Below are 72089 nucleotides of genomic sequence, written 5' to 3' on the forward strand. Positions count from 1 at the left end.
TTAAGTTATATTTATTTCTCAGGTTCGGGTCTTTGTCTCCGTGTGTTGTTTTCTTTTTCGTGCATCTCTTATCATGTCATCTCGTGCATTGCATTTGCATACATATTCATCTCATGCATTCGAGCATTTTCTCCGTTGTCCGTTTTGCATTCCGGCGCTTCGTTCTCCTCCGGTGGCCATTTCTAGCTTTCTTTCGTGTGTGGGGTTCAAACATTTCCGGATTGGACCGAGACTTGCCATGCGGCCTTGGTTTACTACCGGTAGACCGCCTGTCAAGTTTCGGGTCATTTGGACTTCGTTTGATACTCCTACGGTTAACCGAGGGACCGAAAAGGCCTCGTGTGTGTTGCAGCCCAACACCCCCCAAATTTGGCCCAAAACCCACCAAACTCAGATCCATGTCCTAGAGCGTTCGATCACGATCGCGTGGGCGAAAACCGCACCTCATTTGGACTCTCCTAGCTCCACTTATGCCTATATATACACCCCTCCATTCGGATCTCCTCTTCCCCCGTCCAAAACCCTAAAAAAAAAACAGATCCATCTTCCCCCGCGCCGGGCCGGACGTGTCCGCCCGCGCCGGACGTTGTCCGCCCCGCCGCCGCCAGCCAATCGGCCGCCGCCACCTGTCCCCGGGGCGGGACCGGTTCGCCGCCGCCACCGACGCGGGCCCGAGGCCCAGCGCCGGCCCCCTCCTCCTCCGCCCGGGCCAGAGGCGCCCGTGGCCGAGCTCCGCCGCCGCCGCCCTTCTTCTCCTCCTCCGGCGGGCCGCCGCCGCCCGCCATCATCGCCGGCGCCCCGAGCCGCGGCCCCGCCGTCCGCCGCCGCGCCTGCCGTCCGCCGCCGCGCCCGCCGCCGCCTCCTCGCCTCGCCCTCCGCTGCCTCCTCGCCGGCGCCGCCCCCCCCCCCCCCCCCCCGGCGACCTCCTCCTCGCTCCGGCCGCCTCCGGCCTCGTCGCCGGCGAGCGACCTCGCCAGATCCAGCCTCGGGAGGCGCGCCCCGATCCAGATCCGCGGGTGCTACAGTAAACCCTAACCTCGTTTTTTTTTGCCTAAGTCCTGAAACTCTTGATCCAAGTTGACCTGTTCGAGGACCCGTATCTCCGTAACTGTAGCTCCGTTTTGGGCATATGATATATCAAAATCTTCGCCTCGACATGTACATCATTTGATTCCATTGCATCATTTGCGTTTGAGGTCATCTTGTTGCCCAAAATGCTATTAGAAGGAGCCTTCGTGAGTTAAATTGCAGATCCGTTAGTTCATCATGCACTTTTGTCATTTTTGCCATGTTTAATCCGTGCATGATATGCCTGTGCCCCTTTGGGATGAATTGTTAAGCATTTTGTCTTCTTTCCAGAGGTGCCTCCCATGCATTTTTAGGATGTGTGTGTTGTCTTGTGCAAGCTTGCGAAGAGAGGTACCTGAGATTGCTGATTTCAGGGACTTAGTGATTTTCACTAAGTCTGGGATATTTTAGTTCATGATGCTATATGTCCAGCTTGTTTCCTAGTGATCCGTGCCTCTTTTGAGGATGATCAGTAAGGGAGTTTTGATATTTATGTTATGCTCTATCCATACATGTCTTTGTTTGCATTTTTGGAGTGCTCTAGGTTGACTCAATCGAGCTCAACTTTTGCTTCGTTGTTAATCTGGGCAGATCGTCAACTTGTTTGCGATTTTGCCGATGCTACCGTTAGTGTTCCATGCATGCTATGCCTTTGTTCTTGCCATGTGTAGCTAGCATATTGTGTCTTCTTTCTGGATATATGCTTGCCTTGCCATGACTTGCACCGTAGTGAGTGCATCGAGCTCGTTTATATGCCTTCGTGAGTTATAATTTCAGCATGTCTCAGTTTTCACCAAGTCTGAAAACTGATTGTGTTCGAGCTATGTTCGTGAGCTCGGTAGAGTATTTTGTGAACCCTTTTGGCCCCAGGTCACTTTGGGTGTTTTGTTAAGCTTGTTGAGTAGCTCCATGCCATGTTCTTAATTGTCATATTCAGGTTTTGTATCATGTTGTTTTGCTGCTCCGAAGAGGGCTTCGTGATCTGAAATTTCAGGCTAGTGTTAATTTCACTAAGTCTGGAATCTGTTTTGCATATTCATTTTTGCCATGCTTGTTTGAACCTCTTAATGGATGATTTGCCTATGGCTCAGTGCTAGTGTTTTGTTAACCATCTTGTGTACATCACTGCCATGTATTTTGTTTTCATGTTTGGTGGCTGTAGCATGTTCATTTCGTTGCGTTTAGATGCCTACTTGCTGTAAATCGCAGACCGGTGTCATATCTTAAAACGCTTGCCATTTCCAAACCGTAGCTCCGATTCCTATGATCTTTATATCGTTTTCAAGCGATTTCATCCCCTCTATCCAGTGGCACACTTGGTTTTCCAAGTTGAGGCCAGGTTCATGCATTTCCTGTCATATCTTGCATTTTGCATCCCGCATCGCATCCCGCATAGCATATCATCATTTCATCATATTGCTTGGTCTTGCACGTGGTTGATTGTGTCCTTATTGCTTGTTTGTCCTGTTGGGTAGAGCCGGGAGACGAGTTCGCTACCGAGGAGACCGTTGAGTTTGCTTGTGAGGATCCAGTCAGCTTTGACAACTGTGCAGGCAAGATGATCATACCCTCGAAATCACTACTATCTTTGCTATGCTAGTTTGCTCGCTCTTGCTATGCCAATGCTACGATGCCTACCTTTTGCTTGTCAGCCTCCCAATTGCCATGTTGAGCCTCTAACCCACCTTGTCCTAGCAAACCGTTGAATGGCTATGTTACCGCTTTGCTCAGCCCCTCTTATAGCATTGCTAGTTGCAGGTGAAGTTTGGAGCCGTTCCTTGTTGGAACATTTATTTACTTGTTGGGATATCACTATATTGCTATGTTATCTTAATGCATCTATATACTTGGTAAAGGGTGGAAGGCTCGGCCTCTCGCCTAGTGTTTTGTTCCACTCTTGCCGCCCTAGTTTCCGTCATATCGGTGTTATGTTCCCGGATTTTGCGTTCCTTACGCGGTTGGGTTATAATGGGAACCCCTTGATAGTTCGCCTTGATTAAAGCTTTTCCAGCAATGCCCAACCTTGGTTTTACCATTTGCCACCTAGCCGTTTCTTCCCTTGGGTTCTGCAGACTCAAGGGTCATCTTGTTTTAACCCCCCCGGGCCAGTGCTCCTCTAAGTGTTGGTCCAAAACGTCAGCCGCCGGTGGCTACCAGGGGCAACTCTGGGCTGGCCTACCGGAAGTTTAGACAATCTGAGTGTGCCCTGAGAAAGAGATATGTGCAGCTCCTATCGGGTTTTGTCGGCACATTCGGGCGGTGTTGCTGGTCTTGTTTTAACCTGTCGAATTGTCTTGTTGTACCGGGTTACCGAGTCTGATCGGTGTGTCTCGGGAGGAGGTCTTTTCCTTCGTTGACCGTGAGAGCTTGTCATGGGCTAAGTTGGGACTCCCCTGCAGGGATTGAACTTTCGAAAGCCGTGCCCGCGGTTATGGGCAGATGGGAATTTGTTAATGTCCGGTTGTAGATAACTTAAACCCTAATTAATTAAAATGAATCAACCGTGTGTGTTGCCGTGATGGCCTCTTCTCGGCGGAGTCCGGGAAGTGGACACGGTGTTGGAGTAATGCTTGCGCAGGTTGTTCCTCTAGTCTCTCGCTCGCGCCTTGCCTCCTCTTCTCGCTCTCTTTCGCGTATAAGTTAGCCACCAGATATGTTAGTCGCTTGTTGCAGCTCCACATATACTTGCCTTATCCTGTCCTATGAGCTCAAATAGTCTTGATAGCATGGGTGTGAGATTGCTGAGTCCCCGTGGCTCACAGATACTACAACTCCAGATGCAGGTCCAGGTGATTCCGCTCCAGGTGACGAGTACGAGCTCAAGTGGGAGTTCGACGAGGACTCTCAGCGTTATTATGTTTCCTTTCCCGACGATCAGTAGTGGTGCCTAGTTGGGGTTATCGATTCAGGGCCTTGTCGCATGTTGGGGGTCTTTTCTATTTGGCACCGTAGTCGGGCCATGAGTGATTTGTATGATGGATGCTATTTATGTACTTTGATGTGACGTGGCGAGTGTAAGCCAACTATGTACCTCCCCTTTATATTATTTATGTACATGGGATGTGTGATGATTTCCTGACTCGCGACATTGCTTTCAATGCGGTTATGCCTCTAAGTCGTGCCTCGACACGTGGGAGATATAGCCGCATCGAGGGCGTTACAGTTTGCCACGTATCACACACATCTTATTTACACAACTCGTTTGTGTTCTTTTGGCTCATCGCAAATAGTTCATCCATGTGAACTGTATGCCGCATATCACACACATATTGTTAAGTTGAATCGTTTTTGTTGTGTTCCCTAATCAAAAACAGTTCATCCGAGTGAACCGTATACCGTATATCGCACACACATTGATATGGCTGCTCGTTTCTGTTGTTCTACCTCATCGCAAACAGTTCGAATGGATTAACCGTGTGCCCTGCATCGCACACACATTGATATGGATGCCCGTTCCTGTTGTTCCGCCTCATCGCAAACAGTTTGAATGGATTAACCGTGTGCCCTGCATCGCACATGCAACTAAAATCTGAACCATGTTTGATGGCTCTGCCATCGCAAACGTTTTGCACCTTTTTTGATTCGTTTTTTACACTATCATTTGCGATTAATGCATCGCACACAGTTTCGGCAAAGGGTCTCTGATCATAGTGTCACGTTAGCAATATCCTACAGTAGTGATAGTTCAGCTTTAATAAAAAAATGTATGCAAAAGATGCACTGGTGTCATAATAGTAAAAAATCTTACCATGCCATTTTCATGGATATTGACGTAGTTCAACACGTGGACTAGTGGCAAGTATTGACCATAATGTGGAGGAATTTCATAATTGTTATTGAAAGTCTCAACATCAATAATAAATGAGACAAGATGATCTTTCTCCTCGTAAGTTCGTTCAGAGCCATCAGTGTAGTAGGTTTGGTCTACTACTTTCTATACATTTTTGAAGAATGTAAATAAGCTGTCAATGGAAATAAACTGTCAATGATGTCTGCTGTGCAACTTTATCCTTGTAGACATTGTTGGGCCTCCAAGTGTAGAGTTTTGTAAGACAGTAGCAAATTTCCCTTAAGTGGATGACCTAAGGTTTATCAATCTGTGGGAGGCGTAGGATGAACATGGTCTCTCTCAGACAACCCTGCAACCAAATAATAAAGAGTCTCTTGTGTCCCCAACACACTGATACGTCCATTGCACCATGCTTTTATATCGATATTTATTGCATTATGGGTTGTTATTACACATTATGTCACAATACTTATGCCTTTTCTCTCTTATTTTATAAGGTTTACATGAAGAGGGGGAATGCCGGCAGCTGGAATTCTGGGCTGGAAAATGAGCAAATATTAGAGACCTATTCTGCACATCTCCAAAAGTCCTGAAACTCCACGGGAATTATTTTCAGAATATATAAAAAATATTGGACGAAAGAAGTACCGGAGGGGGGCCACCCACCATCCACGAGGGTGGGGGCGTGCCCCCTGCCTCGTGGGCCCCCTAGCGGCCCTCCGATGCCCATCTTTGGCTATATGGAGTCTTTCGTCAAGGAAAAAAATCATAAGCTAGCTCATGGGACGAAACTCCGTTGCCACGAGGAGAAACCAATCTAGGGCTCCGGCGGAGCTGTTCTGCCGGGGAAACTTCCCTTCGGGAGGGGGAAATCATCACCATCGTCATCACCAACGATCCTCTCATCGGGAGGGGGTCAATCTCCATCAACATCTTCACCAGCACCATCTCATCTCAAACCCTAGTTCATCTCTTGTATCCAATCTTTGTATCCAAACCTCAGATTGGTACCTATGGGTTGCTAGTAGTGTCGATTACTCCTTGTAGTTGATGCTAGTTGGTTTACTTGGTGGAAGATCATATGTTCAGATCCATTATGCATATTAATACCCCTCTGATTATGAACATGAATATGCTTTGTGAGTAGTTACGTTTGTTCCTGAGGACATGGGAGAAGTCTTGCTATAAGTAGCCATGTGAATTTGGTATTCGTTCGATATTTTGATGAGATGTATGTTGTCATCCCTCTAGTGGTGTCATGTGAACGTCGACTACATGACACTTCACCACTGTTTTGTCCTAGAGGGAGGCATTGGGAAGTAATAAGTAGATGATGGGTTGCTAGAGTGACAGAAGCTTAAACCCTAGTTTATGCGTTGCTTCTTAAGGGGCTGATTTGGATCCATATGTTTCATGCTATGGTTAGGTTTACCTTAATACTTCTGTTGTAGTTGCGGATGCTTGCAATAGGGGTTAATCATAAGTGGGATGCTTGTCCAAGTAAGGGCAGTACCCAAGCACCGGTCCACCCACATATCAAATTATCAAAGTACTGAACGCGAATCATATGAACGTGATGAAAACTAACTTGACGATAATTCCCATGTATCCTCGGGAGCGCTTTACTTTATATAAGAGTTTGTCCAGGCTTGTCCTTTGCTACAAAAAGGATTGGGCCATATTTCTGCACCTTATTTACTTTTACTATTTTTACCCGTTACCAATTACCTTATCACAAAACTATCTATTACCGATAATTTCAGTGCTTGCAGAAAATACCTTGTTGAGAACCGCTTATCATTTCTTTCTGCTCCTCGTTGGGTTCGACATTCTTACTTATCGAAAAGGCTACGATAGGTCCCCTACACTTGTGGGTCATCAAGACTCTTTTCTGGTGCCGTTGCCGGGGAGTGAAGCGCCTTTGGTAGGTGGAATTTGGTAAGGAAAAATTTATATAGTGTGCTGAAATTTACTGTCACTTGTTACTACGGAACATAATCCTTTAAGGGGCTTGTTCGGGGTATCTTCACCCCGACCAGTAGAGCAAAGAGTTGCTCCTCAACCTACTGAACCTACTGAAAATGTTTACTTTGAAATTCCTTTGGGTATGATAGAGAAACTGCTAGCTAATCCTTTCACAGGTGATGGAACATTACATCCCGATTTGCACTTAATCTATGTGGATGAAGTTTGTGGATTATTTAAGCTTGCGGGTATGCCCGAGGATGTTATCAAGAAAAAGGTCTTACATTTATCTTTGAAGGGAGAGGCATTGACATGGTTTAGGCTATGTGATGATATTGGATCATGGAACTACCAACGATTGAAATTGGAATTTCATCAGAAGTTTTATCCTATGCATCTTGTTCATCATGATCATAATAATTTATATATATATATATAGGGAAAAGCAAACCTATGCAACAATCTTGTGGAGGTAGCAATCATAGCCACATGTGAGCTTGGGATCTGGTCCAAACATTTGCCATCTTTGAATTTCTCACATTTGGAATGAATACATTTTATTTCCTGTTATAGGTGTTTGTGGACCACGCGTGCACGTGCCTATGCGCTAGGCCCATCCCATAGCCTGATACCCCTGCGGCACGCCAGTCATGGGCCCGTGGAGATACGGTTCCAAGCCCAGGAAAGGTCCACAACTGCGCACGGTGCCCAGCCGATAAAAGGTTCGTGCAACTTTTTTTAGCCTTGTTTTTTTTGCCTTATTCGTTCAACAGCCATCCCCATACCCGTGCGAGCAGGAGAGCACCACGCGGGCTGTGCTCCTCCTCTCGTACTCCGGCAGATCTGTCCGCCAAGCAGGCCATCCTCCTCCTCCCATGTGGCAGCTCCCCTCTCCGGCCATCCTCCTCCTCCTCCCCTACTGTCACTTCTCTGCCCGTGGCCGCCATGGCCTTGCCCGAGCTGTCCACCGCCATTCCTGCTCCTCTTCCCGGCGTCCCTCCGTGCTCTCACGTCCCACCTCCACTGCCTGCGGGAAGCAATTCCTTAGGTCTTTATCGGTCCTTGTTATTTTTTTGCAAACTTTCCTAACCCTTGTTATATGTTGTTGCAGATCTTGCTGAAAATTGGATCCCTGTAGGCCGATGTAAGGTAAGAGCATGGTAATTAGTGACATGGTATGAGCATGTAGAATTGATGTTTTCTGTTGGCTATGTGTATTGAATATTGATGCATGCATTGCTTAGTTGCTTAAGTGACATAATGGATTTATTGTGTTTTTGGTTGTGTCGTTCTCGGCAAAGAAACTATGGAATCTTTCAAATGGGCATTCAAACCATGGTTGTGGCCTTCTTTTTTCCTGTGTTCTGCGTTCGCATGTCGTGTATGGTTGGCCGTGTGTATGTGGGTGTTGTGGGTGTCTGCTCCGGCCGGTGTGCTTGCTGACTGTGTGGTGTGTGTGCTGAAATTGTGATGCCAGTTCTTCATTTGATTTCTGATGCAGGAGCTTCAACGCAACAAGACATGCTTGAGGCAACACCTTATTTCCCAGATTTAGGAGTCACGCCGGCCCTACATCCCTTCTTCTCTAACCATGGCCATGGCCCATAGAGTTTGGGATCTCGGCAGCCTACCCACTCCTCAAGGATCCATGGCGTGCATGTGGTGCTACAGTTAGACACCACCGTACGCAGGGAGCTATGCAATCACCGGACGCAGCTTCAATGCAGTAAAAGCACATGCCTTTGGGTCCCTGACATGTAAGCCAGCCATCTGCTGGGCTCACATGTCATAGGCACAAAGGCAAGTGCCTTAAGGCACCAAAGGGCAGTCCGCAATCACCACAGGCTCACCGTCAGCGTATTTTTTTTTCTAACCACGAGTAGTTTTTGTTATGCATCTCACACTTTTTTGTGAAGTCTGTACATGATCTAGTATTTCTTGTTCCTGAATGAAGTACTACTTGTTCCGGAATTATCAAAGGGCCTTGTTTTGGGTGAGAAATTTGTAAAAAATAGATAGAACCTTTGGGTATTTATAGAATTGCTGAGCTATGTTCATCGATCTGCACTTTCGGGTATAAGATAAAGAATTTTTTGAGAGATAAAATGATGTGCGAGTATTTAGAGCTCAGCAGGTTCTGGCTAATCAATCTGCAAACTTTCTGTGGGGCGACTCCCAGATAGTCTATACAATGTATAGTAGTATATGTGAATTTCTAGTTTGTATCCATTTTGCTAGCTAATGTATAAAGCGCCCACCGGTTTATCTAGTGTCACCGCTACGACGCTACCTAGTCGCCTCTCTGCATTAATGTGGGACAGCACAGCTACCAGATCCATCCTTAGAGCATATCCAATAGACGGTCTAAATGTAAAAATACCTAACTTTTGAACCGTTTGGGACAAAAAACGCTGCTCCAATAAACGGTCCATACATAAAAAGAATTGGACCGCTGCCTCCCGGTGATGTAAAATACAACACCTTGTGGTGCAAATTTGCATCGCGAGATACAACTGCTTCAAATTCAGCGACCACCCGCCAACGCCCAACCGCCCTTCATTTCATTTCATAGTCGCTCCCGTTCGTCTGCCCGAACACCAGTTGGCGGGAAATCGTCGCCGCCACCGCCCACATCCCCGCCGCCACCGCCCAGAATCCCCGCCGCCGCCACCGCCCCCGTCGCCTCCCTCGCCGGAAGCCGTCTTGCAGCCGCTCGGGCGCCGCCGAATCGGGAGGCAGCCGTGGTGGGGATTCGGCGCCTCCGGCGGTCCGGCTGGCCCTATAGGCCTCCGCCGGCCTTCTCCCCGTCGGCCGCGGGCCTCTCCACGGCCCTATAGCCGGCTGCACGACTGCCGCACCTAGCCCGCACGACCTCCTCCCCGTCGGTCGCCGAACTCCTCTTCGCCGCCCGCCGAGCTAGCTCTCATCACCGCTGCCGTCTAAAGCCGACCGCAGTCATCCGCGGCAGCCAATCCAACCGGCGGCCATCTTCTTCTACCGCACGTACAAGGTGTTCGCGCGGCTGCTAGCCGGTTTTTTACATCTTGTTTTGGACCATCTGTTGGAGAAGCTCTTTTACATCTTCGATTTGGACCATCTGTTGGAGTTGAGCATTTTTCGAAGCTCCAAAACGCAACATTTGGCGGTCCATATTTTACAACTCTGTTTTTGGACCGCCAAAATTTGGACCATCTATTGGAGATGCTCTTAGTGACACGATCCCAAGGACTTAAAGCATCTTCAGCCTTCGCCACCCAGGGACTTGAAATAGCACTGCCTGGGGGCCAACCGGCGATAAAATCAGCATGGGGGCGGTCGGGTTCCTAACCGCCGCCCCAAGCTGGCCCCAGACGCCGCTATTTGAAAACCAAAGTCAGCCAAAATCCGGCAAAACTTTGTACAGAACCACACAAATTTGGAGGAAATTCAGACGTTTTCATTGATATTTGACCAAACTGAAAACATAATTTAAAAATAAACTAAAACAACAAGACGGCGCCTTGAGCCTTCTACATGCCGAGGAACCTATAGAAGTTGGTGTAGTCATCGCCGCCGTCGCCCTGCACGCCACCGCCGTCCTTGCTGCACCCCTGCCCTGGGCCACCGTGGCTGACGGGGTTGGACGGCCCGGGCGCCTCCTCGATGCTGTCGTTGAGGATGACGATGCTGCCCTTCTCGCGGCCGCGACGTCGGGCGGCGATCTTCTCGAAGGCGCGACATTGGTGCTCCATCTCCTGCCGGACGTAGTCGTCCCGCGCCCATTTTATGTCGGTCTTCTCGTCGGCGGCCATGGCCGCATGCTCCTTTTTCACGGGGAGGAGGAATGAGAAGGAACGTCGATTGCTCAGCTCCGGCTTCCTCCGCCTCTATCTCCGCATCGAGCTCGGCGAAGAGCGCGTCGGTCTCCACCTGCTCCCGCTGGAGGAACGCCAGGTTGGCCTCCACATAGTCCTCATCCTGGATGAACTCCAGGATGGCCTGCTGCTCGGCCATATCGTCGGACTAGGCAACGGTGAACGCCGTCGCTGCCTGCTCCATGTTGAAGGTCAGCACCGTTTTTGTGTGTTCCTAGGTGTTAACACTTGACATGGTAAGCTCACTTAAGAGGAAACAACAATAAAGAATGAAAAATTGAAATTGAAACATGCAGTTCACACGCCTCACGGTGGTCTTGTATCGTCGTATCATTATAATGATACGGGAACCTTCATTTTGCACTACACACGAACATTGCACAATCGTATGTGTGCGCTCTTTTTTATGGGACCGAACACCTTCTACCATGAACATTATACCCATCGGGATACCACCATGGTCGAGCCGCTCCTTTTCAAGGTCCGCCATCACTCCTGACAATCCATATACTCCCATCCTCAATCTCTCTCTCTCTCTCTCTCTCTCTCATGTGATTGTTTGTGTGTATTTGTGTCTTCTTCTCCTAGGGATACATGGATTATAATGTAATCTAGGCACCAACAATTGAGGTGGTAAAAATCATCAATGGTCCCAACCTCTGGGCATCATCTTTATTAGGCAGCTCCATTTGATGGTCTATTATCAGTCCCGGCAATCATGTAGTCCTAACCTTGTTCTGTCCCATCTCTCCCTCCCTCCTCTCTCTCTCTCTCCCCTTTGCGTATGTGTGTGTTGCTCTAGAGATAGGCGGGTTAGTTTGCCCAAAGAGTGCGTGTGAACCTTTATTTTTAATTTTCCAAACCTTCCGCAATCGTATGTGTGCACTCTTTTTATTTGACTGAGAACCTTTTATCCCATCCCTATCTATCTATTTATCTATCTATCTCTTCCTCTTAGTATATTGACATGGGAACCTTTATTTTTCATTGGCCAAACCTTGCACAATCGTGTGCGTGCACTCTTTTTATTTGACTGTGCACCTTTATCCCATCTCATCCCTCTCTATCTATCTCTTCCTCTTAGTATATAGACACGGGAAGAACCTTTATTTTTCATTGTCCAAACCTTGCACAATCGTGTGTGTGCACTCTTTTTATTTGACCGGGCACCTTTTACCCATCCATCTCTCTATCTATCTATTTATCTATCTATCTATCTCTTCCTCTTAGTATATTGACACGGGAACCTTTATTTTTCATTGCCCAAACCTAGCATGGTCATGTGTGTGCACTCCTTTTATTTGACCGGGCACCTTTTATCTCATCCCTCTCTAACTATCTATCTCTTTCTTCCTCTTAGTATATTAACAGGGGAACCTTTATTTTTCATTGCCCAAACCTTGCACAATCGTGTGTGTGCACTCTTTTTATCTGACCACAAGATGCTATCCTCCACGTCCTTAGAGAGGTGCACCTCTCAAAGGGCAACCCATGACACAAACAATTGACAAAGATGGTCAGTAGTGAAGGCCGTCGTCAAATCAATCTTGCTAATACAAGTGCCCTCCTGTAAGGCCCCCTTGACCTTCCAATTTTTCCTCTTGGAGGCCTCGAAAATGAGCGGGGCAATGTCTTTCGGCTTTCGACCATGGACCCACAGGGACTCCCAGAAAGAAGCGCGAGCCTATTGCAAATGGTGAGGCGTAGAAGAAATCCTTGGCTGCCTCATCGCACGGGTTTCCCAAGCCCAGCTGCAAAAGCGAAGGTGCCCCCCACTCAAACCACAACCACCATGAACATAGGGCTTGGCTTAATTTTGCAAGGTTTAGCACTCCAAGCACCCCCAAGATCTTGAATATCAGTGCTTGAACGAGGATATCCTCCACCGGCACAGAGGTCTCACCTCCTCCCACAACACATTTAGTGCAAGATCTCCTCACCTCGGAAGAAATCCTCTACCCGGCCAAAGGAGCAACCTTCCCTCAACAAACATTTAGAGCGGGATCACCACATCCAGGTAGGATTTGCAGGTCAGCTGTAGTAGCAAGGTGCGAATGATGCGTCATGCTCATAAAGACCGCACAGCTTGTGTTGTGGCGTGGAGTTACCCGGGTGTGGCCGCCTTTGAATAGCGGATTCCGGTGAGGTCAGGCTTCCGGGTGCGTCAATGCGCGACGCCAGAGTAGGTTTCTCGGCCGGCGAGCCTGCTTAATGCCAACATACGGACGGGGCATTCAATAGGCGTGGTAGATATCCGTCCGAACCCGTCTAGTAACGCGTCTCCAGCATTGAACATGCGCAGACAACGGAGATGCCTCGCGGGTGGCGCCCTTAGCTGGCGCGCTGCTTCAATAGCGGAGGCAGCGAGAGGTCACGCCTGCCCTGAGCGGTCTTCAATGTGGAGCGGCGCGTTCTATAGCGGCATTAATGCGGGCAGCTGGCGCTGTGCGGGAACACACCCAGGCAAGCGAGGAGGAGGTTTGTGTGGGACAGGGCGGTCAAAAGCGGGCATGGCAGTGGTCTGGATTCCCGCAAAGCCCCTCGGTTGGTCTTCGATTTGCGGGAGAAAACACGTTTGGATCGTCTTGCGAACCAATATAGGCATGCGTTGGATGACTTTCGTTATCCGGACGCATGCGGGTGGTTTGGGGGTCGACGTTGGATATGTCCTTATTCCCCAAAACAGTAGCTGATTGATTTGTTGGACTTCTCTTTTTTCTTCTTTATGATGTACATAATTTGGATTCATTTATATAACTGAAAATACTATAGAATGATTTGTTTTACTACTTTCATTGTTAAATATAAGTCTTTTTAAAGACTTCAATGTAGACTACATACGGATGTATATAGATATATTTTAAAGTATAAATTTACTCATTTTACTTTGTATGTAGTTCATATTGAAATCTCTAAAAAGACTTATATTTAGAAACGGGGGAAGTATTGTTCTTGGTTAAAAAAACTTAAACCAGGAGTCGAACCTTCAGCGAGATGAATATCTAATATCTGTAAGTAGACAGATAATTATAAGAGAATTTAAAAATATAAAAAATATATGTTGTATAATCTCAGAGATCAAAAGGAAAACTGTGTCATGTTAAAGTGGAATCATATCCAGTCCATCATTACTTGAAGATAGTTAGGCCATGAGCTTCTTCAATGGCATTTGTGGGCACCAGAGATGGATTTCTAAAACAGGTAAACTGTTCTGGACACTCACCAGAAAAACTGATGCGCAGGAGACATCGTTGCTACCGGACAACAAAATCTGACGACACCCTTGAAAAATCACCGCACGCGTGCCCAAATTTGAGGTGGAATCTTATGACGGGCTGGCCGGGGTTTGCATAGTCAAAGCCTTTGCAGTGACCTGCAGCCCGTGAATGGCTTGAACCAGTTAAGAAAGTAAAAAAGCCATGTGAACCAGTTAATTTAATAAGAAAATAGAAAGAGCTTCACACTCTCCGCCCTTGTTCTCTCTCCATGTGACACGCACCCCCCTAAGTACCATAATCCCTCAATCCATCATAGGCGCAAGCACTCCCCCCCCTCCTAAGTATGATTATCTTTTACTAGCCATCAGGAACACACGTATTGTCTCCTTCCATCCATATATCTATCTCGATATCTCTCGGGGCATATTCTATCGCGCACACACCTTGTCACTCGATCTCCCACCCATGTAGTCCTATCACGATCTCCAGGGGATCTCCCTATGACAAACATACACTCTCTCCTCCCCATGTCTGCATTTTCTCCGTACGTCTCTCTGGACCTCTCTCCCTTGTTTGTCAGACCCCTCTTGGCCACGTGCTAGGGGTCTTGCTCTCTCGGTTCCAAACAACCACACACTATCTCCTCATCTTGCCTCCGTTGTCGAAGATGCATGTGTGATATGTTTGCATAAGACACGCACGCTTTTTCTCTACTTTTATCGTGTGTTGTCCATGTCTCTTTCACACACGCACACACACTTTTTTCACTCTCTCTCTCTCTCTCTTGTTAGGGACTCTGTCACGTCCATAAGCATATGGATGTTTTGAAAAGTCAAACCTCAGAAACGTTTGACCAGGTATATGTGGAGAAAAACATTTACATCTGGAACGATCATTAGATTCATCACAACATGTACTTACTTCATACTATCATTTATCTTTGGTATTGTAGATATAAGTAATTTCTTTATAAACTTGGTCAAAGTTTCAAAAGTTTGACTTAAAAAAATGTTGGAACTACATTATTGAACGGAGGGAGTAGCTCTTTCTCTCTCTCTGCTATCTCTCACAGGCCTCCCCTCTCACTCGAACTCTCTATACCGACGGATTATACGCTCACTGTGTCAGCGTATAGCTCTGTATATTGTTTAGTTGACCGGTCAACCAATCCACATGCTGCCTTGTCAGCTCGTGTTTTGTATCTTCGTGTGTTGGCCCATGTGGCAGTGGATGAAAATAAGTAAACTAGAGGTCCATCTGACACGCGGTGAAGTAAACAAAGTTGAAACCACTCGGGGTAGCACCCCGCACGCTAGTAAGTTGAAACCAAATTATGCCTTACATATGTTTGAGAAACTCACGTAGAGGTAGAAGTGGAAGCGTATCAACATCGACCCAAATGCCGATATTATCTTCGCCGATGTCATCTTCAGGATCACCAAGATCGAAGGTGACATGCATACCCTCCTGAAAATCATACGCCTTACATAGTGATGTCCAATTCGAGCAACCAAAATGGGAGTAGGTCACCGCATTGTATAGCTTTACGGCAAAAACATAACCATGATGGGTCTTAAGGTGAACTCTCTTTCTCTCCATATTCTCATGATCTTCGAAATCCAACTTCTCCAAGATATAACATCTTGCATGGTAGGGGGTGCACTAGTCGAATTGTAGAAAGTGAAAATTACACATTCAAGAAGCAGATGTCATGCTTAATTACGAAAAAGACTTGTCATCGTTGCGTACCGTATAAACATCGAAGGTCTCGTCGAGCTTAGTACTAAAGCACCAACCGTCTTCCAGGCGAGGCCTGTCGCACAGACCCCGGTCATCGCCACAGTACTCGCACTTAGGGTTCCTATCATTGTCAGACATTTTCTATGTTCATAATTTAAAGATTAAACTTTTGAAAATCAATATATGTACTACAAAAACTAAATTAGATCATTATTATTCATCAAGGGTTGACTGTCGGTTTGTCGAGTCTTTTCTTGAAAACTCGCATCTCATGTGGTGTATATGGTGGACACTCCCTCACAATTATTTCGACCGGCGGTGATGGTCACTCCTCCCTTCGTTACCGAGTGCATTACACAAAAATGTCTAACACACGGGAACGAAGGAGAAGCGACCCCCACGACAACAATCAGGATTCTTCCTCTCTTATATTTCGACAGTATATGGTGGACACTCCCTCACAGTTATTTCGACCATCGGCGATGTTCACTTCCCCTCCTTCTCTCGTGCATTACCAAGGTATGTCACAAGCAGAAGGAAGAGGAAGCAACCCCCACGAAAACAGTCGGGATTCTTCCTCTCTTATATTTTGACAGTATATGGTGGACACTCCCTCACAGTTATTTCGACCGTCGGTGATGGTCGCTTCCCCTCCTTCTCTCGTGCATTACCAAGGTATATCACGAGAAGAAGGAAGAGAAGCGACCCCCACGACGACAGTCGGCATCCTTCCTTCAAGAACAGACTAAAAGTCACTCAAGTAGCATCAACATACTAAAAGTCAACCTGTTACATATATGGAGCAATGTCATAAAAATGGCCCGTGTTCTGCCGGAATGTTGATTAATTCCCGTTACAGGCACTCGATATTTCCTACTTTCTAGCACAAGTCAGGCCAAAATTCATGGAAAATTTAGCATGACCTTTGCTAAAATAGGGCATATCGAGCGCCTGAAATTTGTCGGAACGGAAATGAATCAACATTCCGGCAAAACATAGGCCACTCAGAGGTGTTCCCTGCAAGCAATAAAAGCCAAGATATCACTTGGCAAGCACATACATGTGCTAGTACTACACATCACTACTCCACATATCACATGTCCAAATAAATCATCTTTACTCACTAGACGACTGTCGAGGATCTTCTGGGTGTCATCGAGCGGCTTGTCGGTGTGATCTACCCTGCACCATATGAGTCACACATGAGCATGTAAACACTATACATTTTCATTTCTTCACATTTTCATTTAAAAAATACTAGCTTCATTTCTTCACATGTTCAAACAGAGTCAAGTTCCTTACATTTTCATTTCAAAAAAAAATCCTAACTTCACATTTTCATTTCAAAAAAATACAAGTCTCACATTTTCATTTCATAAAAAAATACACGCCTCAAATTTTCATTTCAACAATGTTGGATTTTACTTCTCCCAATAATTCCCCTAAAATATTCATATATATTTTATGCGCTTGATAATCAATTTATAATGAAGTAAAGAACATTTTTTAGAATATAACAAGTACATAACATTTTAAAATTCTACCAACTAAATATAGTAAACTACAAACTATAATATAGAAACTATAAACTATGAACTATAAACTACAAACTATAAACTACTTCAGTAAACTACAAACTAGAAACTAATTTAGTTAAATGAGGAGCTATCTAGGAGGGAGGAGGGCCGGCGGTGGCTCGAGGAGGAGGGGGGAGGGCCGGCGACGGCTGGAGAATGGAGGCGGGAGGAAGGAGAGAGGAGGAGAGGGAGGGGGAGGAGCGGCTAGAGGAGGAGGGAGGAGGAGGGGTGACTAGAGGAGGAAGGAGCAGGGGGAAGAGGGGCGACTAGAGGAGGATGAGCAGGGGGAGGAGGGAGGAGGAAGGAGCAAGGGGCAGGGAGGAGGGGCGGCTAGAGGAGGAAGGAGCAGGCGGAGGGAGGAGGGGTGGCTAGAGGAGGAAGGAGGGAGGAGGAGGGGCGGCTAGAGGAGGAAGAAACTACGTGCTAAACTAGCTTAAAGAGAATCCTTTTGTAACAACGGGTGCCTGAATTTTAGAGACCGATTCCAACAAAACAATGAATAGTATATCAAGATCACCGTTATGAAGATTGATAGCAAAAAAATATAAATATGATGCTGACAAGCCATCATCCATAGTTGCGCTCGTTGTATTTCTCTTTGCTGTACTAGTATTTTGACGCCGATTATAAACCAACACGAACCAAAACAAAAAGGCGTCATCGTGTTGTGCAAAAAGGAGAATTCAAGGTATATGAAGAAATGGCCAAAATTGAATACACATGTACCTCAGGCCACTTCCTCGGGGAGTAAAAAATAGAGTATAAATATTGCAAGATTTCTAAAGGATAGGGACAACGCTAATTTATAGTGGTGGAATACAGATGGTGCACTGCCGAGCCACCCATGTGTCATATATTTGTTTCATCTACTTTTCTATGATATCATCGAGTGTACAAACAAGCTCGTGGGAAAAAAAAATTGATGGAATTATCCGTCACGTCGAAAACAAAACCACGGACGCATAAAACTAAGTGTGCATCATAGTACGCCACCAACCTTAAGTCGAGTGTGACAGATAAGTAAATCAAAGCTCTTACCATGTGTACACTTCAAATGACAAGTGGAATCTCTCCCAAGTTAAAAAAAACACACACACAAAAGGGAAAATGTCATTTCTGTATGTGGTCCCAGCAATTTGCTTCTCCTGGGCCCACCCCGAACATGAGCAAGAGAATAATTTGCGACTAGTAAAATACATGGTCATTCGTTCTAAAATACTAGTATTCCGTGAGTAATAATGTGGTACTACTGAAATTATTTGGGGTGGTCAAACAAATATATATATATATATATACCATGCAAAAAACAAATATATATATAGCAGCATTAATTAATTGTAGAATATACCTACTAGCATCAACATACGATTGGAAAAAAAAATACTACTCTACGATTGAACTACAGAAGGATATACTCCTATATAGAGAGTATTTGAAAATGGTGGCAAAGTCGTTGAACGGACAGAGCAGCAAACTCTAGTTGCGGCAGTGAACTGTAGAGAGAAGGAGAGAGGGGCTGTAGGAACTAGGAAAGCTCGCCCGGTCGCCCGCACGCGCGGCGCTCGGCGCACCGCCCCGCACCTTCGTGAGACGTCACGACGCACGCACGCACGCGGCGGGACCGCGCTTTCTTCCTCGCACCCCCTCGTTCTTCTCCGCCTCCGCCCGCCTATACATACCACCATCTTCCTCTCCTCTCCTCTCTCCCCCTACCGTTCCGCCATTAACCGCCACTACCACTGCCTCTCTTCCTGAATCTTGATCCCACTCCCATGCCTGCGACTCTACGAATTCGCTGAGAACTAACTACCACCAGACTCCATGCGGCATCGGCAGCAAGGGGAGGACAACAAGGAGCTCTTCGTGCAGTGGAGGCCCTGCGACAAGAAGAGGTCCTAGTCGCCGGCGACCCGCGCCCGCAGGAACAGATCTGTCTATCGGGTAATTCTTTTAATCGGTGGGTGTTGGCTGAATGGTTGATTCGAGCGCGGGAGGGAAGATGAGCGCGCACGGCGGCGGCGGCGGGAGGACGCGGGTGGGGAGGTACGAGCTGGGGAGGACGCTTGGGGAAGGGACGTTCGCCAAGGTCAAGTTCGCCAGGAACGTCGAGACCGGCGAGAATGTCGCCATCAAGATCCTCGACAAGGACAAGGTCCTCAAGCACAAGATGATCGCGCAGGTACCTTGTCTTTCTTCTTCTTCTTCTTCGAACCCAACGCCAAAAAGAAAAAGAAAAACTATAGATTATTTTCTTCAAAATCCAAATCCATGGCTTGTTCAGATTATTTCTATTGTACTAAAAGGGAGGCCTAGCCTTGATCATCTTTCTCGATCATCAAGCATTGTTAAAAAAGGAGGGGTTTATAGGGCTGTTTTTTTCTAAAAAACAATTGGGTGAAAACTATATATTGGACAAAAGAGTAGAAGTACTAGTTCAACTTGGTGGAACGCCAAGACGTGAGAGTCCGTGAAACCGGCAGCAGCTACGGCGTTCCAGAATAGCGTTCTGCCGCCAATTGAATTCAATTCAATGCGTCCGCCGAGGCCAAGACCAAGACCAAGGCTTGGCGGGCGTCTCGTGCGCGTTCGTTGGAAAGCGCAGAGTTTAGTTGGCGGCCGTGATCAAATTTGTCTCTTCACTTTTGTTTGGCCTCTGAATGATACATCTCTTTTTCTCTGCAGATAAAGCGCGAGATCTCCACCATGAAGCTCATCAGGCACCCCAACGTCATCCGCATGTACGAGGTATAGACTAGTACTAGTGCAACCTGAAATCATCATCATCATCATCATTTAAGCAAAATACAGTGGACTAATTATTTGCTCATATTCCTCGCATGAGGAAATTATGTATATATATTTGGTTATCTTTTCATTTCTCGTTAAAAACTACTAGTAGGTTTCTTTTGCCTTTTGACTATGTATGTAAATGACCATGCCCACTTCTAATTGGCGTGTCTTTTAAAGGTGATGGCCAGCAGGACAAAGATATACATAGTCATGGAGCTTGTCACAGGTGGCGAACTTTTCGACAAAATCGTGAGTATATACCTTGCTCAACATTTTGGGTTATGCTTTGCTTCCCGCTCTGCCTATATGCTTATTTTGCCGTGATCCGTGGGTCTAGGCTTCGCGTGGGAGGCTCAAAGAGGACGACGCCAGGAAATATTTCCAGCAGCTCATCAACGCTGTCGACTACTGTCATAGCAGAGGCGTCTATCACCGTGATCTCAAGGTATCGTGGCGTGCCGGTGCCGTGCTGGTTACTCATCTGCCCTGTGGGAAGAAACAAAAAGTGGTCTCATACCATTTTCTTCTTCCACGTTTCAGCCTGAAAATCTTCTGCTTGATGCTAACGGTACTCTCAAGGTGTCTGATTTTGGACTCAGCGCCCTATCGCAGCAAGTCAGAGTAAGCAAAATTGACTGCTTTCTCTTTTTCCATCTTGATAAAAAACCATTGTGATGGAAAATTCAGTGTTCCTTCCAGCGGGCCTGGCTTCTTTTATGTTTTGCTATTTATCTGACAGCGTGATTGCGGATCAGCCGATAGATTCTGACGATTATTTCTGCATATCTTTCTGCTATCTTGCAGGAGGATGGGCTGTTGCATACGACGTGTGGAACTCCCAATTATGTTGCTCCCGAGGTTCTTCATTTGCATCCAGACCTTAAATTATAATTATCTACTTCTCTCTATTCAAGTGAATATTTTGTTCTCATTTTTCAATACTCTCTTGGGCGTACAGGTTATAAACAACAAAGGTTATGATGGAGCCAAGGCTGATCTGTGGTCATGTGGGGTGATTCTCTTTGTCCTCATGGCAGGCTACCTTCCGTTCGAAGATTCAAATCTCATGGCGCTTTACAAGAAGGTGAATTACTTTTGCTGTTTTTTTGTTGTCAAAAGCAAGTTCCTCTTTTTGCGAGGAAAAAATGCTTTTACTAATACGATCCAAGTGCTTGGTCGATGTTACCAGAATAATTAAGTGCCTGAAAGATAACCTGCTTGTTCATGCAGATATACAAAGCAGACTTCAGTTGCCCATCTTGGTTCTCGACGAGCGCGAAGAAGCTCATCAAGAAGATACTAGATCCTAATCCTAACACTGTATGTTCATCTGTTCATTGGTATCATGTCAGTTTGTTTTATCAAAGCTTATATCTGAGAGATAGCTCATGTCATTGTTATTGCCCCGTGCAGAGAATAACTATTGCTGAGGTTATTAACAATGAGTGGTTCAAGAAAGGATATCAGCCTCCTAGGTTTGAGACAGCAGAAGTTAATCTGGATGACATTAACTCTATTTTCAACGAATCTGGGGTAAGTACTTCCTCACCATGTTATATCAACATGTGTCCTAATGCGGTGGATGGACTTGGTAACATTTTTTGTAATGATCCAGGACCCAGCACAGCTTGTTGTCGAGAGACGTGAAGAAAGACCGGCAGTGATGAATGCATTCGAGTTGATCTCTACCTCCCAGGGCCTCAATCTTGGCACACTTTTTGAGAAGCAAACGGTATGCTCAGCATCTCAAATTGTTCATGAATTAAGATTTTAATAACCATGGGATTCCTTTTAATTTGAAATCTTGCTATAAATAGGATTCTGTTAAACGTGAAACACGGTTTGCGTCGAGGCTTCCAGCAAACGAAATATTGTCGAAAATTGAAGCAGCAGCAGGACCCATGGGCTTCAACGTACAGAAGCGCAACTACAAGGTGCCTATTATATTAGCAGATAAAAAAACAATTACAGCATGTTTCCATTTTACCTGAACATTATCCTGATGACAATTTTCTGGAATTAAATCAAATCAGCTGAAGTTGCAAGGAGAGAATCCTGGAAGGAAAGGTCAGCTGGCAATTGCAACAGAGGTATATTTCATAGTATCGTTTTGCCTTGTTTTTTTTTGTTGTTGAGAAAATCGCTTTGCCTTGTTATATGTTGCGTTGCACTATTCTTGCATGGTATATGGACTGACATGGTTCCATCTGTAATAACCTCAGGTTTTTGAAGTGACACCCTCACTCTACATGGTGGAGCTCCGCAAATCGAATGGCGACACCCTTGAATTCCACAAGGTGAGGTTCAAACTGAGATATTGCAGTGAAATTACTTCGGAACTTCATACTGTTTCAAAAAAGATGAATTTTGCTGTTGGTTTTTGGACTAATCTGTTGCATGATTTCACGTCTTGTGCAGTTTTACCATAGTATCTCGAATGGCCTGAAGGACGTCATGTGGAAGCCAGAGGGTAGCATAGCCGAAGGCGATGAGACCCGCCACCAGAGGTCTCCGTGATCATATCTAAATGTTAGGAGATAGTAGAAGATAAAACTAGTCAGGAATCTCAGGAAAGGCATGTGGATGTTTTGCATGTTCTAGCCGTGGTTGTAAACAAAGATCCGAGTTTATGGATGAAAAGGTGTGCAAAGTTGCATTGGTTTTAACCTAGTATGAAATATGGTAATTGAGATTATCATCTGTGTTAATATAGGCGACATTCGTATCATGCTCTACAAAACATGCATTTAGTGCACACTCCCTTCCATAGTAAGAGGAGGTCCAACTAAATACCTAAATGCTAACAATTTGACGTCAGCTTGAGGAGGTTTTTTGAGCGAACACGTCCATTTCTGTGTTCTCAAAGCAAGACATGTGGCAATCACTGTTTGCTCACAAGCACTACTCTAAACGAACTATGAGCTGGTGGCATTAAATGATATACTCAGGATGACAATTTATAAATCCTTCAGATGTAGCATGGCAAAAAAATTCTGTCAACATGGCAAATCCAAACAAGTTAGAAAATTCTTTTTTAGGCTAGCAATTGTCCCTGTTGCAGCATGGCAAATTCTTGACAATTTTTCTCATAGCATGCTAGTTTTTTCCTTACAACATGGCAAATCTTTATACAATAGCATAACAAATTTTTATACAATAGCATGACAATTACTCTGTTTTAGAATGGCAATTCTCGAGCATTGGCCAGGAGTGGCTTTTTAAGGGAACACTCCCAGATAGCGGCATTCTCTTGGGTGTGTGTTTGGTTTCTGTCACCGAGTGGAACGGCACAGGTCGGTTCCGCTCCCAGACCCCATTCCTGCGTTTGGATTGTCAAATGAACCAGAACCACTCGATTTCAGGGAATGGCATATTCACTGTTTATGCCGTTCCAAGCGGTACCTCGAAATCGAGCGGACCACGCGGAACCGCCCATTCCCACGACCTCCTTCCTCCCCCGCTACAGCAGCAAGGAGCCGCAACCACCAATAACCACGGGGCATCCAGCACGAGCTGCCGGGCGCGTCCCATCCAGCCGGCCGTCGCGCTTGAGCACGCGTCGCCGGGAGACGCGGTCGTGCGGCGTCGGGAGCGCCGCATCCAGCTGGCCGTCGCGCTTGAGCACGCGTCACCGGGAGTCGCGGTGGTGCGGCGTCGGGAGTGTCGCATCCAGCCGGGCGCCGTGCTTGAGCACGTGCCGCTAGGAGCTACGGTCATGCGGCGTCAGGACTCAGGAACCGCTAGCTATGGGGGGCGTCACATCCAGCGGGCCGGCGTGGCGGCGTACAAGGACGCAGGATCCGCCCAACGTCGGCGTGAGGGACAGGATGGATGGGGGTGGGAGGAAGTCCGAGGCGAGCTCCAGCCTCCCGACGTCCTCCTCTTCAGCTAGCATGGTTACCGTGCTTTGGCGGTCGGTGCTTGGCTGCTTGCTCAAGGATGGTGTTGGCATTGTAGGCAGCAGCAAGTTCAGATAAACTGCGCGGTTGTTGGTTCAGACTTCAGATTCATTGGCGTTCTGTCCCTGGGAACCATTCCATCCTATCTCATTCTCTTCTAGCTAAACACCGAGATGGAATCATTCCGTTCCTTAGGAATGGAACGGTTCCATGACATTCCATTTGGTTCTGAAACCAAACACACCCTTGGATGACCTCCCGTAGGGAAAGATGGTTCACTTGGGTGACCACCCCAGCCGACCTTAGCATGTTATTGGGGTCTAGATAACATGTTGCTCATGCAGGCCACAAACATGAAACATTCTTATAAATCAACCCATTAGAATACCCCAGCAAAAACATTAATTGTGGCACAGCCCAATAGTCAGTGGATGTGTCCAAATTTTGACTTTATAAATTGTGATTGAGTTTGTCTTGTCGAGACGAGCAAAAATCACACTAAGATTATGCATTAGCAGTTGAAATGAATTTTGGAAAGTTTAATAAATTCGATCATTTCTATTATATTTTCGAGACAATTGTGATATAGTTTGAAGTTATTTTAATAAATGTCTACTTGCGGGTTTGCCTATCATACCTCATCCTTACATCCATACGCACCTGACGGCTAACCCTAGGCCGAACTAATCCCCGCCGCCACTAGGTTGTGTGTCCTTGTATGCAGTATTAATCTGGCCGTGAACTCCTTTCTTTCATCAACTTTTTGTGGTGGTGTTAGTGTCATTTGATCAGTACTAGCTAGGGGTTGTACATGAGCGAGTGCTTTTTGCCATATGCATGGAGAAGGGCAAGTTTAGAGAAGAACATGGAAGATATGAAGCCCAGTCTGCAACCACAACCCGGTAGCATCGCTTGATCTGAGCGCGCCAAGGGTAAGATTTCGTTAGATGCATGCATGGGATTTCTTTCATGAAGTGGGTGTTGCTGGCGCTATTATTGGACTAGAGTTTTCAGTTAGAGCATAATCCTATGACGATGTTTATAGCAATTTCAAGGCATAGCTAAATTATTGTTACAACATGAAAGTCTTAGGTAATTTCATGTAGACGCCAATAGTGGTGTCGTTTACTACGTTTGAATAATCGAAGCTGCAGAAATAAAATCAACGGTAGAAAGTGAAAAGGTAAGAAGTGGAGGCCCTAAGTGTTGGAGTTTTGGAGACTTCTCTTGTGAGGTTTTTGCTGCAACTGATGTAAGAGAGGATCGGCGAAGAAAAAAGGGATAGCTCTTCTCATATCTCTTTACTTTACTGAGACATACTCTTATCTATCATTTTGAGTGGACTCCTTCCACGCGCTGGCACAACATTAGTTACTTCACATATATAATAAAGTATTACTGCACGACGGGTTTGGATAACTAAAGCATGACTAAGTTATAAATCCCCGCGTACATGAGCTTGTTTTGTTTTTGGTTCCTTTATATTCCTGAGGTTTAATATATTTTGCAGCAAGAATGCAAATGAAGCTGGAGACATATGCGCTCAGAGACAAATCCGATATATTTCTTGAGGATCATCCCAGAATAAACGTTTTTGTTTTGTTTTTACTTTTTAGCAACATCCCAGAATAAACGGACTTGGCATTATTATTATTATTATTATTGAGGTGAAAATGGACTTAGCATATGGCACGATGGAAACAAGAAAGCCGAAGGCTCAAACGATAGGCAGTAGGCCAGGCGTATAGACCCAACGAGATCCACCACGATAAACACGCGCACCATTCGTTCCCACTGAGCTCGATTCCAACGCGGTCGCACCTCAACTGGCTGGAACCCGCATCCAGGTCGACACCGCCTGCCATGAGAGAGGAGGTCAGGAGCTCGTCGGCCGCGCTCGCGCCCGCGGACCCGCCGCTGCGCTCAGACTCGCCGCCCGCCACCCCGGTCGCCAGGTACGACGCCCCTTCCCCTCCTGTCTCCTCCTAGCCGTCGCACGATGGGGTGCTAGCTTTCTGCCCTGTGGCTCTGCTTTGCCAGGCTCCTAATCGGAGGTTGCGCCGCCTTGGGATGCTGGCGAGGTGCTCCGTGCTAAGAAATTTTGTTCTTTTATTAGGAGGGGGGCTGTAGCCCTAGGAAATTTCGAGCTAGGTCCAAGTAGGGCGTGTACTAAACCCTAGCGAGCTTAACTTCTCGCCGAGCCAGCGAATTCGTCAGAGCTTGATTTCTGGTGGCATGGGCTTTCTGTCGTGGGGGTGCCTTGCGCTGGCTACGGAGGGTATCAGCTTGCAGATTGATGTTGATTTGTGCACTCATGGTATAAATTGGGTTTTGCACAGCTTCACCGAGTGTACTGGCTGGACGCCAACAGTTGATCTCCATATTCTGGGTCTGCTTTCAGTGTTCTGTTGCCAAGTTCGAAAGCATTTACTGTCTGTTATTCTGATTGCATTGTAAATTGCAAAGTCCCAAATATGGAAATGAACCAATTTTGGGTTTCCCTAATTTATTACTGCTGATTTGCTATTTAATAACATGATGAGCATTGTTGCACATGTCAGTTCTCCATAGTATGTGATTTGCCCCTTAACAAGAAAAGGTACAGGTTACACCATTAAAAAAAATCATGAAGTTATGGTGAATACATCAAGTGTTGATTTATCTTCCTGAACAAATAGGGGTGAAGCCTATTGTAAATTTGTTATGTTTAGTTCTTTAAGTGTACTCTGTGATACACACATATTGTAGATTGCTTTCTTGCACTAAAGCTCTTCCTTTTGCTTCTCAGTTCTGCTGGTGCTTCATCTCCTCCCGCGCAAACAAATGTAGCTACCATAGATTGGTTAGGCAGCGAGCAGTTATCTAAAGTTGGGTCATCATCCCATGTTGCTTCACATGCTGCTCAGCCTTCTCTTAGTACTAATGCTGTTGGAGTTGCTATGGATTTTTCGCAACCATCATGTAGACCATGGGAACGAGGAGATTTACTTCATCGACTGGCCACATTTAAGCCTTCAACATGGGCTTCTAAACCAAAGGTTGCTTCTTCTCTCTTAAACCATGTAACTTTAAATTTGTGTCCGAGTGTACTGTTGATTACAGTAAGGTAATGGTATTACCTTTCAGTTTAGAACAAAAGTTTTCTCAGAGGAATGTTTAGAATAACTGAATAATGATAAAACACTTAAAAGTGATAATGTTGGTCATTTCAATCTCAGTCTAAAACATTTATTTCGAATTGAATTATCACTTGTGCCCTTGATATTCTTCTGTTTTACTCTCTGTATCCACAGCCCACTATGACACTATTTGCACATACCAAGTTAGGAAACACTTACTGTGACTATGTGAGAGAAAATGAGAAATGTGCATGCATACAAACATGCTACAATCACTTGAACTCTTCCAAATCATTAGAGAATGGAAAACTGCAAAGAGACAAGAACTGCACTCTTGGTTCCCTCAGTGGACATGTGTTGAAACAGGGACTCCCAATGCCATGTATAGTTACAGCAAAACAGAGAGAGTAGTGATGATTTTCTTGTAAGTCTGCTTTTTTTTTGGTCTTGGTGGTGCTGAATAAGACATTTTTAACGTACCTTTCAGCATCTGTGTGCTTGCATTATTCATGCCTATGTGCAGTTAAGATGTCTGTAGAAAAATTGTCATGCTTTCCGAATTGAATCTCCAGTCAATCAAATGATACATATGTTAATCACCTTTTGGAAATTCGAAGTTACAAAAAATTAGAGGGAGAATCATACGCACGATAAATGGCATCACAGTTTGTTTAGAAAAGAGCATTAATTTGTTCAATTTTACAGGCTGCTAGTTCACTGGCCTGTGCTCAAAGGGGCTGGGTGAACATTGGTGTGGACAAAATTGAATGCGACTCATGTGGCGCACATCTGATATTTACTGCATTGACATCCTGGTCCCCTGCTGAAGGTATGTCCCGTGTCAGTAAATTTTGTCACTGGCCTTCTCAGTTTCGAATTAACTGGTCCTGTTTTAGGTCTGACTTGTGCAAATATATTCCATAATGTTAAACGATGAATGTGTTACCTTTAGTAAATGATAACAGTAATTGCGTGGATGTATGGCATGATTGTGTTCTTTCAGATAGTCATGCTTGCTAGCTCGATGCAAATTGTGCAATAGGGGATATCTAATCCCTTCCTTTTTTTTGTGTGAATATTTTTCCTATTAGCTGAATTAGAGGAGCTTTGATTTGACTGATACAAGTGTTCACGCTGACCGAAATTTTGTCTCTAGCATCGGTTGTACTGTGCATCTCTTAACCAACAATGTGTATTTAACTCTTGCATTGGAACGTGAGGAAAGTTTTTGTTTAGTTTAGATTCTCACCACTACAGTAGAAGTTTTAAGTTAAACTGGAATACTCCGAATTACCAACAGATATGGCCATGTGGGTTGGTTCCTACAATTTCCACAGTTCTACCTGATGTTACTTATGCCATATTTAGTTTAGCTGAACTTCTTAGTTCTGTACAATTTGACACATTTTGGGCTGTGAAACCTAACTTCCCCTTATTGTTTTGTTGTAGTTGCAAATGCTGGAGAAGCCTTTGCTGAACAGCTTGATGCATCGCACCAGAATGATTGTCCCTGGAGAGGGAATAGCTGTGCTGATAGCTTGGTACAGCTCCACTTCACACCATCAGCTCTTCTTGGTGGTTTTAAAGATCGCTGTGAGGGGCTGTTGCAGTTTATATCTCTCCCTGTTATTGCCTCGTCTGCAATAGAGAGTATGAAACTCACTAGGAGTCAGCAGATTGAACGTGTCTTATCCCAATCAATCGCAATTCTGTGTGGGGAGCTGGGTTACAAAACAGATGGTACAACAGGAATTGATGTCAATCATCAAGACGAAACCTGCAGTTACTCTCAAGTATATCTCTTTTCATTTATGCTCTTCATGATGACCATTTTGTTGCTACTATTGTCGCAGAACTTTTAGCTTTACTTAATCTAGGTCAATACATCTAATGTATCCAGGCGCAGAAGCTTATTAGCCTGTGTGGATGGGAACCTAGATGGCTTCCGAACGTACAAGACTGGGAAGAAAATTCAACCCACTCTGCAAAAAATGCAGCCTCAGCTGAACCAGATAAATGCTCCCGCTTTCCTGAGCCTCAGCAAAATTCATACTCTACATCAGTCAAGAAAGATAAGGGGAAAGGCAAACTACGTGCAAAAGATTCTGGATGCAGCATGAGGTCACCTTTGCTGGATTGCAGCTTATGTGGAGCTACAGTGAGAATCTGGGACTTCAGATCCGTTCCACGTCCTTCTCATCTTAATCTCGGCAACATTGATGCACCTGATGCAGGGACGAAACCTATGTTGGCACGTGGAATTAGTGCTACGAGTGGGATCAATGGATGGGTTGCTGAAGCAACAGACAGAAATAATGCTGAAGGACGTGATGAGGCATGCACTGTTGAGGGAAAATCATTGTCAAATGCTCAGGTTGACCTAAATCTGACAATGGCAGGAGGATTGCCACCAACCCATTCTGGGATGCTTTCAATGCCTGAAAATTTCAAGAATGAGGGGATGGGAATAGATCTGATGATTGGTCAGCCTACCGGGAGTGAGATTGGTGGCTATGCAGCCTCATTTGAATCTCGTGGCCCCAGTTCGAGGAAGCGTAATCTGGAGGAAGGTGGGAGTACAGCTGATAAGCCAATAAACAGGCTTCAGCCTGCTGACAGTATAGAAGGAACTGTAATTGACCGCGACGGTGATGAAGTTGATGATGCTGTACAAAACTCAGATATTCGGAACAAAAGGCCTCGTGGCTTTAATCTTTTTGATGTCAATCGTCCATCTTCTTCCGGAGCTGGTCCAAGCAGAAATTTAAGTCTTGAGCTGGATATAGATGTCAACAGATTTGAGCCATCTAAAGAGGGTCCATCTACCCTTCGCAACTCGTCTGCTAGAGACTCCATGAGGGCATCTTCTGTTATTGCAATGAATATTATTCACGGTGCGGAGGAAAATTCAATGGAGAGTGTTGAATACCATCCATGTGATGGTGATGATGTTGAGAAGCCTTCAAGTGCACTCAGGAGTGGTGGAATGAGTGACACATTGGATCTCAATTATAGCAACCAAGCACAGGAAAGCAATTTTGTACAGCCTGCTGCTGACAGTAATGCAAGAGATATAGGAGGGAGTAGTATGAATGGAGGGGAAGAAGTCCTCAATGCAGAAACAGCTCCTGCTTTTGCTAGGGATCAACTTAGCGTTGGAGTTAGCGGAGGCAGTGTTGGAATGGGTGCTAGTCATGAAGCTGAAATTCATGGAGTTGAGGTTTCTGAACATAAAACTGAGAGTGTTGTCGGAGATGTGGAACCAGTTCCCGAGCTTACTGAAACCATGGGGCATACTGGTGAGTCAGCTCCTGGACCTGGAGTGATGGATGAGTTTGTCCCTGAAGATGCTGGTCGAGAAGAGCCTCAGGCTGATAGCCACGATATGGCATCTCGGTTAGTGGGTCGAGTTGACAGTGGTTCAACTAAAGCTGATTCGGTTGAGAGTGGAGAAAAGATGAGCCATGCCAGAGGCCAGGAGAGTAACATACAACATTCCCTTTCTTGCAATGCAAGAGTTTATTCTGGGATTGATTTATCTAAAGATGAAGTGACTCAGACTGGTAAAATGCTGACTAAGGACGAGTATGACCCAGGAAATGATCTTGGTACTTCAGCATCTAACTATTCTCTCTGTGCTTACATGTGACATATGCCTGATTTTGTTGAACCATATTAATCAAATCTTAATAAGGTGCTTCTGAGCTGAAAAGTACACATCATTGGGATAATTTATTTATCAGACTAAAATATTTGTCATCAAGAATTCAAGATGTTGATGACTTGATAGTTGAGCCAGTAGCGGTTTGGCATCCCATACTTGTGAAATGACTGCCAAGCTGTGGTCCTGTATAGGACCTATACTCGGATGCTGATTAATTTTTCGATGCTGAATTTTGTGTTTTGTGTCATTCAGATAATTTAATCTTAATGTGAATATGTTATTTACGTTGTCATTTGTTTTTCAGGAGCAACGAATGGAGAGAATGATTATGAAACGGGTCTTCCAGAATTTGATCCAATTAAGCATCACAACAACTATTGTCCATGGGTAAATGGATATGTTGCCATTGCTTGCACTATCAATACTGGTTCCAGCACAAATAGTGCAGCATTTTGTGGCTGGCAGCTTACAGTAGATGCACTTGAGACTGTCCAGTCTCTTGGCCAGAACCAATATCAAGCCATGAGGTCTGATTCTGCGGCGTCACTGTATAAGGTGAGAATTTAGTCAAAAATTATATGTCAGGCTTCCATTTCTTAGAGATGCTTTTGTGAAAACCAACCTGGTTGGAGTCGGAAAAAATAGCTAAAAAACAAGAAGCTGGTGCACCTGCTCGTACGGTACTGCAGATTTCCTGGTTTAGTATACATGACATTCTTCACCACATGTTTTGCAGGATGACCATGCGGCACCTAGCCACAAGCTGCTGAAAAGGCCAAAACACAGCAAGTGCTAACTGAAGCGCCGTTGGTACATGTGCACATTCGCTAAACTTGGATACAGCTCAAAAATAGTTTGGCTGATGCAAATCTGAAGAGATCTAGTTTGCTATTTGCAAGACTAGGCTTGGAGCTCGACATAGCAGAAGAGCTCACAAGGCGCAAGCAGGCGGCAGAAGAGGAATAAGTTAAGCATTGTAGATAATAGATGGACTTGTTGCCAAGCTGTTGTTTCTTCTTTTATTGTATTTTTATATATAATATTGCTATTCTGGAAGATTTGGTGAGTCTAAAATTCTGGATCTATCGTCTATAAGACTAAGATTTGTGCCAGTGAACAACATTTGGCTGAGTTAACCGTTAATTTAAATTGTTGTCTGTTGTCATTTACTCCACCTTCATTTGGTACTCTCCCTTCCGGGTGAAACACTTCCTATCTGTAGTATGATGATAGGACGCTTGATTTACCCTGTTAGTTGTCGCTGATTTGGTACTACCAAGTCAGCGACAGCTAATATGGAATGGAGGGAGTATTTTCTGTACTTGGTAGAACATATTATACACCATACATGATATGAGAAGGGCAAAGTGGCGCTTGCCACCGAAGTCTGGGGAAGCTGACTTGTACTAGGCTGACCGTGCTTTCGGCACTTACGTTTTCAACTAGCGGCATTTTGGCTATTCTCCCTTTTCATTTTCTTAATGAGACTAACCAGGTTTGTGCATCCTTAGTAACAGACACATCAAAGTCTCTCCTCAATGTCCAATTTGCAAGTCTGGATCGGAAGATATTCGCCATCTGGTTTTCACATGTACGCTGGCAAGAGAAGTATGGAAATCTCTTGGATTAGAAGAGATTATTGATAGAGCTTTATGTACTGATTGTTCGGGTTCTGTGGTCTTAGAGGAGATTCTTCGGAGTTCAATAAGGAGGTCACCAGTTCTGGGACAACTTGGTTTACAGGAAACTGTCGCTGTGGGAGCTTGGTATATCTGGTGGGAGCGGCGGCAAGCCATGAAAGGTGAAACTGTGAAAAATGCACTGAGTTCGGTCTTCGCTATTCAGGCAATTGCTGCTAATCATGTAGTTCGTCCAAGTGCTCCGGTTCCTATAGCAAGATGGCAAAAACCACCGATGGGACACTATAAACTGAATATAGATGCTTCTTTCTTCGACGATGGTACTGACGCCGTAGCTGCAGTTCTTCGGAACTATCGTGGAGAAGTGGTGGCTGGGGTGTCTGAACTCATAGATCACATCATAAACGCACCAACTGCAGAAGCTTTGGCGCTGAGGTGCAGAGGCTTTGGCGCTGAGGCGGGGTCTGAAGTTACTCTATGAAGCGGGCTGTAGCAAAGTTGCGGTGGAATCGGATTGCTTAGAACTTATCGATGCTTGCAATGGGAATACTAAAATCTTAAGCCCCTATGCGCCGGTGTTGGCTGACTGTTTTCAGTTAGCTCATGCTATTCCGTCGATCTCCTTCAGCCATTGTCCAAGGGAAGCCAATGGATTGGCACATTTTCTTGCAAGATTTTCTTTTGATCATCAGACTAAGTACAAGTGGGTGGGCGCTGCTCCTAATTTCTTGTTATCACATGTACTACACGTTATAACTGTTCCACAGAGTTAATAAAAGTGCCTTAAGGCTTTCCCCTAAAAAAAAAGCAAACATGGGTCATTTTCTAAATGAGACTAAGCAAACATGGGCCTTGGGCCCTTGGTTCATGTTTCCAATACAAGCCGAAACTGCAAACGGTTCATCATTTCACGATAGAAAATATGTCTGAAATCACTGGTATTGTCAAGGGTACCCTTTGCAATGATTATCCTGAAACTCTACTAATAAGATGTATTTCTGATGGATCTCGCGGGATTCGGTCAGTGCTACTCTTTGATGGATCTATTTGAATCTCGTCTTTGCTCGTCTTCGTTAATGTGTCTACGGATTGGATCCTTCCAATCTACACTTATCTTTTTAGTGGCGGTTGCTATTTTGGTGCTCTGGTCCCGTGGAGTCATAACATGACGACTTCTCAACTGCCTATTGCAACAAGTTTTGCCTGTCTCCACTGAGGGCGGGCCGATGACAATGACACGTCTTTGGCTCGCCCCGGTGAATGTAATTTTTGTTATTTCTGACGTTCATTGTATTTTCCTTTTATTTAGTGCACAATGCGCTTGTGCTCCTAGGTAGTGCACTCTATACTCTCTACTATAGTGCACTTGTGCTCCTTGCATAGCGCACTCCGTGCTTCCCTTTTTAATCCGGTAGCACAATACATGTTGCAGCCAGCAAAGCCAAAACCCAGACTAAACTGGAAAACCGATGAGAAAACCAGAAAAGAAACATGAAAAGACCAGGAGAGAGAAAAAAAGTCAAAACCCAAAGAAAACCAGAAAACAGGTTCAGCGTTGCTAGGCAGATGACATTTCTTGGCCGACTCTTGGACGACACAAGTCATCAAACCGTCCATGACAAGATCAAGCTGCAGCACAGTCGTTTGATTACCTGTCGTCTACACATCGCGTGTGAATATCGTGTGTAGAGTTCCCCATACCTTGGTCTGAGCATGCGACATGTGCCGGTACGACATCCCTCTCCCGGCGGCCACGTGCGTGCCTTGAGTGCCCCCAAATAACTAGATATTTGCAAGACCTGAACAGCTCCCACTAATTTATTTTGGAACGGAGTGATTTATATGAATACGAATGATTATACTCACGATCGAGTACATGTGTAAGAGCATTTGTTGTTAGCTCAAAGGTTGCTTTCATTGTGCCCTCACGGTGGGCTGCACGAACATGTCCGACAACGCCATTTTGAAAATGACGTGCTATCACCAACTGGTTGACCGTTGGCGCTAGCAGGAGGGGGAAAAACAAATTTTATCCAGCACAGCGAAGCACACAATCTTGAGACACCGAGCTTTCCAGATAGCTATCTGCATAATAGGCAAGTGCACATCTTATTCTGTGGGGATGCAACTTTCTTTCGCCTTACTTTATGTTTTGAACCAACTACTTGTGCCCCAACTTGCATAAAGATAATTTAGTGTATGTGATTTTGCTTTGTTCTCAAGGAAGGAATGCCAAATCCTCCCTGGCATCCTCCACATGGTTCGATTTGGAAAGAAATGAATGACATGTTCTCGGTGCACTAGCCATACCCCCTCCTAGTATTTTGGAGAGAAAGGACCGAATACTTTTAGGACATACCTGTAAAGTTGTTAGTATTCTTTTGGCGAGGAACTAAAATTAGCCAATTCTTAGAGCAACTCTAGCAGACCCCGCATCCCGCCCCGATCCGTAAAATAACCATTAAAATGCGGGTCGGGTGAAAAAACCAGCCCGATCAGACCCTGCATCTTGCTCCGGCCTGCAAAAATTTTTAGAAGGCGCGGCAAAATCCCGACCCCAAACCAGGAAAATGCGGGTTTCTCCCTCGCGGCTGCGGTGCCGTGCATATAAGCGTAAGCGGTTGGTGGGGGGACATTTCATCCCACGCTTTCCCCCACCAACCACCTCTCCTCTCCTCCTTTGCGCCACCGCCGGCCGCCGCCCAAGATTCCGGTGAAAGCAGTCGACAGCAGCACGCCGGAAGCGCCGCCGCCTCCCTTCCCTTCCCCCCTGCGTCGGCGGGCCGCCGGATTTGCAGATCTGCGACACTTCATCGCGGGCCGCCGGATTTGGCTTTTTTCCGGCCGCCGGTTGCTGCCCCAAGCGATGGAGTGACCGGGGAGCCTCTCCCGTAGCCCAGGCAAGGGCGCATCACCGCATGCAGGTACGGGTTCGCCCGCCACCGAAGGTTTGTAGACATGGATTCGTCCGGCCGTCCACCGGGCTCGGCGCTTGCGCAGCGTCTTTGTGGCTTGCCGATGCCGCTCATAGAGTGCGACGACTGCACGCGGAAAGTGCTACGGCTCACATCGGGCACGCCGAAGCACCCCGGATGGGTGTTCTTCAAATACGAAAATGACGGGGTACGTGCACTTGCCGTAGCTCATTTTATAACTCATTCTTTAGTTCAATTGCGGTAGCTCACTTCGAGCTTGCTCATTCTTTTGTGTAGGACGATGGATGCTCATTTTGATTTTGGGAAGGCCAATACATTGATTTATTGATATAAAAAAACTTAATAGATGTTGGTGCACTCCTTAGTAGAATCGAAGGCAATGATGCGGCTGCATGTGGGGAAGCAACGTCTACTTCGTTTGAACCAAAGATGAAGAAAGAGGAATGCAAAATCAAGAATCCACAAATCAACAACAAATGCATGGAGAAGATATTAGTCCAACTAGTGGGAGCAGTTATGGAAGTTGGAAATCTTCTGAAATGCATATTTGTGGTTCTTATTTTCTTTGGTTTTGCTATTCTAGCAAAGATTTGGTGATGTCTTTTGTATCTAATGTTGTTGCAAAAGTAAAGAAATGCATTATGCTAGATCAATTTAAATTGCAAATATAGGTTTTGCGGGCCGGGAGGAGCTGCGTCAGATCAGACGCCGCAAAGCCGACCCGTAAAAAAGGATATTCCAGGAATATTCTTTTTAGGGTCCATTATGTGGGGTCTGCAACTGTGGCCGTCCGCGCCGGCCTGCAAAGGCGTTTTTGCGCGAACTGCAAACACGTTTTGCGGTCCGAGAGGATGCAGGGTCTGCTAGAGTTGCTCTTAACAACAGAACTTAGCTAATCATTTTATTTGTAAGAGTACAAGCGCATGCAGTGGACCGAATGTGAGAACCTGGATTTTCGCTATGAACGACGGGAGCAACTAGTTAACGAGAGTCACAATTGTGATTTCGTGAGAGGCACGGGCGTGCCTCTTTCGGAAAGGGAAAAAACCAGTGCTCCCGGTTCGGTTTATTCGTTCGGTTTTTTTGTCCGTTTTTTTCCACGAAAAAAGTCCGTTAAAACCTATCAACAAGGGATCTAGTTTTGAAGATCTTGACGCGAGGAATCCAACGATGAAAGCGGTTCAAGATTTGAACGCACGGTTTGAGAGATAAAATATTTTGAATTAACGGATCTATAAAAAAAGGGAAAACTTTCAGGTTGGGACAAGTGGCGCGCTGCATGTGCGCCACTTGTCGCAACCAGGGAAATTGAAATGATCTTTGCAACAAGTACTTCACAATTAGTGATTTCGATGAACGATTCGTTATCACACCAAGAGTTTGTTAGAATTAATGGGCTTGGCCCATTTATATTTTTAGAAATTCCTAAGTAAATCTCAAAGGCCCGTGAATAAATGCAAGAGAGGTGCGATCTTAAGTCCCACTTGAAGAGTGAAGATGGTGTGAGATCAACTTAAATGACGGACTCTCACTTCACTAAGTGATATGTTGAGCACAGAAGAGAACATCACATGCGCACACTCGTCTCGTCTCATTGGGCACGGGCGTGTGTCATTTACGTGAATGGTTTGAGGTCATATGGGCTACTCTATATATATGGCTTACCGTCCGCAACCAAAGATACACCGAAAACGAGTAAGTGTTTTGCCTTCTCTTGTTATTTGTGTCGTCATTGTAGTTTACTCCATCCCAAATGCGGGCGAGAGGGGAGAGCATGTATCCTACACCGGAAAGGATGAACTAGGCTTTTGGAAAATGCAACACGCTGATACGTCCATTTTTGCATCATGTTTACCTACTGTTATTTATAGTGTTTTTATGCATTATAACACCTTGTGGAGTAATTCTAATGTCTTTTCTCTTACAATATGCAAGGTTTACACAAAGAGGGAGAATACCGGCAACTGAAATTCTGGACCTGAAAAAGCTACGTCAGAGATACCTATTCTGTGCATCTCCAAATGAGCTGAAATTTTATGAAGATTTATTTTGGAATATATAAAAAATACTGGAGAAAACAGATATTCAAGGAGCCCACCCAGGTGCCCACTAGGCATCAGGGCGCGCCCACACCCCCAGGCGCGCCCTGGTGAGTAGTGGGACCCTTGGCCCACTTCTGCCGACCATCTTCTGGTATATATAAATGTCTTTTGACCTAGAAAATAATAATAAGGAGATGACTTTCAAGACGGAGCGTCGCCGTCTCGAGGCGGAACTTGGGCAGGAGCACTTTTACCCTTCGGCGGAGCGATTTCGCCGGAGGAAATTCCCCGCGGGAGGGTGAGGGAGACCTGGATTCGGGGGTTCTCAGGTGTCCGGCCCATTTGATATGGGCCGGGCTGGTGGGCCATGAAGATAAACCGAAAGATCATTCCCCGTGTTCGAGTAGGACTCCTGGATGCATGGACGGCAAGATTGGAGTCCGGATGTGTTGTTTCCTTCCCTTGTAAACCGACTTTGTACCCCTCCGGTGTATATATAAACTGGAGGGTTTAGTCTGTAGGGTTCATCAGAATTCACGTAGACTAGACATCTAGGGTTTAGCCATTACGATCTTGAGGTAGATCGGCTCTTGTAACCCCTATACTCATCAAATACAATCAAGAAGGATGTAGGGTTTTACCTCCATTAAGAGGGCCCGAACCTGGGTAAACATCGTGTTCCCTGTGTCCCTTGTTATCTTTGATCCTCAGACGCACAGTTCGGGACCCTACCCGAGATCGGCGGGTTTTGGCCCCGACATTGGTGCTTTCATTGAGAGTTCCTTTGTGTTGTCGGCAGAAGGATCGATGGCTCGCCTTGTCATTAATGACGATATCACCTCTGGAGGGGCCCTAATCGAGGACAGGTCCTCCAGCTCGGCGGTTTTACCATGGGCGCTCACTCGGCCGTTAAGCCAACGGCGGCCCCCACAATCGCCAAACATCATCTCCGTATCGGCCTCGAACACTCCAAAAATATGGACCTGACAGAGGTCTCGTCCTTGAACGAGCTGCTAGATCGCATTGCCACCCTGGGGGTCGCAACAGACTACGATCAGATTGGGCTCAAACCCGATCAGAGGGAGATCAACTCCCCACCGATCACCCACTTGGTAGCGGTCGTGAAGGAACGAGCCGAGAACGCTTCTTTTCCTAAATTAAGAACCAGCTATGTTCGGATTTCCGAGCCCTGTGAGCCGGATACCCATCCACAGGAAGAGACTTCATGTCCTCCGAACATAGGACCAGGCATTGAACCTGGAAATCATCAAGACCTTCCTAGTCCTAAACTGGTGACCTCGGAGATTCCTCAAACTCCGGATGCAATAGTGGGTCAGGGTTTGGATCTTAGCCCGCCCACCCACCCCAAGCAATATTCCCCAAGCAATTCAGGGCCTCCAGACATATGTGACCTAATGTATGTATGACAACAGCCTAAGGAAACGGTCCATCACTTCTGGGCCAGATTCCTCCTTGTAAAAAACAAGATTAAAGATTGCTGCGATGACGATGTGGTTTCAGTTTTTTGCGGCAACTGTACGGACGAGGGAATCCTCAATGTCCACCGCCGCCGCATACAACACTTTGCAGACCTTACGCACATAGTACAGAAGTACTGCACGATGGGGAGCGCCTGGAGAGCCCAGACAGCCCGATGGGAACCTCCTGCCTTTAAGAAGCCCATCGGATGGGCAAAATGGATGCACCCTTACGAGGCATCCGATCATAAGCCAAGTGACAAGAAAAACAAGCCCTTCACGAGATATAAAACCATCCTCGACGAACTGCTCAACAAGCCCTGTCAGATACATATGACGCTGAGCACCGAACCAACTCATAGCCTTCGGGCATGTTGAGTACTACGACAAGTGGCTAAGAGCGTCGAGGCTATCCTCACCAACACTACTCTAGAGAAGCATTCTTCGGAGGATGGTGATTTCAACGTCTTTATGGTCTTTGAGACATTTTCTTCAAATAATCAGCGTAAACGGGCGCTCCGTGACCTCGCCGAAGTCAATCAAGTAACCACGATGAACCCTTGGAGCGATACGGCCATAACCTTCGCCGCTAACGACAAACCAAGGGCCCGGTAAGTCCGAGCACCAGCCACCTTGGTCTTAAATCCAATTGTGGACGGCTTTTGACTCACCAAGGTGCTCATGGACGGCGGAAGCGGACTTAACCTCATATACGAAGATACGCTCGGCAAAATGCAAATAGACAAGAGTCGCATCGAGCAAAGCAGTACCACCTTTTGAGGTATTATCCCTATTCGAGAAGCACGATGCTCAGGGAAAATTAAACTTGATGTAGTATTCGGCACGCCTGATAACTACAGGTTCGAAGAGTTGCTCTTCCACATGGCCCCTTTCAATAGCGGATACCATGCCCTTTTGGGGCGGGGCTCCTTCGCACGCTTTCAAGCCATACCCCACTATGGGTACATTACAGGAAGCTCAAGATGCCAGGGCCCAATGGAGTAATCACTATCACCAACGATCCGGATATAGCATTCCGCGCCGAAAACAAAATTGCATCCTTAGTCCTCGAGGCACTATCCGAAGCCCTCGCGGCCGAAGAGTTAACCACTCTGCGTTTCACAATGTACAAAGACGATGTAATCCTCAAAAAGAGGTCCAAATTCACCTCCATCAAACCAGCAGATGAAATAATCAAATTTCAAGTGCACCCGGCGGATCCTAACAAGACATTGGAGCATAGCTGGATCCGACGGTCGACGTCGCCTTATGAGCATTCATGCATGAAAATTGGGACATCTTTGCCTGGCACCCTTCGGATATGCCAGGAATCCCACGCAGACTGGCCGAACATAGCCTCAACATAATAAAGGGGTTCAAACCAGTCAAGCGAACGCTGCAATGATTTTCCGAACCCAAACGACAAGCTATTGGGGAGGAGCTAGCCAAGCTACTTGAAGCCAGGTTCACCAAAGATAACAAGCACTCGGACTGGCTAGCGAACCTGGTCATGGTGCCGAAGAAGGACAAATCCTGGCACTTTTGTGTCGATTTCAAAGACCTCAATAAGGCTTGCCCTAAGGATCCCTTCGCGTTGCCCCGCATTGACCAAATCATTGACGCAACTGCCGGACACGATTCATTATGTTTCCTTGACGCCTACTCCGGTTACCATCAGATTAAGATGAAGGAGTCCGATCAGGCCGCAACGGCATTTATCACCCCATACAGGCCTTTCTGCTTCAACACTATGCCCTTCGGACTCAAAAACGCCGGTGCCACCTACCAACGCATTATTCAAACATGTCTGGAAACACAAATTGGCAAAACAGTGGAGGCATATGTGGACGACGTGGTCAGACACATCGAATCACTGGTGGACGACCTACGCCTCACATTTGACAACCTTCGAACATATGACATACGGCTCAATCCGGAAAATGTGTCTTCGGCGTTCCATCCGGAAAACTAACCGGGTTCATTGTTTGCAATAGAGGAATTGAGGCGAACCCAGCTAAAATCCGAGCCTTGTCACAGTTGGCAATGCCAACAGACCTAAAGCATGTCCAAAAACTAGTTGGTTGCATGGCAGCCTTAAGCCGCTTCATCTCCAAATTGGGAGAAAAAGCGCTACCACTTTATCGACTACTCCGGCGCGCCGACCACTTCGAATGGATGGATGCAGCTATAGCCAGACTCGAAGAAATAAAATCCTTGTTAGCAGGCAACCCAATCCTAGCCGCACCAGGTGTAGGCGAGCCTATGTTGCTCTACATATTTGCGACTCACCAGGTAGTAAGCGTCGTACTCGTCGTTGAACGAGAGGAAGAGGGACACAAATTCCCCATCCAGAAACAGGTGTACTATGTATCGACGGTCCTTACACCATGCAAATCTCGATACCCGCACTATCAGAAGATAGCGTATGCGGTCTTCATGGCATCTCGGAAGCTGCGCCACTACTTTCAAGAGTGTTCGATCACGGTGGCGTCCAAAGTACCACTCAATGACATCATAAATAATTGGGATGCCACCGGCCGCATAGCCAAATGGGTCATCGAGATCTTACCATTTGAAATAACATACAAGCCACACCGAGCTATTACATCTCAGGTGTTGGCCGACTTTGTCACCGAGTGGACAAAAGCCGAACTCCCTAAAGAGTACATCACATACTCCAACTGGATCATGTACTTCGACGGCCCTAAAATGTTAGCCGGATTGGGGGTTGGTGTCATCTTAACATCCCCTACGGGGGACACAGTCTGCTACGTGTTACAAATCATGTATACGGACTCCAACAATGCGCCCGAATACGAGGCATTACTACATGGTCTCCGAATGGTTGTCTCTTAGGGCATATGACGCTTAGAGGTTTGTGGGGATTCAAACCTCGTAATATCCCAAATAAACGGATAATTCAACGCCAAAGACCCAAATATGGCGGCATACTGAAACGCCGTACTCAAAATATCAGCTCGGTTTGAGGGGCCCGAGTTCCATCATGTTGCTCGAGACAGTAATCAGGCAGTGGACATCCTTTCTTAAATGGGCGCTAAGCGCGATCCCGTCCTGCCTAACACCTTTGTGGAAAGGCTCTTCAAGCCATCTGTGATATGGCAGGATGAGAGCGGAAATACTAGTCCGGAGCCGATCATACCCCCAGATGCCTAACATAATGCCGGTACCATCGGGGGATCGGATACCGATATGACACCTTTCACCCATGTAATCATGGCCGTCATTGCTCCATGGACCGAACCCTTCCTGGCCTACCTTAATAGGCAGGAGCTCCCTAATGACCAGAATGAGGCCCGTCGCATAGTTTGACGCTCTAAATCCTACAAAGTTCACGAAGGTGAACTCTACAAGAAAAGTGCTACTGGAGTTCTTCAAAGAGGCATCTCCGAAGAGGAGGGACGACAACTCTTGGCCGAAATACATGTTAGTCTTGGCGGTCATCACGCTGCAGCTCGGGCCCTTGCAAGTAAGGCCTTCCGTACATGTTTCTTTTGGTCAACGGCCCGAGAAGACGCGTAGGCCCTTGTATAGCGCTGCATGGGATGTCAGCTTTTCGCTAATCAAAGTCATATGCCGCCCACAGCCTTAAGAACAATCCCCATTACTTGGCCTTTTGCGGTCTGGGGGCTAGATATGGTCGGATCCCTTAAAGGGGGAAGCCACACGAAGAAATATTTGCTGGTCATGGTGGATAAATTCACTAAGTGGATAGTGGACAAACCAGTGAAAACAGCTGAAGCCGGACCGGTGATCGACTTTATATCCAGCATGGTACACCGTTATGGTGTCCCACACAACATCATTACTGATATCGGATCCAATTTCACAGCCGATGAGGTGAAAAATTGGTGTGCCAACTTGGGCATTAAGCTCGATTATGCCTCCGTATATCACCCTCAGACAAACGGTCAGGTCGAATGGGCTAATGGCCTGATAATGAGCAGCATCAAACCCAAACTAGTGCGATCCCTACGGGAGTCAGATAAACACTGGGTTGAGGAACCCAATTCCGTACTATGGGGATTGTGGACTACGCCCAATCGCACGACTAGATACACACCCTTTTTTTATGGTGTACGACACAGAGGCTGTCTTGCCCCGCGACATTATCCATGACTCACCTCAGGTGTGCATGTATGAAGAGAAAGAGGCCGAGCTTGATTGGCAGGACGACCTAGACGGCCTGGAGGAAGAGCGTGATATTGCAAAAGCCCATTTTGCATTCCATCAACAACAGGCTCGGAGATACCAAAGCAGAGAAGTGCGGGCCAAGAATTATAATGTCGGTGAACTCGTTCTGCGCCTCCCTGAGAAGAAGGACAAGCTCAAACCAAAATGGGAGGGGCCTTCATTATAGATGAAGTTCTCATAGGAGGAACCTACCGCATTCGTAATGCATCGGATAATCACCTAGAGCCGAATCCATGGAACGCTGCTCGGCTTTGAAAATTCTACGCATAAGTTCGACCATGTTTCTTTTTTGTTCTTTTTCTCCTCTTCATTTATTTTTGTTTTTTCGTTTTTATAACGATTCCATGGATATGTTCAGATAATCCGAACACTTGAGGGGTACACATCCTAAAATGTATACACCCCGTCATGACTGGGGGCTTTTCTAACCGAAGCTTATTATTATTCCGAGCCTGGAGCTCATAGTATATACGTCGTTTGCTCATATACACCCTTTTTGCCATTATATGCACCTCTATGACTTAAGTTTTGGCCAAGCTGGGTTGCCTCGCTCCTGTGTTTATGCCCTACGTTCCTGATTGTTCGGCTAGGGAGTAAAGGGAGCACCTCTGCGATTGTTACAGTTGGGTAATCTGGACCTGTACCTCGGACGGGTGAAGCCGAAAGCTAGCGTTCTTAAGAGAATAATTGGTCGCAATCCAATGACAAATTGTTACATTTTGGTAACTCTTTAAATATACGGGATAGTTTTTCCGTACTACGGACCAAAGCCCAGGCACGCATAATTAAAGCATGCCAACCCAAGGAAAGGAACCCTTAACGGAACTATTTTCCTTGGAAGATGTTTCTTACACATGTAATATAACATACCTCCCGAACTAAAAAAATTGTCTGTTCGAGCATAATGACTGGGTTGCCTGGTTTCCGGACATACTGAATGTTTTTTTCATTCCACAATAATATCCGGAGATACTCCACCATTTTGGTTCGGAGGTTAAAGACGAAAGCCTGCGATGACGAATTTTCCACATGTTCGACCGAAGATACATGTTGATCACAAAGTACATTAATACATTGAATCAAACACCTATTCCTTATCTATCCCATCTATCAGACTGTCTAACCTACAATCTTCCTGCGAATATTTAGCAGCTATCATTACTTGGTCATACACCAAGTTCAGCGGAATTTCTTTACCGTCTGGTCCCTGCGGTCCTACTCGGGCCATATGATTCGGATCTAGCTTGGTGAAGCATGTTTTAACCATCGCCCAGGCTTCTCATGCGCCTTCACGGCAGGCGGACGTCTTCCATAGCTCAAGGCGGCGCTGAGAACCTTTGAATAGGTTTGCCAAACCCTCCATACCTTCCAGAGGGGTGTCGGATGGCCATAAAGCCTTGACCATACTCTTCATGGCTTTCCGAGCCCGCGCATGCACCACCGATGGCTTCTTCAGCACGTCGCCTTGAAATTCGGATACTTCTTCTTCCGGATAACCAGTTAATAGACCTACATTAATAATATCATGACATTACGAATTGTGGACTAGGCATGAGTAACTATGGTGATTTTTACAAATCATACCGAACATGCCGCCCTTCAACTTTTCACTTTCTTTTCAGGCGGCCGATAGCTGAGCCTTCAAGCTCTCTATCTCTTCGGATTGTTTGTCTCTTTCATCCTCGTGTTTTTCTTCTCAGACGTACCCATTGTGGCCTTTTTCATTTCTGCCAGTTTGGCGGTGACAACATTCAACTGCGTCTGGTTTGTTTTCAGCTCCTAGGATAGCGCAACATCCCTTTCCTTAAGAACCTGCAAGATAAATCAATCCTTAAATCGATTAGTCTCGCCACTTCAAGTCTCGGGGGCTACTGGCATATGTCTATGAAAATGGCGCAAACTCTTACTTGTATATCCTTTAAGAACAGTTGGGTAACTCCGGTAAGTCCGTCTTGAGCGGTTCGGATATATGCGTCCACCGAACTTAGTGCAGTAAATTCCTGTTAGTCGACGGTGATTCATTACGCTTTCCACCTCGGAATTTGTAATGGATACGTCATCCGAATCCTCATGAGGCAGTGGAATGGGAATTGTGTCAGCCCTCGTCCTAGCTGATGAGTCCGACGCCGGATTGGCCGACACTCGGCTAGCAGGGCGTTTTCCCACTGTCTGCCGTGTGCTCGTCCTGAGTCAAAAATGGAAGGGAGCTTTAATAATCCGAACTCGTACCTAGGAACGTATTAAACAAACATACCTCTTGGAAGACTGTGAGGCCTCTACGGCGCTCCCGGTCTCCTTTCGTTTTGAATGATTACCTTGTGCTGGGGCCGCTCTCGAAGGGGTGCGGCCTGCCGCGCGCCGATCCTATAAACGTACGATTTGATATAAGGGATAAAGGCGCAAGGGGGGATTTATTTCTGAAGTCTCTTTAAATACTTATGACGGAGAAAGGATAGGGGCAGGGGTAGTCTTCTGTAATAGCCACTTCCGAGCCGTCAGGACTCGCTTGATAAATACCCCTTATTCGAACTCTATGTATATATCTGGATCCTCGCAAAAATCAGGGTCTTCATCGCGATCGTGATCCTCTGGCTGTGGGGCAGGACAGTGAACATCCTCGATCATCCTCCTCCATGACTGTTTTGTAACAACAAAAAACAACTGGATTAGCATGCCGTGGTAGCAATAAAGCGACTTAGGTAATCGAAATCTTACCCATTAAATGGGGTTGTACATGGAGTAACCTTCCCGGCAGTTTAAGCAGAGGAAATCTTCCTTTTCGCCCTTGTACAGATTGATCAGTATCATGGCCAGTTCGGTTGGGGTATCCGGACCCTTGCGTCTGTAACAAGACGCATCGTCTTCTTTGTCGTAGCACCATAAGGGAGTTACTCTGGATTAGAGGGGCTGGACGCATCTTTTTATTGCAATGGCCATAATGAAAATGCGTTATATCGACTAGAGGGGGGGTGAATAGGCGATTTTTATGAAAGTCTTCAGAACATAGAAGTTTTGAAGACAAATGATAAAATTAAACCTATTACCATGCAGCGGAAGGTAGACTACAGTAGGCAAACCATAGTCAAGTATTAATGAAGTGAAAGCACAAAGACTAATTGCAGCTAGGTAGTAAGGATCAGGTAGGAAGATATTGTGAAGCCAAACAGAACACACAGTCACTCAGTGAAGACAAATGATAGTGCAAACATACAATGACTTCACAAGGAGTAACAGTAAGTAAAGGGAAGTGAAGATGAAACCAGTGACTCATTGAAGACAATGATTTGTTGGACCAGTTCCAGTTGCTGTGACAACTGTACGTCTGGTTGGAGCGGCTAGGTATTTAAACCTTAGGACACACAGTCCCGGACACCCAGTCCTGAACACGCAGCTCAGGACACCCAGTCCTCACCGTATTCTCCTTGAGCTAAGGTCACATAGACCTCGCCCAATCACTCTGGTAAGTCTTCAAGGTAGACTCCCAAACCTTCACAGACTTCGTTCACCGACAATCCACAATGTCTCTTGGATGCTCAGAACGCGACGCCTAACCGGCTGGAGGATGCACAGTCCTCAAGTGTAATAAGTCTTCAGATCACACAGACAAGAAGACTTAAGTGATGCCCAATTCTCTCTGGCTCTGGTGGTTAGGGCTTTATCCTCGCAAGGAATTCTCTCTCAAAGGCTTCGAGGTGGGTTGCTCTCAAACGACAAAAGCCGTACTTTCAATCTGAGCAGCCAACCGTTTATGGTTGTAGGAGGTGGGCTATTTATAGCCACTTGGCAACCCGACCTGATTTGTCCGAAATGACCCTGGGTCACTAAGGAACTGACACGTGTTCCAACGGTCAGATTTCAAACTCACACGGCAACTTTACTTGGGCTACAAGCAAAGCTGACTTGTCCGACTCTGGACAAGATTCGCTCTCATAGTCTTCACTCGAAGACATAGGTTTTTGGTTTAGGCATCACTTCAGTCATTCTGACTGGTTCTCTTGGACCCCACTTAACAGTACGGTGGTTCATATGACTCAACACAAAAGAAAAAGAACTACGAAAGATCTAAGTCTTCGAGCTCCATAGGCTTCATATAGTGTCTTCTCTTGTCATAGTCTTCAATGTGAATATCTTCATATACCACCTTTGACTTCAATGTCTTCATACATTTTTAGGGGTCATCTCTGGTAGTAAAACCGAATCAATGAGGGACTTCTACCTGTGTTATCCTGCAATTCTCACAAACACATTAGTCCCTCAACTAGGTTTGTCGTCAATACTCCAAAACCAACTACGGGTGGCACTAGATGCACTTACAATCTCCCCCTTTTTGGTGATTGATGACAAACTAGTTGAAATTTTCAACGGGGAATATAATCTGTGAAATTGTAAAGGATAAGGAATTGTCTTCATAAGTTGCAAGGGCTGCCCCTGAAGATGTGCATATAAGTTAATTTGCTTTTGGAATGCAAATGCACATGGCAGATTGTACTTGTGGAGATCCACTTCAACTTATGGCAGATTGTACTTGTGGCAGATTGTACTTGTGGAGATCCACTTCAACTTGTGGCAGATTTGCATGTGAAAGTATATGAAGATAATGACATGCATAATGGAAAATGGACGTCTACAGAATGAGCTAAGTGCGGAATTTATTGTCGCACATGCGGAATTTATCTTCGCAAAACAAGGTGGCAAATAAGTAGCAGACGACCATCTAGTTTAAGTGTTACAACTCATAAGAACCAAATGTAGCAAAAATGAGAGTTGTAAGCACGAAGCAAAATATAAAGCACCCGACCATATGGACCCGCTTGAAGACTATCAATCTCATATGCTTCTCCCCCTTTTGTCAGTAATGACCAAAAAGGTTTGAAGACATAGAGCCTCTACTCGTTCCCATGAGGAGTAGGTGAAGTAGCAGGGTTGTTGGTGTTGTTTGGCGGTGCAGAAGAGCTTGGAGGTGCTGAAGGAGGTGGCGGTGAAGTAGCATCGTGTTCTTCCTCAATAATTCTGGCAGTCACTGTGGCAGCAGAGGAAGAGAACTCAGAGTCTTCAAGGGATGGAGTTCCTAGCAGCACAGCCCTTCGAGGAGGTGTGGAGTCAAACTTGAATCTCTCAGAGAAGCCATCCTCTTGAAGATCAGCTTCAGAACACATCATCGTGAGCCCTTTCCATGTGCGGCGACAGGTTTCATGGGCAACGAAAGCATTCTTGGTGGCAAGATTTCGAGTGCGATTAACATCCACCAAGAGGCTTTTCATCTGACGCTTCAGCCAGTCATGATGCCTATCCTATTTCTGATGTAGAGCCACAAGAAGCTCTCGGTCGTTGAGAACACGAGTGCGCTTCTTGGGTCTTGGAGCAGTGGCACTGTCAGTGGCTTCAGTGGAAGCAGGGTGTGGTGCACGTGTAGTGCCAGCCAAAGGATACACCCGAGAAACTGCTTCAACGCCTTCAACGTTCTGAGTAAAACTCTGATGTTCTGCATTCTGAAGACTTAGAGGTTGCTTGGCAGGCTCAGAATATATGGCTTCAGTAGACATGTCCACGTCAGGCAAGAAGATCTGATGGTTGCGGGCTCAGGGCTGATATGAGATGGCGGAGTGTAGCTTGATCAGCCGCATGACCCAAGGGGCGTAGAACTTCAAACCAAACAGATCAATGCCTGATGCAGCAAGTTGGCGTATGAAGAAGTCCTGTGCATTGAAGCATTTGCCATGAAGTATATAGAAGACCAAAGTCTTCATTGCACCCTGAAGCTTGGCATTTGGAGAGTGCCCTTTGATAGGCCAGAGAGTTCGCCTGATGATGTGATAGATGGTTCTTGGCAGGTACTCAAGGTCTTCAACGAAGAACTCTGTGGGATAAGCAGCATCTTGGGGCAATGGCTTCATCATGCTGAGCATCTGACTCATATCAGGTTCTGGCCGCTGAAAGATGCTCTCAATAGCTTCAGCATGCAACTGACAGCCTTGCTCGAAGAGATCGCCAGGAGTGGGCAAGCCAGTGAGCTCAATGATGCCAAATGCATTGGCTTCATGATGAACGTTGCCAGTCATCCACTCCAGGACCCAAGTCTTCGGATCTCTGCTGTACCCTCTGATGTGAAGTGTGGCATAGAATTGAAGCAGCAGCTCTTCATTCCAATGCTCTTCGTCAGTAATGAACTGCAGCAGTCCAACTTCCTTGAAGCAATCTAAAGCTTCTTCCAGACAGGGCAGACCAGCTATAGCTTCAACGTCAAGGCACTTGTGTGGGAAGATTCGACCTTGGTTGTAAAGAATGCAAGAGTAATAGCTTCGGTGAGGATAGCTCCAGAACCGATCAGATGATATCCTTTCCCTTGAGTAGGGGTTCCTGGAGCTATTGAAGAACATGTTGTCTGCCCTGAAGCCATTGATGTTGAAGGAGCCAGGTGCTGATGCAGGACCTGGAAACCTTGGCAGTCTTGGGATTGGCTTCTGGACCTGAGGCCTGTGCTCAACATGATAGTCGAATTGGGGACCGGCAGCAGACTCAGGAACAGAAGTGGCGGGATCAGTGGCTTCGCTGTCTTCTGAAGCTTTTGCTGGGGAGGGCTCCACATTAGCTTCATTGGTGGTTGTGGCAGCCTCACGATTTTCATCCTCCACTTGACTAGCTGGAGGGTCGGTCACAAGCACATTATCCTGGAGAACTGCTTCTTGGTGGGACACGGGAGTGGGATCTTGTGGGACTCCTTCTTCTGCGGCTGATGCAGCCGGAATGTCTTCAGCAGAGACTTGAGGCCTTGGACCTTTGCGAAGCCTGCGGAACGCAGACGACGCCTGTGGAGTTGGAGTGGGCTGGGCCTCATTGTCTTCTTCCTCTTGTGGGCGATCCGCCCATGAAGCATCCTGTGCAATTGGCGTCAGTGGACGACCAATGCTGATGAGTTCGCTGTTTTCATGCTGAGGAAGGACCGCACCATCTTCTACATTGTCATGTCGACCAATGTCTTCAGCAGCGATGGGATCAGCTGCTGGAATGTCTTCAGCTTCATGAGCCTCTGTGGAAGCAGGCTCATGAATTGTCACTTGTAGTTCAGCTTCAGGATAGACCATAGAAATGGGTTCAACTATCAAGGGCTCTGTGGAAGCAGCCCGAGCTTTCTTGGTCTTCCTCTTCTTCTTGGAGGGGGCAGTAGGAGAGGCTTCAGAGTGTTTCCTCTTCCTGGCTTCATCCTTAGCAGTCCTTGTTTTCTTGAGCTCTGAAGCTGTTGACCGGCTTTTTGGCTTCAAGCCAGTCAGTCTAGTTGGGAAGACAATCGGAACTGCTTCTTGCCTTGGTGCATCAAGTTCAGCCGTAGCAGGCTTCTTCTTCTTCTTCTTTGCGGCCATCCTGGGGTCGATGCCAGGACGCCCAAGTGCCTTGCGCTTCTCAGCCTCATTATAGGCTTGCACACATCTGTCAGCCAGAGTCTTCATGCGCTCACGCGAACCCTGAGCTTCTGCACGCTTCTTCACAAAGGCTTCCTTGAGCTCGTGCATCATTGTCTTGAAGTTCTTCACTTCTTGCATGCTGAGCTTGGCCATATGCTTCTTGAACTGAGCCTTTTCATAGTCAATCTTCTACTTCAGTTCAACAATGCACTGGGCAATTGCAAGTTCTGAAGCAATGGCGCCTTGGAAGGCGACACTGAGGCCAATGGGTAGCTGCAGATCTTCAAAGCTGATGTTTGGTGTGTCAAACCACTCGTCAATGAAGTTGTGGATGATGGTGACATCAAAGAGAGGCAAATCATTGAAGATTTCTGCTTCTTCTTTGCTCTTGATGAGTTGCTCAAGAGCGTCATCTGCAAGATCTTCATCACTTGACAGATCAATGTCATCATTGCGCAGAATGGCAGCAGCTGTTAGCTCTTTACCAGTGTGAGATAGAGGCATCTTGGCCTTCTGGGGCTTGGAGACGCGTGATAAGTCTTCAGACTGCACACTGTCTTCAGGAGGTGCAGTTTCCAATGGCTTCGCCCTAGAGATTTTTGGTGAAGGGGCTGGCTTTGAAGCTTTTGGCTTCTTCAACTGCTTTGGCTTCGGCACTGCAGGCGCGTCATCAGACGCAGTGTCAGCTGCAGGCTCATTCACTGCAGTCCCTTGACGTTGATAATTCCAGTTGTGTTTGGTATGACGGCAGCCCAATACAGTTGTTTGGTATGACGGCAGCCCAATACAGTTGTTGGCCCGTATTTGTCTTTCCACTCAATCTCCCCCCGGACGGATTATGCAAAGAAAGAACATTTTCCTGACGTTGATAATTCCAGGACCCAACTATCCGGGCAAAAATATGAATGTGTACATGTAGCCGCTTAAGGACGAATTGCAAGAAGCCTGGGATAATGGGTTCAAGACATACGACGCCTTTAGCAAATGGAACTTCATAATGCGTGTCTGGTACATGTACTCGACGCATGACTTGCCGGCGTATGCGCTATTCGTTGGCTGGTGTGTGCATGGAAGGTTCCCGTGCCCCACATGCAAGGGAGCTCTTGAGTTTCTTTGGCTTCAGGCCGGTCGCAAGTTTTCTTGCTTCGACATGCATAGACAGTTCCTGGATCCTCGCCATAAGTTCAGGAAAGACAAGAAGAACTTCATCAGGGGTAGAGTTGTCAAAAACTCTGCACCACCTGCATTGACAGGCCAACAGACCCTGGATCAGTTAAACGCTCTCGAGCCAGATCCACAACGTCCAGGGTACTTCAAGGGGTATAATACTAAGCACGCGTGGACTCACAAAACATGCTTATGGGATCTGCCTTACTTCAAAGACCTCCTTTGCCCACACAACATCGACGTGATGCACACTGAGAAGAATATCGCCAAGGCACTTTTTGGTACATTGTTCGGCATAGATGGGAAGTCAAAGGATAATACTAAGGCTAGAGTTGATCTGGAGGCGCTATGTGATAGGCCGTTACAAAACATGAAAGAACCGCAAGGAAAGCAGAACTGGACGAAGCCAAAGGCATGGTTCAATCTTGGAAGGCCAGCTATGAGAGAAATTCTCTTGTGGGTGCAACAGCAGTTGATGTTCCCTGATGGGTATGCAGCGAATCTAAAGAGGGGAGCGAATCTTGATAAACTGAAGATATTTGGTCTCAAGAGTCATGATTGGCACATATGGATTGAGCGGGTAATGCCAGTGATGTTGCGTGGCTTCATCCCTGAGGATGAATGTCTAGTACTGGCAGAACTCAGCTATTTCTTCCGTGTTCTTTGTGCGAAAGAACTATCGCCTGGCGTGCTAGAAGAAATGGAAGAGTTGGCGCCGGAGTTGATCTGCAAGTTAGATAAGATCTTTCCACCGGGCTTCTTTAATCCAATGCAGCATTTGATTTTGCATCTCCCGACCGAGGCAAGATTGGGGGGGGGGCCCGTGCAAAATCGTTGGTGCTACCCAACTGAGAGGATGCAGAAGACGCTTCGAGAAAAATGTAAAAATAAACGTAGAATTGAAGCATCGATGGCTGAGGCATTCATCACAAAGGAGGCGGCAAACTTCGTAACAGCGCACTACGAAGCCAAAAATCGTCATTTGCATAATCCGAAGCCTCGGTACAATGCTGATGAGCCTAAAAAGGGTGGATCCAACCTCAGCCTATTCAAAGGGAATCTCGCACCAGCTAGTGTTTCACATCCAATATCTTTGGATAACGAAGAATGGCGGACCATTTCGTTGTATATCTTCAACAACCTGATAGAAGTGCGGCCGTACATCGAGTAAGTTCTCAATACATTGTTTCACAACTTCTATTTCCTTTGAACTACTCTTATTCCTGGATATGTCATACAGTCGATACGTCGCCATATTCTCGTATGGAGCGGAGATCCAAAAGGATTCCGTCGAAGAGTATGAGCTTCTCGCAAAGCAAGGAGGTGGCTATCCCGGTTTCATCTCTTGGTTCAAACAAACGGTAATTTCTATTAGACAATTTCATTTCATTCACTAATTTGTTCATAATGCAACAATCCTTTCATATTAAACTTGTAGGCTAATTCAGAGTCTATGGACGCTGAATTGAGACAAGTCGCTAATGGTTTTGACTATAAGGTCCGTTCATTTGACAAGTACGACATCAACGGGTATCGCTTTCGTACCTATGGCAAAGAGCTATCTATGGCCGACCGAAAGTCTACAAATTGTTGTGCATCTGCTATCGGCGAAGGAGGTACCGAGTATTATGGGAGAGTTGAAGCAATTTATGAACTTCTGTTCTATGGTGAAAACCCACCGAATGTCGTAGTCTTCAAATGTTATTGGTTTCAGCCGAAGGAGACTAGAAGGACTCATGAACATATAGGGCTAGTTGAAATCAACCAAAGCACTCATTTAGATGTTCCTGATGTCTATATTATGGCTCAACATGCGACCCAAGTATTCTATCTACCGTGGGCCTGCCAAACTAATCCAAATCTGAAAGGTTGGGATGTCGTTTATGAAGTGCCGCCACGTGCTAGATTTTCTCCCCCAAAGGAAGAGGATTATGAACCTCACATTAACCCAGACACATATGAAGGAGAATTCTTCCAAGAGACACGTCTTTCCAAAAAGCGTTTCAAGAACCGCTATACTTCACCCCAAAACATTGAAGTAGACAGCGACAATGAATCCGACATCACCCCAGAGGAGGAACAAGAAGAGCCGGAACAAGAAGAGGTTACTGCTGCGGATGACCTGTCAATGCTTGACCGATTACGTCAAGGTGGCCTTGCACATGTTGATGCCAATGAACCCTATGAGCCCATCATTGATTATAGTGATGATGATGATTATGCATTTATTGATGATACTGATCGAGATTATTAGTAGTGTCAGGTATTCAATTTTTTTATGTTGTACTTGATGATGATACACTTAAGTGATATACATATTATTCATGTCGGTACTTTTTTTATGTTGTACTAATTTCGTTTATTCTTTGTCATGGCAGGTGTTGAAAGATGGTGGGCGCTGGTCGGGAGCGCGCCGAGGCCCCTTCTTCGTCGGCGCGTGGTGCGAGGTCTTCCATTCCACACGCACCTCTCCGCCGAGCGTTGCTGGACAGTATGGCGACACCGCCGGGCCCTTCTTCGTCGACCGCGGTGCCCAGCAGGGGACGAGGTAAGAAGAAGAGAGGAGTTGGAGCACGTGGTCGCGGGAGAGGAGGTAGGGTGACTCGTACGGCGCCTTCCTCGCCACCGCCCCCAGCTGTTTCACCCGAGCACGTGACTGCTAGGGTGGACTCGTCTGAGGAGGAGGCTGCACGGACTCCGGTCCACGAGTCTTCGGCCCACGAGCCTTGGGTCGACGGGCCTTCGGCCCACGAGACTTGGGCCCACGAGACCCCGAAGGAGCACACGTCTGGATGGGGTACCTGGTCGGGTCAGCCTGAGCATGGTGGGGAGCCGAGTGGCCATGCTGATGATGGCGGGGAGCCGACTGATGAGGAGGGGGAGGAGGGGGGCAACGTCTACCAGCGTGGTGCTACACGGCTCCCGTCCGTGCCGGTGACCCACGGGCAGAGGTGGTTGATTTTCCCTGATGGGGAGAGGTACGTAAGTGCATTTAATATTTTTGTACCTTCTGCATTCACGTTTCTTAAAATAACTAATGCGTTGGCCTTGTCATGCTGCAGGGGTTGGGACCACCATCATAGTGTCCGCCGGCCCAACTCCGTCCTTGGAGTTCTTTGCCGGCAAAACTTCCCGGGGTTTGTCACGTTGCCTAGTGAGGGTCGGCTTACAGAGCTTGGATTGAGCTGGGAGCACTACGTGGCTGCCCCGGCCCCGCCGGATGAGATTATCGACGGTGTCGTGTGCGACACGAGGGCAGACATGGTGATCAGAAAGTTCTGGGTAATTTCTCCTTTACACATTTAAAAATCTTCAACTAGCTAGTTTTTAATTGTACTAATCAATATTGTCTTATTTGATTGCAGACATTCTACAGGTGTGAGGAGGGATATGAGGAGGATGCGACACATGTTATCGAGAACGTCTGCAAGCGCCTACTCCAGAACTTACGGCACGAGGCTCGGGTGCAGGCTGTTCGAGACTACTACGCCTTGCGTGGTATCAAGAAGACCAAGCCGGCGTGCCGCGATAAGTTCCTGAGTAAGGAGCAGTACATGAAGGTAATTCTTAAGGCCTTCTCTACTTAAGTTCCTTCATTTAGTAATTCTTAGCCGTAGCGCTCAAGTTTCTATTTGCTAACTTAGGCGCCTCCGAGATGGTGTGCGGGTCGGATGGATTGTTGGGAGGTGTTGGTCGATGAGTGGTGCTCAAAACAATGGCTAGCCCTCCACAACGAGGCCAAGTACAAACGTGCCCAAATGGAAGGTGTGCCACACCATCAAGGCAACTCCAACTTATATCAGTTCGGGCGCAACTGGGTAGGTGGTTTGCTTCATGATTCATGCAATTCATTCATCATGCTAGCTTGAGCCCTTTAATTACTAATTTTCATTGTTTCTCTCTTTCAGGCATGCTACAATAAGGCGGATAAGGTGCCAGAGGTGTACGACCTGTATGCCATGGCCCACACTGCCTCTTTCAAGAAAGTCAAGGCTTTCTCTCAGTCTGACCTCGATGATGCAAACAACTTCACCAACATCTCCTCCCACAACAAGCTCGTGAGATATAGAGATGAGGGGAAGGCGAGGAAAGGGGAGGACTTTAACCCGAGCCAGGGTCCCATTGATCCAGAGCTGGTGATGATATCTGGTGGCGGGAGGTCCCATGGCTCCATAGCCATTGGAGATGGACTTATCCGTTGTCCTAGCACTCTTCTGGAGATCAAGGCGCGCCAGTCGAGCTCCGCTCCTGAGATAAGGCCTCGTGAACGGCCAGTGCAACTCGCCATCAAGGTTAGTGATACGTACTTAGTTATCTTTCTCCATTACATTGTGTGCGCTTCCATCAATGATTACAAATGGTCATGTGAGTGGTGTTGCAGGCTGCTATACAGAGTGAGAGAGATAGAACGGAGAAACTTCTGGCGAAGGCGGCGGAGAGGCAGCGAGAGTTGGAGGAGAGGACGACAAAGATGATGGAGGAGGAGAGGGCACGGAATGACATGCAGGCAAGGGCCATGTACGAGCTCCTTGTGGTAAGTTTCTTCTGCAGATTAGCCAAAACATTCATGTAGTGTTTGTCTCATTAGTAACTAGTATGAATGAGTCGTCAAAACCAAATGTGCAGTCTGTGTGCGAGAAGACAGGTCAGACCGCTCTGTCGATGCCAGTGATTGCTCCTGGGACCACGGTGAGTTTTATTTGAATGGACATTACTTGCTAGTCTTAACATTTGAGTTTCATCATGCTAACAAGACATTGGAAATGATCTTTGGTGCAGCGTAACTCCAGACAAGCATCGCACGATCCTTCTCGAGCTACCGACACGAGCCACCCCGCTCCTACATGTGACGCCCGGATAATTAGGCTACAGTAATCCCCCATTAACGATGCCACGTCACTTTGATTACTGTTAGTAATCTCGCGTTAGTTCGAAACCGATTCAAATTCAAAATCAAAATCAAGCAAACAATAAAAGTTTTTCAAATATTAAAACTAAAATGTTCAATAAATAGTAGATAAATCAGAGGCTATGATAAAATTGTAAACAACATTATTGAAATTTGATAAGTGACTTAAACAACCTCAAACAGTGGCTGAAAACATTATTTACTAACCTTTTTATTAATAAAAAATAAATATGAAATGATAATTACCCCAAACTAGTTTTTGGTGGTAGGATATATTGTGTTTTGAATTTTGGGCCAACTCTCATATTTTACAAAACTCATTTGGTGCCCAAACAATTAGCCAAAACAGAAAAGGAAATAAATAAAAGAAAAGAAAATACATAAAAAAAAGAAAGAGAAAACCCCCTGCCCCCTGGGCTTCGGCCCAGCAAGACAAGGCTACCCGACCGGCCCACCCTACCCCTGCTTAACCCCCCCACTCCCACCGAAACCCTAGCCCATATTCCCCACTCCCCCCCGCTCGGTCCACTCCCTCCCGATCCGATCTGGATCGGGATCCCGTTGACGCCGCCGCCGATCCCCGCGGCCACTACGCCGGAGTTGCCACCGTCGCCCTCCGCCTCGACCCCCCCCGCCGGACCGCTTCATCCTCGTCTTCCCCTCGCCCCTCTCCCCCTGCGTGCCCGTCGCCGCCTGCCGCGCCGGCGCCAGGAGCTCCCCCACCGGTCTGCTTCCCCGTCGCAAGTCGTCCCCGACCTTCCCCGAGCCCGCTGCCAGTTTCCCTAACCCCCGACGTGAGCTCCCTCCTCTTCCCCGAGCCCTCGCGCGTCCAGGCCACGCGCCCGGCCGCACTTTGGTTGCGCCCGTGGCCACGCCTGGCTATGCCAGGGCGCGCCCCAGCCACTGCCCTCGCCTCCGTCGCCCCCCCGTGCCCCCGCCTACTCTGCACACGGCCAGGGCCACAGCCGACGGCGCCGACCTCAACGCTCCTTCCCGCGGCCGGCTCTCCACAGGCCACGGCTGGCGCGCCCCGCTCCGGCCTTGTCGTCGCCGTTGGTCACCGCGCCCGACCCCGTGGCGCCCCTGCTTTCCCCCCCGCCCTGCTCCGCGCCGTCTCCTGCTACCGTCGCCGCTCGGTCCGGCCGCACCATCCACGGCCCCGGCGTCCTCCTTCGGCGACTGCCCGCTTCGCCACGGCCCCGCCTCGAGGTGGCCTCGCCGGCGTCGCGCCGGCGCCCGCTCCCCTTCACGGTTGGCCGCGACACCCGGTGGCCTTGTCCCACTCGGGCGGGCCATGCCCTGTGGCCGTTCGCCCGAACCTCCCCGTAGCACCCGATCCACTAAGGCCTTGGCCCTATGACAAGTGGGGCACAACCCCAGAACGTTTTAGTAAAAAAAATAAAAAAAATAATAAAATAAATAAATAGATAATAATAATAATTAAATTAATTAATTAAGGAATTAATTAAGTTAATTAATCACAATTAGATTAACCTAATTAACTGTTAGATAATTAATCAAACAATGACAGTGGGGCCCACCCCCTAATTAATTATGATTAGTTTAATTAAACTGTTAATTAAAATGTGTCACTGACCAGTGGGACCCACTGATCAGGTTGACCAGTCAACTCTATTGACTGCTGACGCCAGCATGACATCATGCTGATGTCATTAATCTATTTTCGAATTTAATTTAAATAAATAATTAAAATCAGAAAATGAATTAAATCTTTAGGAAATCATATCTTTTAATCCATAATTCGGATGAAAATACTTTATACATGAAAGTTGCTCAGAACGACGAGACGAATTTGAATACGCAGCCCGTTTATCCGCCACGCATCCCTAGCATAGCGAACACGTAACTTTTCCCCTCCGGCTCCTCTGCCCGAAAACGCGAAACACCGGGGATACTTTCCCGGATGTTTTCCCCCTTCACCGGTACCACCTCGTACCGCGTTAGGGCACGCCTAGCACCACGCTTTGTCATGTCATGCATCGTCATGCATTTGTTTGCATTATATTTATTGTTTCTTCCCCCTTTTCTCTCGCTAGACACCGAGACCGACGCCGCTGCTATCCAGTACGACTACGGAGTTGACGATCCCTCTCTCTTGCCAGAGCAACCAGGCAAGCCCCCCCCTTGATCACCAGATATCGCCTACTCTCCTCTATACTGCTTGCATTAGAGTAGTGTAGCATGTTACTGCTTTCCGTTATTCCTATCCTGATGCATAGCCTGTCCTTACTACTACTGTTGTTAGCATTACCTGCTATCCTACTGCTTAGTATAGGATGCTAGTTTATCATCAGTGGCTCTACATCCTTGTCCGTCTGCCATGCTATACTATCGGGCCGTGATCACTCGGGAGTTGATCACGGGTATATACTATATACTTTGTACATGATACATGTGGTGATTAAAGACGGGTCGGCTCGTAGGAGCACCCGCGAGTGGGTCTTTGAGGTGGAGCGACAGGGCAGGTTCCGACCACCTAGGAGAGAGGTGGGCCTGGCCCTGGTCGGCGTTCGCGGATACTTAACACGCTTAATGAGATCTGGGTATTTGATCTGAGTCTGGCCATTTGGTCTATACGCACTAACCATCTACGCGGGAGTAGTTATGGGTATCCCGGCGTCGTGGTATCAGCCGAAGCCTTCCTGACGTCAGCGACAGAGTGGCACGCGCTGGATTGGACTGGAACGCCACTAGGCTAGGTCTGCTTCCGGCCGCCCACGCAACGTGCAGGTGTGCTAAGGGCGATGGGCCCAGACCCCTGGGCGCTTAGGTTTAGACCGGCGTGCTGACCTCTCTGTTGGTCTAGGTGGGGCTGCGACGTGTTGATCTTCCGAGGCCGGGCATGACCCAGGAAAGTGTGTCCGGCCAAATGGGATCGAGCGTGTTGGGGTATGTGGTGCACCCCTGCAGGGAAGTTAATCTATTCGAATAGCCGTGATCTTCGGTAACAGGACGACTTGGAGTTGTACCTTGACCTTATGACAACTAGAACCGGATACTTAATAAAACACACCCTTCCAAGTGCCAGATACAACCGGTGATCGCTCTCTCACAGGGCGACGAGGGGGGGATCGTCGGTTAGGATTATGCTATACGATGCTACTTGGAGGTCTTCAGTCTACTCTCTTTTCCATGCTGCAAGACGGAGGCTGCCAGAAGCGTAGTCTTCGAAAGGACTAGCTATCCCCCTCTTATTCCGGCATTCTGCAGTTCAGTCCACATATGATAGCCTTATTCCAGTTGAAACCAATGCATGCATATGTAGTGTAGCTCCTTGCTTGCGAGTACTTTGGATGAGTACTCACGGTTGCTTCTCTCCCCCTTTTTCCCCTTTTCCCTTCTACCTGGTTGTCGCAACCAGATGTTGGAGCCCAAGATCCATACGCCACCGTCGATGACGACTCCTACTACACTGGAGGTGCCTACTACTACATGTAGCCCGCTGACGACGACCAGGAGTAGTTTAGGAGGATCCCAGGCAGGAGGCCTGCGCCTCTTTCGATCTGTATCCCAGTTTGTGCTATCCTTCTTAAGGCATACCTGTTTAACTTATGTCTGTACTCAGATATTGTTGCTTCCGCTGACTCGTCTATGATCGAGCTCTTGTATTCGAGCCCTCGAGGCCCCTGGCTTGTAACATGATGCTTGTATGACTTATTTTATTTGTAGAGTTGTGATGTGATATCTTCCCGTGAGTCCCTGATCTTGATCGTACATGTTTGCGTGTATGATTAGTGTACGATTAAATCGGGGGCGTCACAAGTTGGTATCAGAGACGACTGCCTGTAGGAATCCCCTTTCCAACTCCTTGGCCGAAGTTGAGTCTAGTCGATGAAAACTGTTTTTCTAACATGGCTGTGCGGCCCATGGGCCCACGTCGCCATCTGGGTGGTATTAGGATCTTTTACTCCTCGATCCTTACTCTGGGACTCTGATCTCTCTTCTATTCGTGTTAAATGATTTGACTAAAATCTAACTTTAGGTTCTCGAAAATACTTCCTCCCGGAGAGCCCCATTCAGGCCAGATGATCGACTGCTTCAACAGAAGATTCTGACAATACTCTCTGATGTTCTCCCGAAACCTTATGCCGTTGCTTTTGCAATTCCCTACCACCGAAATATCCCTATGGACAAGTATTTAGACCCGTCGTGCTTATTTTTATTCCCAGTCGATCTTGTTATTATAAGATACCCCGAGAATACTTTGTGCCTACTGCCTTGCATTCCTTGCCACATGAATACCACTATGGGTAATTTCTAGCACTCACCGGATATTTGCTCATCCCCAGTTGGTTCAAGTATTTCACAAAATTCTTCAAAATACTATTTGAACTTCCGAAAATCCTGAGTAGCCTATTACTCTTGAAGTTCTTACTTGATTGCATTATGGTTAATCCCATAAGTCTATAATTTTATTGGCATCCCTTGTCATTTATCATTTTGAGTCCGTTGATTCAAAATGTTGTGAATGCTCGCTAGCCTCAATCAGATCCAATGATTCATCCTTCCGGCTCACACATCATTTTAAACATGAGCTGGTTATCGACCAATCAAATTGTCGTCGATTGTACCCCTAAGTCTATTCGACTGATCCATTCTTAATTAGAGCGTTGGCTTTTGATCCCTTGATTTGGAAATGCTAATCTGATGCCCTTTCATTCCATCTTCCTCAGATAAGGTACCGATACTCGCATCAGCTCCATTGTAGACCATAGGACCCCTTGTTGGATTATTATCCGGTAGTGTCCTTCCTATTCAATAACCTTGTGAGCCTCTCCATGGGTATGTGATACCTTTGGTAAATTGTATCCTCTGTTTTGCTAACCATGCTCTACTTTTGAGCTTGTGATATTTACCCTTGAAACTTGTGGTATATGTTTCTAAGAAACCCCGATGGGTTGAACCTATACAACCTTCTCTAAAACCGTGTGAACTCGAAAGTTTTCACGAGTCATACGCTTCTAGTATTTTGCCAGATGAAATTTCAACACTACAACTTCTTCGAAAGTGAGAAGTGAATGAAAGGTTATGCATTGGAGAAGTGGGAGTCGACCTTGAACTTTGTGTTCATGCCCATGGGCACGATGTAGATCTTATCGTTAAAGCTTCTCTTAGATTAAATTATTCCTTTGGTATAAGTTCATCTTACATCTGGGATCTGACCTTTTTCAATCGTGATTCCGACCATGTTCTCCTTTAAGTACCGTTTCGCGTGCAAGTTTAAGCGCTTGTCTTCTGTAGAGCAATACCCCAGTCCAACCTCTACTTTGATCTGTCGTCGAGTATTACCCCCTCTGGTATCTTGAGATTATCACGAAACTGCATAACTTCTTATGAGTTCTTCATCAAGTACTACATTCTCACTGATTACAGTTTTCATGGGCTCTGAGTTATTAAACACTCAAAGACACCGATAACTGAACCGAGTCTGCCCTACGGTTCAACAACTCTTGATAATCTTCTTTAAGTCCGAGTTTGAACTCGATCACGTAAATACTAGCCTGCTCGGCTATATCATTATCATGCCAATTTTAACTGTGCTACCTGGTCCTTAACCCCGGAGCACAACTTTCGATGATGAGCTAAGGTTACGCCGATCTCCCTCGTCATTCCATTCGCCTTGAACAACAAGCTTGATTTCAAGTTTGTGTCCTACCCATGGTTCCAATAACCTTCCGCTTCATCATTCCTTTGACCTGATGTCATCGCTGATTGATTACATCTTCATGAAATCTCTCGACAAATGTGTCGTGATCATCATCGACCTTATGAGCTCTTCCAGGATATCAATTGAGTTCATGATGAGAAATACTATCCTTGCCCCCGCTGATTTGTGTTATCTTTGACCACTTTATTGCCTTCCGTTCAACACAAACTTGGTTCGTGTTTTGTGTTATACCTTGAGTTCCCTGCTATCTAGCATTTGTTCTTCTTTACCTTGGAGTATTACCATCTTTTAATATCAAGGATGTTGTGAGGATTGCTCCTCCTCTTAAGAATTCTTGGTATAGTGATACTTCTCATCATCACCATTCTTTCTTGGTCCTCGTGTTGATTCCAACCGGGGTACCAACAAGTGAACGGTGCTGTTTGGATTCTGCCTCTCTAGCAACCCTATTGCTTTGAAGATAATGGTCGACCGTTCGTTCTTAGACTATTGATTATTGAATCACCATTCTGACATTGGTCGTGAAACCCAACCCATATTTTGGGCGCACCTTTCAACCAATGTTTAATTGTGTATGTTTTCCGTGAGCATACTCCCTTATATCATTTGATCTGACAAATGTTATCTCCTTGTTCGCTTAATTGTGGAAATCCATCTTTTGGAAATCTCGATGAATTGCCGTTGAGTTCACCAGACACCTCCTTGTCCTCTCCTTGGATTAATGATGAACTCTTGTTAACGGAAATCACTTCATAGTTCATTTCCCGAGAATCTTACATTGTCATCTCGTCAATTGTGTTGCACCTTTTTACTCAGGCTTGCTAAGTCGGAGGTATCCTGGCACTAATCAGATCTGAATCTAGGTTAGATATGATGGTTGGAACATATTTCCAAGAGTTACAACATTGGTCCTTATATGACCCGGTAAGATGATGTCATGCCTAGCACACCTGGCCGGAGGACCTATTGTTATAGTTTCCTTTTCAGCAAGGTTATCCATTCTTCCATGAGGAAATTGTAAGACTTATTCTACAAGTTATTTCTAGTAGACCCTTTGTGTTTCCAAAGTCTGATATTCACCTGTTGACCATGTCCATGCTATCTTGAAGCATGTCTGTGGTACTTCGATTTTGAACAGGAACAATTGAAGCCCAATGTTAAATGTTTCCTGCTCAATTATCCAAACACCGCTGTATGGATAATGTCATGAAAATTCTCTTCCGTACCTAAGGAGTTTTCTACATTATATCATGTCATGGATATCATGATCTGCTTGTCCTTGGGTAGGATATACCCTTGAAATATGTGTTTAAACACAATTTCCTTTCCATTGTCCTGTTTAATCTGATAATCGTATTTTCCCTTCCATTGGTTGGTTTAACGTTTCTTGTGATCTATATGATCTAAGCAGGAACAATCTCCTGCTTATGTAAACACCTCGGTGTATAACTCTGTCAGTAAGACCCTGTTACTATTGTTGATGACATTCCGGTAGCCACCGATGGACGAGAACTTTGCCTATTGGTCCGCCTCGTTCAACGAGCAGGAAAAAGGTTCTCTTCGTCCCTCGCCCTTGGTACCAACGATGTTGCCAACATAACTGACAGGCTAAGCTCTGACATGCCTTGCTTACACGATCGTGCAAGACGTTACCACCCTTCCTACTTTTAACCCACATGGTGGGCCCATAACCCACCAGTCCCACAGGATCGAAACCTGACTCTCCTCGTTTTCAAAGTTGTCCCTCGCGCGTGGCTTTGTATGCAATTCATAAGCCACGTTCCTAGCTAGTGATCTATTCTGGTAATACTTATTCATGTTACTCTGAACCCCTTTCACACTCTGTTTCAGGCAATGAATGATTGCCTATCCGCTTGAAACTTCTTATTGCACCGTCTTACTTTGCTCTCGATGTGTTTCATTTGTTCAACTCGAGAGATAATCATATGTTCATTCTTGGGATACCCCTAGATGATTCTCCCTTATAACATCCTATCCTGGTAGGGCTGCCCCTTACCTATTCGTAAGTACGATGGAGTTCCCCGAAGAAAGGACGACAACCTCACCATGATGTATTGGAATAAAGAATTGAAGACATCAACGGAAGGGATTAACTTCTTCGAGAAGATCCGTTAACATATCGTAACCAGAACTTTCCCCTTTTCCCCTCTTAAATCTCGGGACGAGATTTCTTGTAGTGGAGGAGAATTGTGACGCCCGGATAATTAGGCTACAGTAATCCCCCGTTAACGATGCCACGTCACTTTGATTACTGTTAGTAATCTCGCGTTAGTTCGAAACCGATTCAAATTCAAAATCAAAATCAAGCAAACAATAAAAGTTTTTCAAATATTAAAACTAAAATGTTCAATAAATAGTAGATAAATCAGAGGCTATGATAAAATTGTAAACAACATTATTGAAATTTGATAAGTGACTTAAACAACCTCAAACAGTGGCTGAAAACATTATTTACTAACCTTTTTATTAATAAAAAATAAATATGAAATGATAATTACCCCAAACTAGTTTTTGGTGGTAGGATATATTGTGTTTTGAATTTTGGGCCAACTCTCATATTTTACAAAACTCATTTGGTGCCCAAACAATTAGCCAAAACAGAAAAGGAAATAAATAAAAGAAAAGAAAATACATAAAAAAAAAGAAAGAGAAAACCCCCTGCCCCCTGGGCTTCGGCCCAGCAAGACAAGGCTACCCGACCGGCCCACCCTACCCCTGCTTAACCCCCCCACTCCCACCGAAACCCTAGCCCATATTCCCCACTCCCCCCCGCTCGGTCCACTCCCTCCCGATCCGATCTGGATCGGGATCCCGTTGACGCCGCCGCCGATCCCCGCGGCCACTACGCCGGAGCTGCCACCGTCGCCCTCCGCCTCGACCCCCCCCGCCGGACCGCTTCATCCTCGTCTTCCCCTCACCCCTCTCCCCCTGCGTGCCCGTCGCCGCCTGCCGCGCCGGCGCCAGGAGCTCCCCCACCGGTCTGCTTCCCCGTCGCAAGTCGTCCCCGACCTTCCCCGAGCCCGCTGCCAGTTTCCCTACCCCCCCGACGTGAGCTCCCTCCTCTTCCCCGAGCCCTCGCGCGTCCAGGCCACGCGCCCGGCCGCACTTTGGTTGCGCCCGTGGCCACGCCTGGCTGTGCCAGGGCGCGCCCCAGCCACTGCCCTCGCCTCCGTCGCCCCCCCGTGCCCCCGCCTACTCTGCACACGGCCACAGCCACAGCCGACGGCGCCGACCTCAACGCTCCTTCCCGCGGCCGGCTCTCCACAGGCCACGGCTGGCGCGCCCCGCTCCGGCCTTGTCGTCGCCGTTGGTCACCGCGCCCGACCCCGTGGCGCCCCTGCTTTCCCCCCCGCCCTGCTCCGTGCCGTCTCCTGCTACCGTCGCCGCTCGGTCCGGCCGCACCATCCACGGCCCCGGCGTCCTCCTTCGGCGACTGCCCGCTTCGCCACGGCCCCGCCTCGAGGTGGCCTCGCCGGCGTCGCGCCGGCGCCCGCTCCCCTTCACGGTTGGCCGCGACGCCCGGTGGCCTCGTCCCACTCGGGCGGGCCATGCCCTGTGGCCGTTCGCCCGAACCTCCCCGTAGCACCCGATCCACTAAGGCCTTGGCCCTATGACAAGTGGGGCACAGTCCCAGAACGTTTTAGTAAAAAAAAATAAAAAAAATAAAATAAATAAATAGATAATAATAATAATAATTAAATTAATTAATTAAGGAATTAATTAAGTTAATTAATCACAATTAGATTAACCTAATTAACTGTTAGATAATTAATCAAACAATGACAGTGGGGCCCACCCCCTAATTAATTATGATTAGTTTAATTAAACTGTTAATTAAAATGTGTCACTGACCAGTGGGACCCACTGGTCAGGTTGACCAGTCAACTCTATTGACTGCTGACGTCAGCATGACATCATGCTGATGTCATTAATCTATTTTTGAATTTAATTTAAATAAATAATTAAAATCAGAAAATGAATTAAATCTTTAGGAAATCATATCTTTTAATCCGTAATTCGGATGAAAATACTTTATACATGAAAGTTGCTCAGAACGACGAGACGAATTTGAATACGCAGCCCGTTTATCCGCCACGCATCCCTAGCATAGCGAACACGTAACTTTTCCCCTCCGGCTCCTCTGCCCGAAAACGCGAAACACCGGGGATACTTTCCCGGATGTTTTCCCCCTTCACCGGTACCACCTCGTACCGCGTTAGGGCACGCCTAGCACCACGCTTTGTCATGTCATGCATCGTCATGCATTTGTTTGCATTATATTTATTGTTTCTTCCCCCTCTTCTCTCGCTAGACACCGAGATCGACGCCGCTGCTACCCAGTACGACTACGGAGTTGACGATCCCTCTCTCTTGCCAGAGCAACCAGGCAAGCCCCCCCCCTTGATCACCAGATATCGCCTACTCTCCTCTATACTGCTTGCATTAGAGTAGTGTAGCATGTTACTGCTTTCCGTTATTCCTATCCTGATGCATAGCCTGTCCTTGCTACTACTGTTGTTACCATTACCTGCTATCCTACTGCTTAGTATAGGATGCTAGTTTATCATCAGTGGCTCTACATTCTTGTCCGTCTGCCATGCTATACTATCGGGCCGTGATCACTCGGGAGTTGATCATGAGTATATACTATATACTTTGTACATGATACATGTGGTGATTAAAGACGGGTCGGCTCGTAGGAGCACCCGCGAGTGGGTCTTTGAGGTGGAGCGACAGGGCAGGTTCCGACCACCTAGGAGAGAGGTGGGCCTGGCCCTGGTCGCCGTTCGCGGATACTTAACACGCTTAACGAGATCTGGGTATTTGATCTGAGTCTGGCCATTTGGTCTATACGCACTAACCATCTACGCGGGAGTAGTTATGGGTATCCCGGCGTCGTGGTATCAGCCGAAGCCTTCCTGACGTCAGCGACGGAGCGGCGCGCGCTGGATTGGACTGGAACGCCACTAGGCTAGGTCTGCTTCCGGCCGCCCACGCAACGTGCAGGTGTGCTAAGGGCGATGGGCCCAGACCCCTGGGCGCTTAGGTTTAGACCGGCGTGCTGACCTCTCTGTTGGTCTAGGTGGGGCTGCGACGTGTTGATCTTCCGAGGCCGGGCATGACCCAGGAAAGTGTGTCCGGCCAAATGGGATCGAGCGTGTTGGGGTATGTGGTGCACCCTTGCAGGGAAGTTAATCTATTCGAATAGCCGTGATCTTCGGTAACAGGACGACTTGGAGTTGTACCTTGACCTTATGACAACTAGAACCGGATACTTAATAAAACACACCCTTCCAAGTGCCAGATACAACCGGTGATCGCTCTCTCACAGGGCGACGAGGGGAGGATCGTCGGTTAGGATTATGCTATACGATGCTACTTGGAGGTCTTCAGTCTACTCTCTTTTCCATGCTGCAAGACGGAGGCTGCCAGAAGCGTAGTCTTCGAAAGGACTAGCTATCCCCCTCCTATTCCGGCATTCTGCAGTTCAGTCCACATATGATAGCCTTATTCCAGTTGAAACCAATGCATACATATGTAGTGTAGCTCCTTGCTTGCGAGTACTTTGGATGAGTACTCACGGTTGCTTCTCTCCCCCTTTTTCCCCTTTTCCCTTCTACCTGGTTGTCGCAACCAGATGTTGGAGCCCAAGATCCAGACGCCACCATCGACGATGACTCCTACTACACTGGAGGTGCCTACTACTACATGTAGCCCGCTGACGACGACCAGGAGTAGTTTAGGAGGATCCCAGGCAGGAGGCCTGCGCCTCTTTCGATCTGTATCCCAGTTTGTGCTAGCCTTCTTAAGGCATACCTGTTTAACTTATGTCTGTACTCAGATATTGTTGCTTCCGCTGACTCGTCTATGATCGAGCTCTTGTATTCGAGCCCTCGAGGCCCCTGGCTTGTAATATGATGCTTGTATGACTTATTTTATTTGTAGAGTTGTGATGTGATATCTTCCCGTGAGTCCCTGATCTTGATCGTACATGTTTGCGTGTATGATTAGTGTACGATTAAATCAGGGGCGTCACACTACACCTCCTGGATCTTGGTAAGTTTATCTAGTGTTTTGCTTAACACATGCATAAAGACCTAGACTTAGCTTTATTTCCTCCAATGCTTACCATAATGACCTAGACTTAGCTTCTTCTCCTCCAAAATGACTTAATAAGCTTACTGACCTCCAAAACCATCCATTTTACCTAAGTTAGCTCTAAAACGATCTGTACTTAGCTTACTTATGTCAAAAATTGCATAATTAGCTTAGTTAGCTCATAGACGATACATTTTACCTAAGTTAGCTCTAAAATGACCCATTTTACCTAGGTTAGCTTATAAATGATCCAGTTCATCCAAGTTAATTCAAAAATGACCCATTTTACCTAGATTAGCTCCTAAATGATCCATTTTACCTACGTTAGCTTTAAAATGACCCATTTCACCTAGGTTAACTCCAAAATGACCCATCTTACCTAGGTTATCTCATAAACGATCCATTTCAACTAATTTAGCTCATAAACGATCCATTTCACCAAGTTAGCTAAAAAACGATCCATTTCACCTAAATTAGCTCTTAAATGATCCATTTCACCTAAGTTAGCTCAAAAAGATCCATTTCAACTAAATTAGCTCATAAATGATCCATTTCACCTAAGTTAGCTCAAAAACGATCCATTTCAACTAAGTTAGCTCATAAATGATCCATTTCACCTAAGTTAGCTAAAAAACGATCCATTTCACCTTAGTTACCTCAAAAACGATCCATTTGACCTTAGTTAGCTCATAAACGACCCATTTCAACTAAGTTAGCTCATAAATGATCCATTTCACCTTAGCTAGCTCATAAACGACCCATTTCAACTTAGTTAGCTCATATATGATCCATTTCACGTAAGTTAGCTCATAAATGACATACTCTTCTTGTTCTACTCTTCTTGTTCTAGTCTTCTTCTTGTTCTAGTCTTGTTCTTGTTCTACTCTTCTTGTTCTAACTTTCTTATTTTTCATTTTGCAGATTTCATTCACTTGACGAAAGCTTGCATAGATGGAGTGCTCCTTATCCCTTTCTCTGTTTATTTTGTATCGTTGAACTATGCATGTATCGTTGGATGAAACTATTGTAATATATATGGTTGGATGCCTCTATGTTGAACTTGTTATGTATGATGGAACTATGCATGTAATATATATGGTTGGATGATGAAGTTATGTGTTGGATATCTTATATGTTTGCTCTGTAATGGCCTTTTGAAATATATCTATATATGTCATATATATTTGTGATGAAAATTGTTGGATTTAATAAAAAACAGATAAAAGAGCCAATATGCAGGCTCTTTGCCGTCTGCCACCGACGGCAACGGGCTCTTTGCCGTCTGCCGCGGACGGCAAAGAAGACACGTGGCATCCAGCTGTGCTTCCTGGGAGCTGACCCATTTGGTCAGTTTGCCTACAGTGGCAGACGGCAAAGACTTTGCCATCAGTGGCAGACGGCAAAGAACCTGCCATGTAGTGACGTGTAGATGACATCATACGGCGGACGGCAAAGACACTAGAAATTTTGCCGTCAGCGGCGGACGACAAAGGCCTACCGTTAGCCACTTAACGAACTGACAGCGCAATTATTGCCGTCCGCTCTCTTTGCCGTCCGCCGCAGACGGCAAAGAGCCTTTGCCGTCAGCCGCCAGGAAGCAGACGGCAAAGTAGCTGTTTACCGTAGCCTACTTTGCCGGAGCCTTTTGCCGTCCGCGGCTGACGGCAAAGGCCTTTGCCGTCCGCCGTTCATGCCTTTGCCGTCCGCCGTGGCAGACGGCAAAATAGCCGATTCCTGTAGTGTGTTAAGAGTAAATATAGATGTGATAATATAAGAATAAATGGAGAATATTTAAGATAAGATTAAGAGTGATGCTACATAACGAAGTGGCTATAAATGTAAGTACAACAACGCAGGCAAAAGGGACAACCAAGAGCAATGCAGAGCTAAACTTCTTCAGTACCATCGGTGTTATCCAACCTTATGGTAAGAGTAAATATAGATCTGATGTGTAGAAAATGGAGGGCAAAGGAAAATAAGCTGCAGAGTGATGGTACATGAACAACTACCTGTCAATATAAGTACACTGATAAAGGACAACAGGTACTTACAAGAACAATGCAGAGCTAAAAAATTCCATTGGCATTGGATATATTCTACACTAATGTAACCATTCATACAAATTAGATAATTTGGAGCAAACAATTGATAAACAAGCTATCATGCATACTGCTGTCACATAATGAACCAGTTATGTATGCAAGTACAATGATATACGACAACAGGTACTAACAGGAGCAAAGCAGCAGGCAACATATTTGTGATATCCTGTCGTTCTTTTCAAACTGGAAATCTTCTTCGAGCAGATTTCCTGCAAAAAAGATCCGTAAGGCTCATGCAGAAAAGTACAAGTTCAAATTGTCATGTGATATCATAGACAGTACCTCATCCTGGGAACGAGACCAATGCATAACAAGCTTTTGCATTCAATGTCTTCTAAGTTTAGCACTGGAGACTTCACTGGAAATTCGTTTATAGACTTGCCATCAAAGTGTGATTTCCTCAGGTAACATTGATACTACTGCAATGCTTCCTTGAAAAGCCCAAGCAAGCTTTCCTCGTCATGACTATCCAGATTGACCCTCACCTACTTACAACAATGTAATGTAAATCATTGATGTATTCAATCAGCAGAAAACAAGAAAATAATCACCATGAATAATAGCACTTACACGTAAGTGGGACAGGAAGATGTGAAAATGGTGTTTGTCTTCACTATAATCTTCCCATGATGGGAATATATGCACGTAGTCCCTAACAACATTGAAGCATTGTCTTTTAAACTGGGAATAACTGGAATGGGGTTCCAATCTGCAGGAATTGGCCGTCTCTGCAGTTGGGATAGGTCTTCGGCCGGTGGACTTGTTGTACTTTTTGCTGGAGTGGGATTTTTCTGTGGTACGACTGGTGCTATGGCAACTGAACTCGGCAAACCTTTTGCTGGAGTGCAGGTCCTGTGTGGTGGGGCTAGTGGTGTGGCCAGTGAAGTATGGGTGCAGTCTGCTGGAGTCGGTCCTACGTTTTGTGTCACTGGTTGTACAACCAATATAAGTGGGGTGCTGTCTGATTTCTCCGGCACCACAACATTTTTCAAGAACTTTGTCGGTGCTCCTTCAGGTTTTGCAATCACCCTCTTCCTTTTCGATGTTTAAAACACAAGAACAACATTTGCATGGAAAAACATGGTATGACGACAAATGGAATAGGTGTTGATAGTGGATGGGCATGGCATCTTCATATATATCACGAGTAAACTAAGAAGATGGCGGTGCAACGAAGCAAAAGAAATGCAAGACACCTTATGCAAGATATGTGCAACCAATAAAACCCTGCCAAATTAGAACATGCACCTTATTGGGTGAACAGGATAGACCATCTGCCTTTGACTCCTTGAGCGTAGAATAGTCATTAGGATCATATTCTGAATACGAATCTATAGGTCAGGAGCATGTGGGTTTCATTGCATCCACAATGGACCTCAATCCCTTGATGCCAAGTTTGTTACCCATTGAACTGTTTCGCAATATTCTTCTGATGTGCACATTCTTATATTCATTGTCATTACGTACAATATCTCTAAAGCATGAAAACACAAATAGTAGTGAGATTATCTTTGTAATGCAGAGGATATTGTAATATAATAGAGGCTCCCTGTAAACCCTTGTGTGCTATCACTGGATTCTGATGAGAGAGCCCATGTGTGCTGTAATATGATGAGTAGATTAATATAATCTAGCACAACTACACAAAAAATAAGCTCCATGTTGGGAGGCCCAGATGTAAGGATAGTTGGCAGACGATAGGTTCATAAT

General features: G+C 46.3%; 2 protein-coding genes across 3 annotated transcripts; both read left to right on the forward strand.

Moving 5' to 3' along the window:
- Positions 1-18857: 18857 nt before the first annotated feature.
- Positions 18858-22697, forward strand: LOC125537441 (CBL-interacting protein kinase 23). Its single transcript, XM_048700756.2, has 14 exons — positions 18858-19391; positions 19895-19957; positions 20180-20251; positions 20340-20447; positions 20543-20623; positions 20807-20860; positions 20961-21086; positions 21233-21322; positions 21416-21535; positions 21618-21734; positions 21820-21936; positions 22036-22092; positions 22225-22299; positions 22421-22697. The coding sequence occupies exons 1-14, from the start codon at positions 19185-19187 to the stop codon at positions 22517-22519; spliced, it is 1386 nt and encodes a 461-aa protein (XP_048556713.1). The 5' UTR covers positions 18858-19184; the 3' UTR covers positions 22520-22697.
- Positions 22698-24668: 1971 nt separating this feature from the next.
- On the forward strand, positions 24669-31849 carry LOC125537440 (uncharacterized). 2 transcript variants are annotated; one of them, XM_087543933.1, is made up of 7 exons: positions 24669-24833; positions 26690-26939; positions 27726-27849; positions 28470-28813; positions 28921-30628; positions 30989-31239; positions 31421-31849. In XM_087543933.1, exons 2-7 carry the CDS (start codon positions 26841-26843, stop codon positions 31478-31480), a joined length of 2586 nt encoding a protein of 861 aa, XP_087400059.1. In that variant the 5' UTR covers positions 24669-24833; positions 26690-26840; the 3' UTR covers positions 31481-31849. The 2 variants fall into 2 exon arrangements, with proteins under 2 accessions (XP_087400059.1, XP_048556711.1); XM_048700754.2 differs by lacking the exon at positions 24669-24833 and adding an exon at positions 25617-25856.
- The last annotated feature ends 40240 nt before the right edge of the window (positions 31850-72089 follow it).

The sequence above is a fragment of the Triticum urartu genome, chromosome 2A (genome assembly GCF_056163025.1).
Source record: "Triticum urartu cultivar PI428250 chromosome 2A, HENAU_Tu73, whole genome shotgun sequence".
NCBI classification, from domain to species: domain Eukaryota; kingdom Viridiplantae; phylum Streptophyta; class Magnoliopsida; order Poales; family Poaceae; genus Triticum; species Triticum urartu.

Bases quoted from the DNA above. Each gene is read 5' to 3' on its own strand.
- LOC125537441 (XM_048700756.2), top strand. From the start codon at position 19,185: ATGGTTGATTCGAGCGCGGGAGGGAAGATGAGCGCGCACGGCGGCGGC. The intron at 19,392-19,894 runs GTACCTTGTCTT...TTTTCTCTGCAG, and splicing joins AGCACAAGATGATCGCGCAG to ATAAAGCGCGAGATCTCCAC. The intron at 22,300-22,420 runs GTGAGGTTCAAA...CGTCTTGTGCAG, and splicing joins ACACCCTTGAATTCCACAAG to TTTTACCATAGTATCTCGAA.
- LOC125537440 (XM_048700754.2), top strand. From the start codon at position 25,765: ATGAGAGAGGAGGTCAGGAGCTCGTCGGCCGCGCTCGCGCCCGCGGAC. The intron at 25,857-26,689 runs GTACGACGCCCC...TTTGCTTCTCAG, and splicing joins CCCGCCACCCCGGTCGCCAG to TTCTGCTGGTGCTTCATCTC. The intron at 28,814-28,920 runs GTATATCTCTTT...TAATGTATCCAG, and splicing joins AAACCTGCAGTTACTCTCAA to GCGCAGAAGCTTATTAGCCT.